The 71,434-nt window shown below is 48.0% G+C and overlaps 1 protein-coding gene across 1 annotated transcript; it reads right to left on the bottom strand.

Annotated features, from left to right (window-relative positions):
* Positions 1-26,033: 26,033 nt before the first annotated feature.
* On the bottom strand, positions 26,034-34,403 carry PAX1 (paired box 1). The gene is made up of 5 exons (XM_087818594.1): positions 34,151-34,403; positions 33,106-33,735; positions 31,383-31,525; positions 30,661-30,883; positions 26,034-26,125 (listed from the first exon to the last, which is right to left on the bottom strand). The coding sequence occupies exons 1-5, from the start codon at positions 34,401-34,403 to the stop codon at positions 26,034-26,036; spliced, it is 1,341 nt and encodes a 446-aa protein (XP_087674720.1).
* Between the last annotated feature and the right edge of the window lie 37,031 nt (positions 34,404-71,434).

Raw genomic sequence — 71,434 nt, 5'->3', positions numbered from 1 at the left:
ATAGATAATAGAGGGCCACTGAAGATTTAGGGGTGGGAGTGACATGAACAGATTCTTCATTTACAAAGACTGTTCTGGTTTCTAAATGAAGGAAGGACAAATGGGGGGTTGGGGGTGGGGAATGAAAGGAGTCATGAGACTACTGAAAAACTGAAATGAGAGACTGTGGATATGAGGCAGGTGAAGGGGAGAAGACTCGCCCAGGAAGACTTCAGAAGACAGGGCCAAGCAGTTTGGGTGAGGAGCCAGGCATAGAAAATATGGGAGAAAGAACAGCACACAGCTTGGGAGCATAGAGCTTGTTTTTAATTGAAGAAAGTAATTCCGAAGATAGAAAAGATCTGGGGCATTTGAGGTAAGGTGAAAGGGAGGATTACAGAGAGAAAAGAAACTTAATTCATGACATGCTGGGTTTGAGGTACCCACAGGCATCTGCGTGCAGTTATTGTCAGTTATTGTGAAGCGTGGCCATAAAAATCCATGTGGAATTTTGTAGAGCTGGGCCTAGCCATTGAGGCCTGTCAACTCTGCTCAAAGATGGCATGGAAAGAGACAGAAGGAGATGAAGTACTTCATCAAGTATATGGAGAAAGAAGAAACGCCCAGCAATCTCCTGGCCAGTGTCCTGGGGGCCCTTTAAACCTCTGCTCCCAGTCATTCAAGTTCTATTCGTCTTTATCCAACCCCTGCTGATTAGCCCCCAATTCCCCACTCCCATCTCTGTCTTGCCTCTGCAAAAGCTGGCCTTGGGACTCAGTTCTCCTAACTGCTCTTAGCTGGCTCCTTCGCAGACGGGCCCACCAGCACTCACCCAATCATCCATCAGCACAGAGACCTTCCTCCTCAGAGTGAGCCTGCCAGGTCAGAGATCAAGGCCTGTCTTGGTCTGAGTTCCCCCAATGCAGATCCTAAGACAAGGATTCACATACATAGATTATTTGGGAGGTGATCAGGGGGGTGGGAAAGAGAGTCAGGAAAGGAAATGCAGCTAGAAAGGATTTTTTAAATGACAAAGTTCATTCTGTGGTCAAATGGTCCTCAATCCCACTGGGAGACCATGGGGGACTATATAGAAAGCACCTCATGGTTGTGTATTTACCCACCAGTTCCTGCCCATCATTGTCCAAGGGCTACTTCCTGATGCATTAATTCTTCAGAATTTACAGTTTGCATGTGTACCCGACTACATGTTCCTAAGTCCAGGCAAAGCTCAGGAAGAATCTCAGAGTTTCCAGTAAGAAGACATCGGGGCTACACCCACACCATCTACTGCAGCAACTAATAAGTGAAGTCGTCTGCTCAACTGAAGATAGAATCTTTGGAAAGGGAGAAGTTTCTCTCCTGGGAAACCAGCCAATACCATCCCAAAGGAGAAACCCGAGTCAAATGTGCTTATTTCATGCAGTTAGCAGTATATTTTAATGATCCTGAAAGTTCAGCAGTCACTACCGACACCAAATTTCTCTTGGCGTTCTCCCTTATTTTCTATGTACAGGTCAAAGAACTCTCAGCCTCCACTGAAAGCATTATTGACCAAAATTGTTTCAAATGTCAAATACACATCCCAGAAATGAAAACCAATCAAACCGAAGCTTAGAGAAAGTATGTGTATGTCGGACTTACCCTATAAATTACTTTCGCTTTGATTAAATTCCTTTCTCTCTAACAAGTTTCCAGACTATCAATTATTATAATGGACAGGACTGCTGGACTTCTAAAGGAGGCTTAGTAATTGCATTCAAATGTATTCTTGCAAAATATACTCGGGACCTGGCATTTGAATGCCAGCCTAGAGTAGCAAAAGACATGAGGAAGACTGAACACAAAGAAATGGTTAGCCAGCTGGTCAACCAGAAAGCCTGATTCATAACAAGGTATGCTTAATATTCAAATATAAAATCTGAGTAAAGTTTATTTCCATAAAAGTGATGTTTACCAAATTGAACACTGCGCTTTTCTGAATTCTAGGAAATGTAGACTCTTGTAATCCATGTATCTTAAACACCTTTGGGCTATCATTCACTTTAGTGGAATAAGTGAGCACACAAAGAATTTGCAGCCAGAGGCCTCAGAAGGCACAAGAAGAAAAGTATCCCCGTTGATTTTGCTTCTAGTCACAAATTTAAGTGAAAATAAGTCAGTGTTGCCTTTTCCCAATCTCAACAGGGTCCTGAAGTTTTTGGCTTGAACTCTGGTATTTACTGCTCTAAGAAAATTTGTCCCCAGAGTAATATTTTTACAATGACAGATTCTCTTGAAAAATAAAGTTTGGATATCAGCTTGCCCTAAAGCCAAAAACAAAATATTTATAGAACTAGTCCTAAGAAAAAATAAGCTGCTTCACCTATAAAATGATAATAATACCTGTTGTAAACATTAAGTGTACTAACAGCACCAAGTCTGAGGCCTGACATAGGACAGGAGTTGAATAAATTCTATTCACTGCTCCCAAGTCTCTTAAGGAGTTGCATGGCCAAGTGTAAGGAACACCTTCTCTCTAAGTCTGCTGACTTCTGCATCAGTCAGAGTTCACCCAGGGAGTGAGTTTTCCCACAAGCTCTCATGAGTGACATGAAATAGGAATTGATTACAAGGACTAGATCTTGTGCAATATGGGAACTTGTGGGATAGTCTAGAAAGGCCATTGCTCCTGCATCTGGTGGTGGGCCAGAGGTTAGAGTGGTGGGGCATCTGGAAGAAAAGCTGGGCGTGAAGGAGGGACCCACAAGACACACTGGAGCCCGCATCCCCACATTCCTTTTCGCCATCTCCAATCTTGATGACACAGGTGACCTTCAGAAGAAACTGGTACCTTCGCCACAGAGCTGCACCCACGGGGCCCAGGATTTGAAGGAAGAGATGGTGGAAGCTGGAGGAGTCTGCACTCACCAGATGAGCTGTCACGCAAGGGGTGCTTCTTCTCTTCTGCCTTCAGGTCTCACACAACCAAAACCTGGACCTGTGCATGGGAGGGAATTCTGGGAAATGTAGTTCCAGCTAAGCCACAGGGACAGAAGGGAAAGCCGTTATCACTCCCCTTCATGGGGGACCAGTGTCCCTGTCTCCCGGAGGGCTGCCGAGGTGATTAAACAAGGTAACGCACATAACACCCCCGCCCCCATTCTCTGGACAACGTGAGTCTGCAGAGAGATTTACAACATACCACTATCCCTTGCTTAACTACTGTCATTTATTCTCCAAAACCTGTCTGTAAGTGAAAAGCTATTCACTCTTACATTTTTTTCTTTAATACCAATTGAGGGTAGGGGAAATATAATGCATTCCACTTCAATCCAAGCTTTAGAAATTCACAAATAGAAAAATATATCACTTGAAAAACAAAAACAATTTTACATAAGTCATAAACAACTGTAAAAATAACAAATTGTTTGTACATAAAATGTAAAGGAATAAAGATGTATTACTCCCTTTCTCTCTTCTTTTTTGCACGTTTTCTTCACCAAGTTTTAATTAAATTTATTGGGGTGACATTGGGTAATAAAATTATATAAGTTTCAAGAGTACAATTCTATGATACATCATCTGTATATTGAAGATGGGTTTACCACCCGAATCCAAATATTCTTTGTCACCATATATGTGACCCCCTTTACTCTTTACTCCCTTCCCCCCTTCTTCTCGCAACCACCACACTGATGTCTGTGTCTATGAGCTTTAGTTTGTTTGTCTTGCTTGTTTGTCGTTTGTTGCTTTCAGTTTGATATCCCACCTATGGTGAAATCAGATGGTTCTTGACATTTTCTGACTGGCTTCTTCTGCTTAGCATAATATTCTCAAGGTCTATCCATGTTGTCACAAATGGCAGTGTTCATCTTTCCTTGTGGTTAAGTAGTTAGTATTCTATTGTATATACGTACCACACATCTTCTTTACCCAATCCTCTATCGAGGGACACTAAGTCCAAATCAGCTCATGAGAGTCATAAATCATCATAAAATCGCCACGTTCAGGTAGATGGATGCTTGAGGGAGAAGGGCAATAAAAGGTTAATGGCAGAATCTAGGTGGAGGCATTACAGAGTTTCCTGTCGAAATTTTTCATCTTTGCTACACACTTGACAAGTTTCACAATGAAATTCCTGATTGTTTACTGTGACAACATTTGAATTTTAGACTCCCCCTTGGAAAAAATAGAATTGGATAAAAGTTGATGTTAAAAATAATCAGCTGGGTTTTAAACATGCAGACTTTATAATAAAATTGCATATGGATACTTTTAAAGGTAAGTTATTGCTATCACTAACAAAAGGCAGTGCTTAGTGTGTATCTTCTCTAGATCGTATGCCAGCCTTTCACTGTACCCTCCACAGAACTTTGCGATGAAGTCATCTACCTCCAGACTCAAAGGCTGACCTAGAAGATCACAGCACAGCTCCATCAGCTGATCCCTTCCATCTGAAATCATCAAAAGAGCATGTGATGCTCAGTTGCACTGACCCCTTCAACCAGTGGTCAGAAGGCCACATTCCAGTGGCCGGGGCGCCTTGATCAAAAGATAATGTCGCCAGTGGTGGCCAGAGCACCAACCCTCCAAGAGCCAACCTGAATATCAGCGGCCCCCATCCTAAGCACTTTCTGTGACAAAGAAAATCCAAACAATCACGTCTAAAGAGAAAGACTCGCAGAATGGGCAGGTGAAACAATTCTGTTTCAGTGTGGTTCTAATCCTGCACTTCTTTAAAATGTCTAGGACAAATAGGCAACCAGGCGAACACACGTGTTTAAGGGCTGTTCATTCAGGCACCTGCTCGGGCTGGGTAACGAAGTTTAGCTGCTCTGTGGGAAGCTAGATCAGAGTACCCCGTAGCATCCCAGCTTACTCCCAGCAGGTGCCTCTCTCTGGGAGGTACCCACTTATTACATCAGATGAAGAAAATAAGTTTAAAGAAACAAGACATTAAAAATAAAGCACAATAAATGTTCAAAGCAGTACTGCTGGCTAAGCATGGCCTAGACACACGCCTGAAACATCACAAGACTCAAATATACTCCAAGACAATTGTGCACAGGGCCAGGAGCCACAATCTGTGTCGTAGGACCCATGCATCTGGATGACCACAGATTAACAACAACAAAAAATTTAGCTAACATTTATTAAGCATATAGTGAGCATTTACTCTGTGCCAGAAAACAGCCTTGGAAACCCAGGTGCTAGATTTACACTTACTGCTAAGTCTTTGCCAGACCCCAGCTTAGTCACTTTACCCCTCAGGACCTCAGATTCTAAATCTAGATGTTTAGGGCATTCAAATGATGCTTTATCTTGAAAATTGCTGATAAGGATTCCTTATAGCCAGTGTTACAAAGTCCTGGTTTTTTTTCTTTCCTTATAACATCCTTCACATTCTTCAAGTCACCACTTTAGTTTAGGCCTTCGTTACTCAACTAGTTTGGGTTTCCCCAAAAGCAGACTCTGACACAGGACTTGAATACAAGCCACTAATTTGGGAAGTGATCTCAGGAAGCACTGAGAGTGGCAGTGGAAATGAGACAGTCAATCAATACAGAGTATATGAATGAAAGAGTTGATGCCATGGCCAACTGGGTTTCAGTCCCGAGGGAACCCTCTGAGTGATGCTGGGGAGCACACCTCAGGGTTGCTGGCAAGCTGTAAGCTGCAGCCACCATCAACTGAAGGCTTGACTAGAGCTGGAGGATCTGCTTCTAGGGTGGCTCCCTCTCATGGCTGCTCAGAAGACCTCAGTGTGTTGCTAGCTGTTAGCAGGATTTTGACACATGGGCCTCTTGATAAGTCTCTTGAGTATCCTCATGACAGGACACCTGACATCCCCCAGAGCAAGTGATTTATGACAGAGCAAGAAAAAAATCATGGTGCCTTTTATGCCCTGGTCTTGAAAGACCCACACCATCAATCTCACCTTACTCTGTTCTTTAGAAGTGACTCACCAAGTCCAGTCCAGTCCACGCTCAGGAAGGAATTCTGCTCCATCTCTTAAAGGGAATGTCAAAGAATTTGGGGATATACCTTAACCCCCCATATTGGCCATGTTTTTCTTCAGTCCACTTTCAGCCTCTCACATGAAACATAATTCTCAGCTGGCATTCAAACCCCTCAGCCCCATCATTCCAAATGTATACCCCATCCACTCTTTCATACTCCCTACAGCAGCCCAGTCGATCTGCTTGGTGGTCCTCACACATGCCCAGTGTTTCCCCATCTCCTAGCTTTTATGCCACCGTTCCTTTGAATAGGATTATTCTACAGACATTTTGGCACAGTCACATCTTACCCATCTGTCAAACTGAGCTCAAACTTAGCCTTCTCTGTGATGCCTTCCCCAACGTCCGCACTGAAATCCTAAAGCATTTTGTACCTTCTATGGTGCTAGTCTTTTTGGTTTTTTACTTCAAATTGTATTAATATCTATGCCTTATCTTTCACAATTAGACAGTAAGTTCCTTGAAGTAAGGCCCGAGCACACGTTCAAAAGTGCTTCTTCGGACAATCTAATCTTTGCTGGGTGAACTAGACCAGGAGTCAAGAAATTTTTTTAGTAAAGGACCAGATAAATATTTTAGGCTTTGCAAGCCATTTTATTTCTTTCACAACTACTCAGCTCTGCTATGCAGTGTCAAAGCAGCCATAGGTAATCTGCAAACATACGGGTGTGGCTGTGTTCCCATCGAGCCTTATTTACAAAACAGGAACCTACTGAATTCAGCCCATAGACTCTAGTCTGCCAACCCTTGAACTAAAATGTTGTCTAGGTATGATGAAAATTCTCATACTCAAAAACTGTGATTGCTGTAACTATTTTTACATAATTGTTTTTGAATTTTTTCTGTTGTAGAATTATATATATATATTTTCTAACTCTATAGTCTCTGGGTGCATTTCCTTTTTAATAAGAAGGATATTTTAATTTTATAAATCTTTTATAGTTTCAGAAATTAATTTAAGGAAATACTTGCTTAATTATTTATTAACCTTTTCCTTACCATTCTTCTAATACAAAAGTCTCTATACTTTCCTATTTCACGTGAAAAGCAACTTGTTTAATTCTTAGTCATGGCAAGACTACAGTTCTTTTATGGCTTAGCAGTAATTTCTATTTAAAGCTAAGTTCTAGATCATTGTTCTTAAAAAAAAGGTCTTAATTTCACCTTTGACTCATATATTAAAAATTTTAGTTTCTTGTATAATAAGTGATATGCATGAATAGTAATAGTTTAAGAATCAGTGACCCACAGTTATATATGTGAATATAATGTGATTAAAGAATGAAATTGAACTTAATAAGCGTATAATACAAAAATAAGTAATTGTCAAGTTTTATTGAGACAGCAAGAGGATGTGGAGGGATATGAGTTTGAAAAGTCAAACTGTGGGTTTTCATGAGGAAATAACATTGCTCAACACAACCACTCTTACGAAACTCAGCTCACCTTTACAGCAGTGGATGTGAAGCTTGAAAATGACTGTGGTGATAAATGAAACTTGCCGTTTTCAGGGAAATGTCAGGATGCAAACTGTATTCTTGTTTGAACAGTGCTAAAGGAGAGGCCACTGTGTGCGTCTGACAGTGACAAATGGCTTCCAAAGAAAATAAGACAATGTCTGCCCATTTCTGCTGTCAGCAAACCTGTTTTGCCGGCTGCCAAACCTTTGGCCTTTGTATCTGTCTCAAGTGATTACAAGAATGATCATGAATTGCTTACTGTCTTAAAATTTACATAGACCCCTTCATTTCAAATATTCTACATCACCTTAAACTTGTTATGCAATAGAAGAATGTTATCTGAAATGTCATTAAGAAATAGATGTTGAAAACAGTCAGACCAGCTTCTGACAGTCTTTCTGCCTGCTGACTACTTTCCCTGGCTGGCTGTGGGGCTTTGAGAAAATATATTTGAGCCTCAGTCTCTCAAGGTCATTAGAATAAAATGAAGAAAAAAAGATGCTTATCTCACAAGTGAGAAGATACATACTTAGGTCAAATTCTGTCACCATTTACTGCAAATGATTGTCCAAATTTGCTGAGTTGTCTAGATCTGGAAAATGATGAAAAAACCTAGGAAACAATTTTTTAATATTGTGCAAAAACCTATAGTCGCTGTTTTTAGGTAATAAACTTTACCAAAGTGTTAGAAGAAGTACAAATGTGTTGTGTCAGAAGCCCATATTGAAACATCCATAGGTCTTCTCCAGTGAAGTCAGAGGTTACCCAAGACGTGCTACAGAGGAGCACCATACCAGGAGGAGGCAACCAGTGGGGGCTCTCTTGAATTTTCAGGAAGGGCAAGGGGCCCCCAAATGCTTCCTGGAGTTTCACAGAGAAACAAAAGACCAAGCAGATCTTTTTAATATTTTCTGTTGCTGAATATTTTCTTCCCAATTTTTGTTTGCTGAATTTTTCTGTCTGTCCTTTTTTGAAAGACCGAAAAACAAATTCTTTCCTTCTTTGAGGATGTAAGGGACCCGGTGGTGCTGATGACCCAAAAAGCACATAGTACACATGTAAGGCCTGGAGACAAGCTGGCAAGCTGGTGGTGCCTCGGATAAGACCAGCTCCTACAGAGAAGGGGGCCTTTGACCCATGGCCCCCTTTCCTCCTTCAGGCCATAGATCCCTCACCTTTCCACATATCACTTTCCCACGCAGCACAAGTTGAATTTGGTAGGTAAATTATTTATGCCTTCATTCAGCAAGTAGAAGTGAGTGACTGTTACCTGCCAGACAACTCTGCCAGGCGCTAGGGACTCAGTGCTGAGCCAGACAGACACACAGACACAAAAGAATAAGGAGCAGGTGACATATAGGAGCAGGGTTGCAAAATCTGTTAGCCTCACCAAAGTGGAATTCATGCAACCATCTACAATTTAAGCTGGAGGAATTCAGCTCATTTTTTTTAACAGTAGGCAATTTCCATCACCATGACTATAGCTGCGTGTCCTGGAATCATGCGTAAAGCTTCAACTCACTGCCCTGAATGAGGCCATTTCTTGACAAGGGCACAGTCTAGCACATGGTCTTCACATTCCTCTTCCACAAACCCAGAGGTTTCATAGCCCAAGGGCTCGGGCATGGGCACTGATGAAAAAACAAGGTGGCCTTAGGAGACACCAGTGGATCAGCCGCCAACTTATCAAGAGGGACTGTTTTGAGGTCTCCCATAATATAATTTTGGTTGAACAGTAACCTGAAGCCCTATACATTTTGTGACCAAGACCAGAAAAAGAATATACGGGATGTAGGGGAAATATTTATTTTATTTATATTTCAGGTAGCACCTTTCTCCAAGGAGCGCAGAGGGCTACTCGAACACTGGTCAGCATTCTACACGGTGCTTCTGCGCACACGTGTTTGCTTGGACTGTTCAGCCTCGCCTCCTCTGTGGTTTCTTTCTTTCCTTCCTTTCTCTTATTGCTACTCACAGTTGTAATGTTCTGGTATATCCATTTACTTAAATGACTTGAGACTTATGTTTTAGGAACCTAGCATACCAAGATGACATGCTTAAAAATAGAATATTTTTTACAATGACAACATGGTGATTCGGCCTTTTAATTATTACGTGTTGAATAAATGCATCAGCACACTGAGAAATATTAACAGTGTGTCCTGCTTTTATCAAAGTGCCAGTAAATGCACATCCAGCCACTGCAAGCAAAAATGCCCGAGAAAGCAGGAACAGCTGTTCTTCCTGTGAGGGATTCAATTGAAGGTGCTTCTCCCCAAAGGATGGAACATGGCCCCATGGGGATCAAAATAATAGCTGCAGTGGGTCCCTTGGCAATATTGGGCAGGAGGGTAGAGACTGAGTTTGAGACTACAGTGGGCTTCCTAAGCCTGCCCTGAAGTGGGGACCCACTCTTTCACGGCCTCCCCATCTAGTTCCCGGTGGGGTGGCTGCAGCTCCCTGCAGAGGGCTTCGGGAGAGTGAAAAGAGGAGGGGGAGACCTGCCCGGGGCTGCTAAGGGCATGGAAACAAGAGATCCTGCCACATTTTACTGGTTCATGAGACAGGCAGCCCAAGAGAGAAGGAAAGAAGGGAGTTGGGTTTCGTCTTCTTATCTGCTTTGATTTTGCTGGGGAGGCCCAGTAACCCCCCCCCCCCCCCGGGGTGGTGCAGACCTAAAGCAGCCGTAAGCTATCACTGCTCCAACTAGCTGCTTCTTTTGGGAAAGAGTAAGCTAGAGAGAGGCTGAACGTTTCCATTCCTGGGTTGTTCCCCCATGAAAAGCGGGCTTAAAAAGTAAGGAGGGAAATAAGTGTTCATTTTACACACATTTGTCAGAAAACAGTGTCCTTGATGAGACTACTTTAATTGTGGGCATAGCTAGTAGTTCTCATTCTCGAGGTTGTACAGGGAAGGAATTTGGGCAAGAACCTCCCCCCAGCCTCCACCTGGACAAGCACCAGTAGTCAAGCACCACGACTTTTGGAGGAGAAATGAGGGAAATAACCATCAGCGTGTTATGTCAGGCTGCTTGGGGGCCACTAAAAAGTTGTCCTATGGTTTGACTTCCTCCACAAAATAGCAGACTGGCTTCTCCCTTCGTTCCACTTGCCGCCTCTCCTTCCGCCCCTGCCCTGAGGCGACATTCTCCATGCAGCCTCCAAATTAGGCCAGACTTCCAGCCACATTTGTGATGTCTGTTGGCTCGTTTCCTACAGAAGGAAAAGTGCTAACTGAGGAGTTCTGTGGCTTGTACTCTCTGGTGTTATGGAATAAAACACATATGCTTAGTTTCTTTTAGACCGAGCCAATTGTCTTTTGGGCCCAAGGTACAATTTGCCTCACTGTACGCGTGTCCCAAAAGCAACAGACATCCTTGCCCAGTATTATAAATCAGCTGACCATTGGAGACCAGCATCGGCCGAGAAGCTTTCCTACTGTACGTACCTCTTCAGATCCAGGTGATCACGTGTGGCCACGAGTCTTAGGTTGTGCCCGTGAATGAGTGAGGAATGTGACTGTCTCCATCAGAAGTGTGGCTCCTGCCAAGCTCAGGGTGAGAACAGCAGCTAATGCAAACAACCAACTAGCTGACCCTTGCTGGCCCTGCGGCCATCGACTCTGCTGGCTGTTCTCTCCCCTCCCGACACGTCCAAACCCTCTCTGTTGCCTTGGCTGAGGCGTCAGACCTGAGATGTGGCTGCTACAGGGAGCTGTGGAGTCTTGACCAGAGAACTGGACAAACAGCTGGTCCACATCCTGGCTCTGCACCTAACTAGACGTGTGGCCTTAGGGAAATCCTTCCTTTCAGTCTCAGATGAGAATAAGTGACATTTTTATCTAAAAATTTTATACATGACTCCAGCTATGGGAGACCAGCTTATAATAAGCCAAACTTCCCATACAGAACCCCGAAGAAAGTTGGGTACACAAATTTAAAATACCTGTTCGGAGGCCTCACAGAGTTAAGGAGGCAGCAAGAACCTGAGGGGTCGTGACCCAAGACGGAAGAAATGCAGATGTGAGTCTACATCTGGTGCAGCCTTGCTCCTTGAGAAATTTCTGGATGCCAAAGCTGCAGCCTATGACCTGGAAACTGAGGCGGGGAGTCGTGGAAAACAGCCGTGAGTGACAGCCAGAGCCTGAGATATGCTAGGTGGCGTCTTAAGCGAACTCCCAAAGCTGGGTGGAGGGAACGGGAGTTAGAACTAGCGCACCAAATTGCAGAAGCCCTGGGCAAGGACACTGGCTTTGGAGTGGGACGTGGGCGGGTGCCCACCCTGGGAGTAAAGGCAAACGGAACACAGGCCAGCAGGGCAAAGCTGGGCGCAGCCCCTGCCAGCACCGGATGATGCCCCTGCATGAAACACAGGTAGAGTCTGCGGGGAGAAAACTAAGACTGTCCAGAGCCGCAAGTTATGTCCAATATTCACCGAAAAGAATGTCTGGCCTTTATTAAAAGTTACTTAGCATAACAAGAGACAAGTCAACGTGGCAACAGAGAAGTTTAAAAAATAAGCCTACAGGAACATCGGGGTGAGGTGCAGCTGCTTGGATATATCAGATCGAAGGAGCTGAAGAAGCCACAGAGAGACTGGGAAGAGGAGGGCAGTCGTGGAAAGGGGGCGCCCCCTGGAGCAGTGCAGCAGGCCTCCGCCCAGCCCTTCCCCCGCCTGTGGAGCCTCCGGGGCTGCTCCCCTCTGCTGGTGGCGGCACAGAGCAGTAGCTTAGGCTGGCTATTCCTGGCCCACACTGAGAGTTTGGAGCCCGAGTGGAGCTGGGAATTTCGGCCCCGCTTAGCTTGAGACCAACCGTGTGGAGAGATCATGGTCCTACTTGGGACTGGAGGCGCAAGGCCACCGGTACCGCACAGCGCTGATTGTTGGGCTGTACCCCGAGGAGGCTTCTATGGGGAGACAGACAGGATGGAGGCCCAGACTCCAGGCCGGGCTCCCTGTCTGGAGCACCAGAGCTGAGAACAGCGGCCACGTAGCATCCAGCTGTGAAAGGCAGGGTGGCTTCTGCCCACCCGAGAGCCTGGGGCGGGTGGGAGATAAAGTCGCAGTTTTGGGGGTTTTTTAAACCCAGAGTGCAGGGTTTTTGTTCGCAGCTTCTCACCTGAGGCTGCAGTGTGGAGTGGAGTCGCCTAAGGAGAGGCTACACTGTATTAGTTTCCTGCGGCTGCTGTAACGAATACCACAAACTGAGTGGCTTAAAGCAACAGAAATTTATTCTCTCATAAGCCTGGATTCTAGGAGTCAGCAGGACCAGGGTCCCTCCGGGAGTCTAGGTAGAATCCATCCTTGCCTCTTCCTAGTTTTTGAGAGTGGCCGCCAACTCCTTGCTCACAGCAGCATCGCTCCAATTTCTGCCTCCACGATCACAGAGCATCTTCCTTGTGTGTCTCTGTCTTCACAAGATGTTTCCCTCTCCTTGTAAGGACGCCAGTCATATTTGATTAGAGTTCACCAGAATGACCATATAATCATCTCAACTTGATTATATCTGCAAAGACTCTATTTCCAAAAAAGATCACTTTCGCAAGTGCTGGGGGTTGAGATTTCAACTTATTGTTTTGGGTAACACAGTTCAACCCACAACATGCACATTTCAGTAAATGAATTTTACTGTCTCCTCTGGGAATTTAAATCTTCCTAATGAGAAGGCAACATTGGTGTGTTTTATGACACAAATGATACCCTCCATGATTTGATGGGCATCTTTCTGGGCCTGTGGAGAAAGTTTAAACGTAATACTCTCTCAGTTACATGGACTGAAGTGGACTGTTTGAAGGGGGTGCCGGGTAGGGGGTCTCAGGGGCTCTCAGGTTTGTTATAAGCACCAATATCTACGCTTTGGGCTGGAAGGGAGGGGCGTCGGGAGGAGAGAAAAGGAGATAAGAAGCTGTAACTGCGAGGGTAGGCACTGCCCAGTCCCCGCCAGCAGCAATACAATCCATCATTACCTCATTACCTGCTACAGTCGCTGGGTTTCTGCAGAAAGATTCCCTTTGGAAAACAAAACAAAACAGAACATTTGCAAACCCATGGCTTAGATTGCTGGGATGTTTTTCAACACAGCTAAATTTCATTCCTGCTGGTAATGTTTCTCTTCCCTCTGTCTCCTTAATAAGATTAAACTAGTCAATTCATTTTCTAGTTTAAATTATATTTTCCATCCCATTGTTTTTCTGCTCCCGTACTAATAAAATGCTATTGTTCTAGGTTCCTGCTGATGGTAAAAATGTTTGAATAGTGGAAGATTAGAACATTTTGCCTCAATTTTTCTAACAAAAATTTTAAATATTTTTCTTTTAGAAATCAATAATTTCCTTTTAAAATTCAAATCCCAGTGTTGATTAAAATGTTATAACTATCGATACACAAAATTTTTAGATTGACTTTTCTCATTCTGAATGTTTTCTCAATAAACTTTAGCCTTCTAAGTTAATTTCCTGTTTCTCAGAAAAAATTCTATTAATAAAGTTATTTTCTACATCCGCCTCGCCACAACTCTCCATTCCTTCTCCTTACTTGCTGCACTTTTTAATACCCTCCCTTCTTTATTCTGTTACCATTCTCTTATACTTACACTTCTTGAGTTTTCAATTTCTTTTTATTCTAAGCCTTCTTTCTTCCTAATGTCATAGTCCCACATTTTTTACTTTCTTATACTTAAGTTATTCTATTTTGGCATTTTTTCTTTATTCCTCTTACACCACTTTCAGTACAAATAAAAAGTATACTTTGTCTTATTAAATGAGCATGATTTTTATTGTAAAATGTTCAAAATACAAATAAACAAAGAATTTTTTAAAAAACCTCCTAGGCTACCACTTTTAGACAACATTTGCAATACTTTAATGTATCTACTTCCAGATCTTTGCTTTGCATATGCAAATAATTATTTTATTTTTAAAATGTAAGCATATTGTTAATTCATAGTGGTGGGTAAATCCAGAGAAGCTGCAAGAAAGCCAAGAGGGAAACCTACAGCTGGGAGCAGGGACCATGGTCTTTGGTCCTACGGCTTGGGGGGGAGGGGGGGTGACACAACTTCTCCCTTGGGCACCGTGAGAAGTGTCCGCACACCAGTTCTGTGTCCCTTGGGCCTGGCCAAAGTGTGTGATCAGCTGCGACCACTGAGCCCCAGACTTGCCCTTGGCAAGCTCAGGAAGGCACCAGGGAGTCCCATCTACCCCCTAACGTCCTCGATCTAGTAGATCCCCTGCTTTCTGCATCTGATGGTATGGGATGTGCTAGAACACAAGACCCACCACGGAGCTGCTGGCAGTGCTGCAAGTGTGCAGTCCATGTGGCCTTTAGCAGGACCATAGCCGAAGAGAGCCACCTGCCACCTTTTCCCAGCATGGCTCAGGTCATTGTCTAGTCCAGACACTCTCACCGGAGGCTGAGACAGCCCTGGAGGGCCACTTGGCCTTCAGAGCTCTTACCCACACACCCAACCCAGCTCTCCCCCGGCCACTCCTGCCTGCTCTGTCCCTTCTGGGACCAATCCCACGGACGCTCCCTGAGAGGCACTGCTCTCCCTCTGGGTCCATTTCCCCAGGACCCCACCCTGTGCCATGGTCAGAGTGGACCCCAGAAACAGCAGCACCAATCTCTCCTCCCTCTCCTGACTAGCAGGCCCCTGCGCCAGGCCCTTCCACCTCATAAAAGAATTTGTGTATATTCAGCAAACACAAAAAAAATGGTAATGGGTTGTATTTTGCCTTTCTTTGGGAAGTGCAAAGGTGCAGTTTGTTTCACTTGCTCACTGCACATTTGCTCTGACCCTCCATGGCTGTTCTAAAATCCCGTTGTCTTCAGTTGCCCATTTTCTAATGCAGTGACCATCTTTCCCCCACTGATTGGCATTTCCCCAAATGTATCCTTTGCCTTCCAATTCTACTTATAATACCTTAAATAAGCTGACATTTTCATTTGTATGCAGTCAGATCTCTGATTTTCCTCTGTGATTTGTGTTTTTCATATCATGTACAGAAAACCCTCCCTCACTCTAGCATTATATAAATATCTGCCAGAGAAAAAAGATATTTAGAACTATCTCAAAGAGTAGGAAGTTGTCTACATAAATCGAGAAAGATCTGTTATGGTCTTATTAGTTCTGTCAGTGTAAAAAAATATTATTTTCTCAAGGAACAAACTAAAAAACAACCACTATGACATTCAGAAAAGTCTGTGCCCTCCTTTCTTGCATTTCACGCGTCCTTGAAATGGGGCCTGTGCTTAATAAAAGCCCGGGAGCTGCTGATAGACGTGAACTTGCAGGCCCACGTTTCAGGGCTGAGGGAGGTAAAGCTGCTCTGTCTCCAACTGAAGACAAGGATTTTCTTCCCTCCTCTGTATAAACATCAGGTTGTTTTCCTAGTTCTTAGCTAAATACCTAACCTTGATAAAAAAAATAATAATAAATTCTTGCAGAGAACATCAAGGATTCAGCAAATGAATCAGAAAACAGAAGAGGTCGGGTTCCATACGCGCCACCAGCATTTCAGGTGTTTACGCAAACCTTCCCTTCACCCAACAGTGTTTAAGAGCTGGCAACCCTGGGCTTTTGAATTTGATCCTATTAGAAATAAAGCTAAAATAACCTGTTGACAGCAGTGTGTGTTGCCTATCTGCCTTCACAGCTACTTCAGTCCCTGGGCAAAGTTGGAAAGCAAGAATTTAACTGTCTCCTTGATTGAAGCCAAATTAGGAGATTTTATATATATATATATATATATGACTTCCTCAGTTTTCCTGTTTACTGTCTACATATATATATATATCAAAATAAAACATCAAGCATCTATACCATTTCATACTTCCCATATTCCTTCCAGGATGCAGACAACTGGACAGTTTTTAAAAATACATTTATTCATTCTTCTCACTCACATCTAATTTGGTAACAATCCAGAAGTGTCTCCCAATTCCATAGCTAATGTTTGTTGAACACAATGATTGTCAATGTCTCAATGACAACCTTGAATAAGACGCTGGAGTGACTTCCAAGTCATTAAAGATAACATTGTAAATATAATATTGTAAAAGTATATTTTGTTATGATTTTTTTAAATTGATCCTTTTAATAGTATATATCATTTTAATTGTGTCTACTATGGTAGATTGCAAAACAACCATAAATCCCACCCATCCAGGTATGCATGTCCCTTTGCAATGTGACTGCAATTCCCCCATAAAGGGGTGGAAACTATTTTAACATCTCTAAAATCCAGGTTGGCCTTTTGACTTGCTTTGACCAATAGAAGGCTATGGAAGTGATATTATCCAACTTTTAAGACTAGACCTTAAAATAACTTACAGCTTCCACTTCCACCCTCTTGGACTGCTGCCCTGGGACTGCTATGAAAGGAAGTTGCTCTAGCTACTGGATGAGAAAAGGCCATGTAGAGCAGACCTGAAGAGTTCCAGTCGACACCAACTGCCACCTTGGACCTTCCAGCCCAGCCAACCTCCAGCTGAATGAAGCCACACAAGTTAATCCAGAGGAAACTAGCTAAGGAACCACTCAGCCAACCTACATATTCATGAGCAATAATAAAGCCACTATGTTTTAGAATGGTTTGTTACACAGAAATAGCTAGCTGATACAGCTATTAGGGAATGTTGCAACTGTCATGTTTAAATAACTCTGCTTTGCCTTGGAGGCAACTCAAATGTAAGAACTTTGCAAATGAAACATCATATAGACATCAGAAATAGGTAAAACATGAATGGCAAAGACTCTCCACTTGGGGGCAGGGAGAAAAGAGAATGAAACTACTGAGGGGCTTATCAGAATCTCTTGGTTTTGTAGGGATTAAGCACAGGCTTGAGGCAAAAGTGTTCCAGACCTGCCCTTATTAGTTAGATAACTTCAAGCAAGTCATGTTACCTCTCTGTTCCTTAATTTCTTCACCCGACAATGGGGTTAGAAATAATACCTTCCCTGAGGCCAGTGAGAATTTAATTAGAAAATATTTATAAAGTATTTTGAAACTTACACAGCACTAGTAAGAGCATAGTAAACATTAGCCTTTATTGTTGGGGGTGAAGGAAACCTATGCACTTTGTAAGAGCAAGTTTAATAATATGATAGCCTGCATTTGTGCAGCCTGTTCTCCTGCACCCTAGCTTTAAAAATTGTAGCCCCTACATTAGCTGTTATCAATGTGTATCTTTTTACCTCTTCTAGAGAAGCTTGGGATAAATAAGGAACTCCACCTTTCTACTCATATCAGAGTTTCCTGCAAAAAGAGAGGAGGATGGAGAGGAAATGGCTTTCAAAATTAAAACTTTTTCTCCTAATATTACTTCCTAATATTAAGCCATTTTTCTTATTTTGAAACAAGAATATTTTATACGTATGAAGGTATGGGAATTTTATATTTATCTAAGAAATCCTGAGTTTAATGGCTCTACGCCGATAAAAACAGGTGGAAGTTAACTAGACATTTATTATTTTCATGTGTTATTAAACTCTCAAAAGAAATCCTTTGCTGGCCCAGTACCTACCACTGATGACATCAGAACTGAAAGTGGGACTTGCAAAAAAAAATTATCTATGCTAATTTGTTTTCACTTAGCTAAATAGGATGAAATTCTTGCAGCCAAACTATTTTCTGATGCTGAGCCTAATACAACCCGAATAATGATCTGAGGCTATATTATCATGACAGTTAAAAATAAAACATTGGTTGTATTCTTGACTGAGCTGTAGATCTTTTATTGATTTCAAGCACGACTCAGATACAAACGTTATTTCACATTATTGACAGTGTCCAATCCACGGGACCACAGGGACCCCGATGTTGCTTTCCCTGCACTTTTTTCCTCTCTCGGGCCTCTTCTACTTCAATGTAAATATGACCGTGAAGCCTCGGCTGTTTGACTTGACTATGGTGTTATCCAAATTTGAAGAGAGTAATATTGCGCTAAGCACAGCAACCTGGAAGTTTGTACAGGAGGAAATGAGTCTGGCCATCACCTGTAGAACGTGCTCAAAAATAGACATTCAAACTCCCAGCGCCACTCTGGAGCTTCTTGCAAAAACGCACTATTTTGGGAGCAGTGCTAATCATTACCCCATGGTTCGAATGACATCACAGGACAGAGCTGGCTCAGTTTTGAACACGGTAGGCACCTTTGGCTATTTTTGAAGTCTAAATGAAAACTAAACACACATTGTAGCCAGCACGTTTTCTTTTCATTTTTAAATTCATGCATATTAATAAGTGAAATGAAATACATATGTTTATAAAAATTCATTTACACTTTGCACTTTTCGATGTGTGGCAGTCTTTTAATAATTTTTGTGGTGTCTTTGTTTACTTTTGAAAGTATCTTGTTCATGAGCATAAACTCTAAATAATTTTGAGTCAGGACCCAACTGCCAGATTCAATAAATGTGCGGCTTTCACACTTGATTGATAAAGCTGCAAACATTTGGAATAAACCCATGACACCCTCTGGAACACAGAAGCATTGTTAAGTAAGATCTATATAGATGCATATGGATGTGAGGAAAATACTAAATTCTACAGCTACCTTCCTGATGTTATTTTTGTCACATACGCTTGATGCATGTTTTCTTAAGGCTTTGAGCACTTGCGGGTTTCCTCTAATTAAACTTCAGCGATATATGAAGATCTCACTTACATTTTGAACTCCGAAATGGACGCGTGATGCGGACAGGTCCGTTTCTCTCCTGACTTCTCTAAATGTCTTGTAGGGTCTTCCCAGGGAGACTCTCAATGTGAGACTCTTCCTGAAGATACGGAGTGAAGACTTTTGTGTCATCTCTTTGGCTCCCCAGTGATGTGTCCACATGGCAGCCAGCCAAAGGGATAGAGTCACAAATGAAGTGGCTTTCCCTTGACAAAATTCACTTCCCCAGCAAAGAGCAAGAAGGCCCAAACCAAAGCTCAATATAGCTGCCCCGAATCAGCAGGCTAAGGTCACAACAGATACAACAGGCTTCTTCGCCCCCTTTATGTGAACAGAGTAGGACAAGGTCTCTCTGCACCAGCGTCAGGTCTGTTTACTGACAGGAAGCCTGATCACAGCATTGATCTAAACGCACTTGCCACACAAAATCTACTTCAGTGCAGGAATGACGGCTGCTGAGCCAATCCCCGCGGGTGTGGCCATCAAACCATTAATACTCTTAACGTCTTGGTAAATGTCCCAGGGCCATCAGATTTTATAAGTAGCTGACAGTGGCATCTCCCTCTGATGCTGTGGAAATTTTCAAGAAATTCAGAGGCTAGCGTTAGCAGTCTCGATGGTCTCTGCAAATACGGTCCGCAGGCCTGTGACATGATTAGTTTCACCATAAAATGTCAACGGGGAACACAGAAAGAAAAGGGAGAAAGCAGCAGGAATAACAACACTCATAACGACTAACCAGGACCCAAAGCAGCTCTACTCTTTACACAGCAGGCTTAATCCTCGCAACTGCCCGGGGTGGGAGATATTAGTCCCACTAGACAGACAAGGAAAGTGAGGCTGGTTTGTTTTGCCCAAAGTTGCCCAAAGTGACACAGTTGCTAAGTGTTAAAACTCATATTTGAACCCAGCCAGCTCTGCCAACTTTTATATTCTACATACCCCATCTCTTCCCAGACCTCTTGCTGCAGGGGGTGTTCCACACCTGTTGGCCTGAGTTTCATACATGTAAAAGCCCAGGTTAAATATAGTAAGAAAGGCTCCCTTTCTTTTTTAAAACTAAGGAAGAAATCTCTCTACTTCACCTATAAGCAGCCTTTCTGGATTTTACTCTAAAATAAATAGAAACGTGAGGAAATAGTTATTTTTCTTGCTGTTTACTGTTTCTCATAATACATGGATCCTTGCTTTAAATGTGAACTGTGACTTTAAATGGTTAAGGACTTCAAAGAGATCATGAAAAATGGACGCATTGCTTAAAGTCGGGGAGATTTAAATGTCAATTAATAAAACTATCAATATTTCACAAATACAGATAAAATTTATTTTATTTCCTAAAAACATTAGTTTCAGTCAGGTTGCTTTTTAAAGCTCATATTTGCCTGTTCTATAGTCAAAGAATTGGCTGTATGTATATGTTGGTGTCAAAGTTAGAAGTGAACCTTATTTTTGAGGTGCCCTTGACGTCTCAGCTAACTAAGTCCATAAGTCCCACTTGCATGAGCCTAGAAAACCCATTTTCACCATATGCCCAGACTGCCCTCTTTGTTCCAGAGTCAAAGCATCTGATTATCAATTATAATAATAAAAACAACAACAAAAGTACTCCTCTTGTAAACAGATGTTGCTCACAACTGGACAGGTTGCCACTTTAACCGAATGAAGAATTCTTTTGTATGTTGTGTGTTATCTTTGTTTTAAATCTTTATCTTCGTGGAACAATGTGTGCTCCCCCTGGTGGTCAGAATGATGTCTTTAGCATCTTAGCTCAAGCTACTCATAATACAACTTGTTTGCCAAAGGAGTCTTTTTTCCTTACTTTTTTTTTTTCTGTTTCGCAATTTTAGGTTCCAATTCAATTCTTTTTAAAAAATTCAATTTCCTTCCATTTATTCAAATATCTTGCTCAATTTTTATCCAAGAGATTTTTTTATTACATCAAAACCACTAGTTAAAAAATTTTTGTTTTGTTGTTTGTTGTTTTGGGTAAAACAAAATCTTATAAAGCTAAAACCACATCCACCAGCAACTGGGAGAGCTCCCAAAAGTGAACATTGTTTGGCCATTTATAAGAGACTAGAGATAATCCATTGAGCCAATATATCTCACCAGAGAAAAAGGAAATAAAATGTTACAGGATGGAAATGTAATTTAATAGCTGAATGAACACTTGATCAGCTTATTTCATCCTTGAGAAGAAAACAGAGACTAGAGGCAACCCAGGTGGTTAAACTGTGATGCAGTTGAAATTCCATCACCCATGAAAACTGTAATTGGGATTCCACTTTTGGATTTGGCCAGCTCAGAAACAGATGTGTGTTCCAAGGAGGACCACAGACTGCTCCTCCTGGAGAAAGCTCTTCAGAGTCGATCAGGGGTTTCAGCTGGTTTCAACTCCAAAGAAGAAACTAGAATTAACTTGAATATAATTGTCCCAAGTGTTTGGAATCCCCACGTTGGATTGTGACTAAATGTGTGGCTCTCATTTTAATGCCTTGGGGGAAAAAAGACAGTGTGATTCCTCCTTGCTTTGCCCTTAAAAAAAAAAAAAAAAATCCAGTAACAGAAGGATTTTATTTAGTTGAGATCCAATAGTGTAGCCAGAAATATCTCAGTCACAAGACATTTCTTCAGTGAGTGAGGCTAGAGGTCAGACAGCAAGGTCAAGGTGAAGACCAAATACCATTTTGTGCATAATTCCCACCCATTAAAAGAAGAGTATTGAATGTTTCTCATTACATAGCCCGTCTGGATGCACAGCCCTTTCATGTGCTCCTTGGGCACACTGGCAAGATTCTAAGTTCACATCATGCAGCGTAACGTGGACCAGGTAGGGCGTCTTTGGAAAGGAAACCCAGGGGATGTAATAATCCTCGCTGAGAAGCTAATGCCAGGAAACCTACAGAGTGCTTTCGCCCAGCCCCCTGTTCCATTGGATAAATCCCGTCCTCTCTACCAGGAGGCAAGAAACAAGCAACCAGGGAAACGCACTTGTCAATGAGCAAGGTTCACCCATCCGGAGGTTAATTCCACACGGATGTCAAGTGAACTTGGGATAGGTAAACAGAATGCTTATGCCCATGTTGGTTTTTACAGTTTATTTCCACCCAGTAATTCTTCAGACAAGGTTCTTTCTCACCCCTTTGCCTCCCTCTCTCTTTTCTAACCTAGAGAGACTGACACCCTTCAAAGGAACGGAAAACGGCACCAGCCAGCCCCTTGCAGCTTTGAATGCCCGTCAGTGATCTGTACAAAAAGCTGGGCCGTCTTCAAGAAGGACAATGCTCTGTGTCTCTTGTCCCTCCGTCTCCTTTTCTTTGGTTTGCTTCCCCTCCCCCCTGCCAAAAAGCAGCCACCTTTCCCTGAGAAGTTTTTGCAACCCTTTCTAAGCACTTCCTCCAATGACGAATGCAATAAAACCCTGTCTTTATTCATTTAAAGCACAAAGGTGGCCCTCTTTACAAATACTGTTTTTAATAAACTCTTTCTGACGTGCATCCGTTCCATAGAATAAAGTGAAGACAGTGGGGCTGAAGCTCCTGGTACACAGAGCTCAGGTCTCCAGACCAGGCCTGTGTGTACCTGACACAACTCCTTGCTGTGCACTTTTCAAAGCACATATCCAGAAACAGATACTCTGTGGTCTGCATTTCTTTTCCTGGGAGGATTCACAAAAGACTGTTACAAAGTTCACCTTTAAGAACAGAGATGAGGGTAGGAAGAAAGTTTCACTTTTCATTTCAGTGTTTCTGTACTGCTAACATTTCCTAATGAGAGAGATATATACATAGCATGTATATACATATATACAGCTTTGATTCTTTCAAAAATCAAAAGGTTATTTGAGTGATTATATGTCTTCCATATTTTTTAGTACTTCCCTATATTAAAAAGATTTATCCTTTAATTCAAAAGAATAAACGGCAGGTGCTAGGGCAAAGACAAGTTGCCTTGGGGAGCGATTCTTCCTCCAAGTTATTCTACCTGACATGGTTCTGTGCAATCTTATCACGCATCCCCAGTTCCTGCACAGGCCCCAGGCACGGAGAAAAAAGTACAATATTCCAATGAGATCTTTTGAAAAATATTTAAATTTAGGATCCCCCATCAACCATAGAAACGACTCTCCTACTTTATGGTAACAGCAAAATCATCTCCAGGGAGGTGAAGGAACTCCAGGGCACGCCTTTCTCCAGGCCAGGTCCCGTGGATGTCACCACATTGAAGCACGCAGTTCACAGGTAGAAACACGAAGGCTCAGAGAGGTCACAGGCCCTCATCATAGCTCAGTGGAGCCGGGATTTAACCCAAGCTCACTGGGACTTCCCATGGCCCTCAAGAGGAAAGGGATATCCCAACATACCCCACCCTGTGATGGGGTGATGCCCTCCTCTGTGAATGCCCACCCCGAGCCAAGGATCTCGAAAAGACTCACCTCCAGCCACCGGTTACAGGGCACTACAGGGGACAGATTTAAGAAGCTCCTCACTTTGAAGGCGGCATTTACAACATAGGCACCTTCCACCATCCTGGGTTGGTTTTCCCAGCTCTTCTCACCCTTCACTGGGGCAGCCCAAACACAGAAGTGGGAAGTGGCAGGGAAGTGGGGACGGGGGAAACTCGGGGAGAGAGGCTGGTTATATAGCTTCTTCTCATCTCTTCAGAAAGGGCTGAAATGCCTTCTTCCCGGCCCAGGCAAAATGCTGTGGATGACTGAGCATGTAAAGTTCCTCTAAGCAAGTGAGAACAGGCTGAGAGGACAGGAGGGGGCACTTGAAAGCATGTTTCTTTTCCTATTATCATTGCGACCAGCTTTTCTACAGGAAATGCTGGCACCCCAGGCTCCAAGTTCAAGCCCCAACCCTGGCTCTCTGATGAGATGGGATCACCCAGTTTTTGTGCTAATGCCCTGTAATTCAGAGCTTCTTGGGCAGTCCGGAGAAAATAAACCACATGGCTAGCCCTCGATATTCCTATCTATAGAATGGAGCTTTTTTAAAGGCAAGAGACTTTGAAACCTGAGCTGAGTTTCTATATGAAAAAGGCAGATATTCTTTGAGGATTAATACTTTCAGCAGGTACGATTGCAAGATGCAACAAAAATAATTTCCTCACTGGTTCCCTCTACACATCCAAACAGGCAGCTCCACTTACAGGCAAAACCTTCAGTTCAAAAATCCCTTCTGTTAGTTTTAGAAAACCAAACACAAAACAACTAGCCAGAGACCCCTTTGTAGTTAGAACTCCCTGGGTTATTTGGCAGCCTGGGATAACTTCCTTTAGCTCTCAGAATGTTAGAAATGTTCGGGAAAAATCCTCTGTTTTTGCTCACTGCCTTTCTCTGTGGCCACTCTCCTCCTTCCTCTAAGAATTAACTTCATTTTGGGGTGATTTCTGCATATTGCCTCTCTACCTCAGTTCCCCAGGGCTGGCCCGGCGTTTCCTGGGACAGATCCCTGAAAACGCTCCTCCCATTCCCCTTCTCCTGAACCTCCTGCCCAGCCTGGGCTGGAAGTGCTAATGAACAGGCCAACTAATGAACTTGGTCCTCACAGCGTCGGGCTGGAAGCGGGCTGAGCGGGTGAGGCAGGTCTGAGCACCCTAGACCCGACGCAGACTTGGATATTCTCACAAAGCCTTCAGGTGCTTTCCTTTATTCAAAGGCCGCGACGTTTAACAGGTGATGTCAGGCTCTCACCAGTGACATTTGTGTGACTACAAAAATTGCAGTTTATGTCCAGGGTCCCCTCACCTGTGCACCTGAACGTGGAAGAAGTTAACAGCTCTTGTGCCCCGCTCTAGAAGGCTCTAGAAGACACTTTCAGGGCGTTTTCTGACCCCCCCCACCCCTTGCCAACCAGAAGCCAGATTGCACCTTTGTACCCAGAAGCAGTCTGTAGTTTAAATTAACAAATGTGCTGACCCGCCCGCCTCCCCCCCACACACACACCAGAAACAGTGCTTGTGCCTTCAGCCAGCGCCAGGTTCCCTCGGGTTAGGTGTGCAGGGATGGGAAGGGACACCTGCAGGGCACGCAAGTTTCTAACTAGAGAAAACGCCAATGGCCCCATGTCCCCTACCCCCACTTTCTTTGGGGTGACAGCATCTCCGAGGAAGCAGAGCTGTTCAGGCACTGAGAAAACAGATTTCCAGACAATATCCTGGGGGGAGGGAAGGGAGAGGACAATTCATGGGGTTTTGTTCCTGTTCATGATGATAAAAATATAAAAGGCTCTGGGCTCTCTGTTCTCTTTCTAGGTTCGAGACCCCTCCGTTAAAGGCTGGGGGACACAGGGGTGGAGGCGGGAGGGCCCCAGCTGCTAGGCTGCCTGAGGCTCTCCTGGGGGTCGGGGAAGCCGTAGGATGGAGGAGGAACATGACCATTGACGGTCCCCCGGCTGCAAAGCGAGGTGGAGGTGGAGGGGGCTGGACGGCAGGAAAGGGAGCCCCGCGCACTGGGAAGGAAGGGGAGCGCAGAGGAAAGCGGGGCTGGAGAGGAGAAAAACTTGAAGGCCAGAGAGAAGGGAGGGGAAGCGAGGAAGGAGAGGAAGGCGAGGCTGGAAGGTGGGGCAGGAAGGGAGGAAAGGGGCGCCTCCGGGCGAGGGAAGAGGGAGGGAGAGGGCCCAGCAGTCCCGGGAGAAGTGGGCGAGGGTCGCCACGAGGGTACAACAGTCGAAAGCCCCAAAGTTCAGAAAAGCCTGAAAACCCGGGCCCACAGCTGACGTGTGGCCGGGGGCCAGGGGGCAGCGTGAGGCCTGGCGCCGACGGGGCGCGTCCCCGCGGGCCGGGCGGGCACCTCCTCCGGGCGCCCGCCGGGCGTCCTCGGTCCTGGGAGCGGCCCGAGCTGCGCGCCCCGTCCTCGGTCGCTCCGCCGCCTCCTCCGGCTCGGGCTCGGCTCGGCTGGGGCAGCGCCACCCCTAGGAGGTGGAGGCGGGGATGGGCAGTCCGTGTAAGCTACTGAGGCCGTCGGGGGCCTTGCCGCCGGGGCTGGGCGGCTTGCGGTCGGCCACTGCGGGAGGAAGCACAGGGTCGTGGGGTCACTGCCGGGCGGGGCGCAGAGACGGAGGCCCCGGGCCCAGGACGCGCGCAAACCAGGGCGACAGCGCGGGGGCCCGGAGTGAACGCGCACGTCCAAGGTTCGGGGACGCGAGAGGAGACCTGCGCTCCGCCGGCGCCCCACCGTCCCTGGGCGCCCACCCTTCCCTCCTCCCCGAGGGAGTCACTAGGAGCAGCCTCAGCAAGCGCAGGGCCATTGAGCAGATGCTCCCCGACCGCTGACCCCGTCTGACTCCCTCTGCACCGCGCCCGCTTAACTACGAAGGCGACGGGTGCAGGGAGGTCCTGCCACCGGGGCACCGCGCGGCCGGGCCGGGCCGGGCCGGGGAGGTTCTCGGACCCGAGACCTCTGGGGAAGCGACCAGGGCACTGAGACCGCACAGCCCTGCTCCCGCCCCCCCGCACCCACCCAGACCCCAGCCGCGCGTGCACCAGCGGGGCAGCTGCCAGCGCGTCTGGTCCGCTGTCCCTCGAAGCGGCTTGGGGCGCTGTCGGTAGGCCCGGGGAAATCGAGGGGGGAGCGAGTCACCAAAGACACCCCTTGTGGCGGGAGGGCTCCGGCGGCCCGGTTCCTTCCGACGAAGGAAGTGGACGCGCTTTAAGTGGGCGGCCGACTGGGCTTTACCCCGCGCCCCGACGGCCCAGCTTCCCTCCCTACTGCGGGCACAGCACGTCCTGGGGCCTCGGGGGCGCCGGGTTAAGTGACGGCGGGCTTTCCAAGTCAAGCGCATCCTGTGCGCTGCTCTATTATTTGGGGTTTGGGATAGGGGCCCTAACTTGCTACTGGAAGCCAGAAAAGCGACGCCACGACTGTGCAGCCTCTGGCTTTTCCTCCCGGCCCTGGACGCTGGGCGCCGGCACGAGGAGGCACCGGCTTGTTCCCATCCCTAAAGGCGCCGGCGCGGGGACGCGGGGACACACAGGCACATCTGGTTGCTCAGAGGTTGGAAGGGGTCTAGAGACCTTTCCAGGGCAGAGCGCCCCCTCCACCCCCACCCCCACCCGCGCCTCCTCTCAGCTCTCCCCACGCGGCGTGGCCGCCCAGCCAACCAAGTTTCCCGACCTTTTCTGTCCACCCCGTACCACACTTCAAGGTGAGGACCTGTTTAGAAAACATCTGAGGGCCGGCTGCCTTAGAGACAAGCGAGGAAAGGCGTGGAAAATAAACACCGGGAGCCCAGAGACAGATTCCAGCCCCTCTGCACCTCGAATCCTACTGCTTCGTTTTTAGCTCCCTCCAGGCCAGGCTTTCCCCAGGGGGCACCTCCTCTCCTCTCCTCCTTTCCCACCGCAGGATCCCCGGAGGAAACTGGGTCTGTCGGGGTTCATAAGAAGCTGGGGCCCCAGAGCATTGGGCGTTTTGCAGGAGTTTTAACTTAATCTTAGGGGGACACGCATTTTTAAAATACTGGGACAGCGATTTCAGGGCCACTGGGACCTTGGGGCTGAAGCCGACGAAGTGGGGGTCTGGGAAGGAGTCCCCCAGGGCTGGGTCGAAGGACCCAGGACCCAGGTTGCAGGCAGCCTGGCTCTCAGGCTAACACCTGCACCCTAGTGCTCTCTGGCAGTTTGCTTTTAGGATCGATTTTTCAAGAACTAATCCCAAGCTGAGATAACTGGAAGGAAGCTGTGAGTTATCTGTAACAAACAGAAACAAAATTGTCTTTGAACGTATGCAATGTCTCAAAGATTTGATTTCCAAATCTCAGTCCTTCCAAGGCCCAGCTGGGAAGGACTTCAGAACCATGAGGCTCTGAAAACACACTGTAAAAACCAGTCGTCTTGAGGGGACACATGGTGGGGTCTGTCACCCGTGGGTGTGGGGAGGAGATGGTCCTGCCCTGGCTATGAAAAGACATTTGGACAAGTGTCCAGATTCCCAGAATATCAGAGCCCCTCTAGGGGTAGATAAACTGAAACTTTCTATTCTCTAGGTTCCCAAGAAATAAAGTTTCCTTTCATGGATGGGAAATGTAAATTATACTTTCTTGCCTACATAACAGGGAACCCAAAGGCGTTACTCTTTACCAAGATAAAATTCATAAATTGTGGTACTTGATTTGACATTTGATTAGACTTTCATTACAGTAACTGCTAATGTTCACTTGCATCTGATTTGGAGGGTTTATTGACTAGAAGATCAAAAACATTTGTTTTTACTGAGTACTCATGATATTAAATGCTTTCAGGAAAGAAAAAAATTTTCCTACTGAAAAAATAATTCAGTAAATGCTATTCCTACCACTTTTATTAACTGAACAACAATTAATTGTAGTAATTGCCTAGTGGGATGTTTGTTTGAACATAATTTTAAAGCACCGAGTAGGAAACAAGGCAGTGATTTGGATGATTTTTCTCTGTAGTTTTTCAAAGACCAATTGGGTGTGGAAGGTCTTAGAAGTCAGCTTTTCTGCCAGTAAGAATAAAAATTCTTAACCCAAATAGGTATGTAATTCTCATTATTTTTGTGCTCCTAGTTCCAACACAAACATTTGTGTGCTGGTTTGAGGAAGAATTTTTTAATGATGGGCTGCACTTATTCCATGATCCTTTACCTGTATCTTTAAAGAACTGTTAGGATCAGGAAATTAAGTTATTAATTTAATAACTAATGTAGCTAATTATTTCTACAGACTTTGAAAATTAGTGAGATGTTTCATAATAGGAAGCGACTATAATGGTAAAAGGTACATTCAGTGGCTCAGTATCCCGAAAGTGTCTGCTAAAGAAAATCAACCACCAAATGAATCCCCACCCCCCCAATTAGCTGGAACTAGTTTAGAATCCAGAACTGTGTGTTTTACCTTTGGATTGTGACCTACAGGTCCTAGTTTATTTCTGATGTTGAGCTTGAAAAGCCCCAGAACAAAGCGGCTGTGTTAGCAAAGGGCTGCTTCACTCTGAAGACTACAAGCCCTTTTCTAAGTCTCCTTTCCTTTTGGGATCAGCCCAGGGGAAATCTTTTAAATTTGTAGATACACTTTTCTAATGCAAAGGAGACTGATTTTTATGAGGTAAATTCCATTTCAATTTCTAAATCAACAGATTACTTCAGTTGTCAGGAAAACAGGTAGATTTGAGGCCAAGGACAGGACGCTGAGCAGAGCATTCGTCCTGAGGCCCCTTATTGGTCCTTAAATGTAAAGCTCTAGAGGGATTCTAATTCTCCATTTTTAAAAATTTCATTTACTTGAATTTTCCTATAAATGAGCAACTGGAGTTATTCTATTTTAAATTAAGTGCAAACCTTAAGGGAGTTCTAATTCTCAATTTTTGTGATTTATGTCCCATAATGTTTGTGCTTTAGGAAAAGTGAAAATTAAAAGTATTTTTGTATTTTATTGGTTTACTTGATGGCAGTTTAATATTCATTCTCTCTCTTCCTCCCTCCCTCGCTCTCTCAGAGCAGGCTACTGTGTCTCCTAGGAAATAAAGCTTTTTGCCTGCCCCCCCCCTTCGTCCTTGGCAGGTAAGAGTTGGGTCAGGCTTGTAAAGACCCTTCTGGAACAGCCCTCTGCCCTATGCTGACCCCAAGGTTTGTGCTCTGTCTCCAACGACAACTCTGGCTGGGGCCCCCTGAGGTGACTCCTTCCTTTCTCAGGGTAGTTGAAGTTGAAAATTTCTGGTGAACCAAACCTACTTGCAGGCAGGTTCTTCTAAATCAGCAAATTCAGCCACTCCTTTCACCTGTGAGGAAAACCACTCGAGGGCAGAGCTTTCCCAATTTACAGGAAAAAACAGAGCCTGAAGGTCAGGGTAAGACGACAACCCTCACACTGTTGACCAGCAGATAAATACCTCCAGTCTGTTAGTTTGGCTTATCATGGGGTAGATTTATGAAGGGGGGGGAGAGAACTCCCAGCCACATTTCCTACAGAAAGAAGTACCGTAAACCACACAGACTTCAAAGAGAGTCTAAACTTAGGGACAAGTGATTGAAATGCTCTTTCCTTACCCAATAATTTACTTACGTAAATGAACCCAAGGGGAGGCCACAGTCTAGTTTTGTTTTGTTTTGTTTTTAGGAACTCGGGAAGAAACAGATGGACAGTGCAGGTCCAGTACCAGGGCAGGTCCACCACAGGAGGCAAAGCTCCTCAGGCCACAGAAAAGTGAGCCTGCATGATGCTTCTAGAACCTTCCACGGATGGAGAAATGAGGTGCAGAGAGAAGCAATACCTTGGCCAAGGGCACAAGAACCAGATCCAAACCTGACCCTCTTTTCTCCTCTCTCTGCACAAAGCGGGTGGGGGCAGAACCCCAGGGCCCCTCTCCGTGGCCGCGCGTGGGCCTACACACCTGTTAGAAACCAACCTGCGCCGAGAAGCTACAGGTTTAGCGCGGAAGAAGGGGTTGGGCTGAGTACCACGTCTCCCACTACCTCTTCCCACGGCTACACCGCCTCCCTTGCATCCATCCATCCATCCATCCATCCATCCATCCATCCATCCATCCATCCATCCGAGCCGCCCCACCGGCGCCCCTCACCTTCTCGGCTGGGATGCTTGAAGGTCACGGCGGCGGCCAGCTCCCCGCCGGGCACCGCGAGGCCGGCCGCGGGGGACGCCAGCGGGGGAGCCTGCGCCGGGGGCCACGGCGGGCCCGGGGCCAGGTAGCCGCCGGCGGGCGCGCTGTACACGCCGTGCTGCGTGGAGGCCGGGTAGGCGCAGGCGGGCAGGAAGCCGCCCACCGCAGAGAGGCCGGAGGCGGGCTGCGCGGACAGAGGGACGGACAGACAGTCAGCAGCAGGCAACCCGCCGCTTCCAGCACACACAGTTACAGGATGGGGGTGGGGGGGCTCTTTCCCTCTGCTGTCCCCTCAGTTATCCCCACGCAAGGCTTGGCCTCTGGTTTTCCTAGAAAGGACTCTGGCAAAATGATTTCCATTCAAATTGGTATAAATAATGAGACGGGGGGGCATCGAGGTGTTCACCCGCGGGGATTTAAAGACAGGGAGCCCTCGACCATCTGCGTTCCCGGTTCAAGCTTTTGTAGCACAAGTATCTTGGCAAAAGGCAACTCCCTCAAAAGCCGGCCTCCCCCAAAGTAGCGCGCTTGAGAAAGGAAGGGACAGGGCGAGGGCGCTGGGTGGCCCGGCGGCCGGACACCTGGGGAGTTTCTCTTCTCTCTTTCTCTCTCTCCCTCCCTCCCCACCCCCAGCGCTTCAACCCCTCTAGGAAAGGACAACTCCTTCCCTGACCCTCGGTTACCTGAGTGTATTTGATGTCCGCCTCCAAGGCCGGTTTCTCCAGCCCGTTCACTGCCGAGGTGGCCGGGAAGGCCGTGCGGTTCACGCCGGCCCAATCTTCCATCTTTGGGGAGTAGGTGGCGCCTTCGTTCCCAGCCAGGGCCCCTGCGGGGACACCGGACAGATTAGCAGGGACGTCCGAGTGCGCGCTGGGCACAAGCGCGGCCCCGCAGCCGGCCCATTGCGCGCGCGCGCCTACGAGCTTCAGCTCATCTCCGAGGGCGCGGCCGAGCATCCTCGGAACACCCGAGGCGCCAAGAGCTCGGAGGGCGACCGGAGGCGGCGGGGCCCAGGGTTTCACATTGGCCGCCGCGGGGCAGAGGCTGTTCTTCGTTCCTCCAGGCCTGCGACCCGCTTCCCGCAAAACAAGAGGTGTCCGCCGGGGAGGCGGCCTGCGAGACAGGGGCTGCTTCCTCGGCCAAGGCGCCTTTCCCCCGTCCAGAGGCCGCGCCCGGAGAGGTTCAAGTTCAAATCCAAAGCCTGCTCCTGAGAATCATCTAGGTTTCTCAAAGTCTCCACAGGCGTCTGGACGGCTGGAAGATGGTCCTCCTCAGCGCTGCCTCCAGAGACATCCTGTCGCCCCAAAGAGGCGGCCACCCGCTGGCCGGCGGGCACGCGTCTGCTCCGTCCACGAGTGTGCGCGCGGGGAACCCAGAGAAAGCTCCAGACCGAAGAGCGAACCTGGTGGGGCCACCGCCCGGCCAGCTGCCCACAGGTCGCTCCAGGGGAAGTTTTGACCCCAGCCGGTGGCCCAGGCTGGGGTTTGAGCCACCAGAAAAAACAAACCTGGTTCGCGGCCTGGGCAGCGCGCCCCACTGCCCCCAGGTCTAAACTTTCCGTTTCTTTCTGCCGCCCCGACCCCCTCCTCTCTTGGGCTCCGGTGAACTGTGCTTCCTACCGGCCTCTCTCTTACTCACCTAAGAGCGTGCCATCCCCAGCCCGGCTGCTGGGGACAGGAGACAGTGCCAAGAAACTGGCCACTCAGTGCGGCCCACGCGCGATCTTCCCGAGCCCCGCACCAAGGCCTCTCCATCTCCTCTCCCTACTCCACCCCCTTCCTCCCCTGAGAGAGATGACCAAGGAGCTTGCTGAGTCCTAACCACAGGCCAAGGGCAGATCCTTGTGCTTGCAATTCCAGGATGGCTGCGCTCCTGGGGCGCCGTCGCTGGAGATCCCGGCTCCAGAGCCTGCAAGGCCGCCAGGCCTGCCCGAGCTGTAGGTCACTAAATAACACGGCCAGGCGGCCCCTCTGCCTTTTACTCCTAAGAGGCTCTGGGCTTGGGGGGGAGGGAGGGGATCAGAACCTTTTGGGAAACGGTGAGGGATCCTGAAAGACTCTTAAGGAAGGGCCGCAGGATTGACTGATTTGTTTGACTTAGATCTGGCCATAGGGGTTTGCATACTTTTTGCAAGTATGGAAGAAAAAAAAAACACACAATTTCAGGCCTCCAAATTTGTGGTCGGCGATTGCTCTTCCGGGAAATATTTTCCATATTTGTCATAAAAAGTTCAAGATGTCCCCCACATAAGGCCCGGGACCCTCAGGCTCCCTGGCCAGCCCTAGCCCTCCCCTGAGCCAAAACGGGCCCAAGCAGGGCGAGGAGTTACCCCTCACCCCCTGCCTACCCCCTCATCTCCAGTTCTGTCCCTTCCCGCGCAAGGCCGCAGAGGCCTCCACGACTGACCTGTTTGCTCCATGAACGTCCGGATGCCCAGGATGTTGCTGACCGAGTGCGCCGAGGGCCAAGAGCGAGGTATGCTGACGTGGCCTGCGGCGCCCGGGACCCCGTGGTGGCTGCCCATCTTGGCTCCGGAGGGCGACACGGGGCTGGGGTAAGGGTACTGATAGATGTGGTTGTAGGGCAGCGCCGGCTGCGGCGGCGGCTGCTTGCTCGCCTCGTAGGGCCCGGGCTGCGCCAAGCTGCCAATCTTATTGCGCAGGATGCGGCTGATGGAGCTCACCGAGGGCACGTTGTACTTGTCGCAGACGCCGTCGGCCAGCAGCCGGTCGCGGATCTCCCAGGCAAAGATCCCGGGGTCGCCCTGCTTGTAGTCCCGGATGTGCTTGACCACGTTGGGGGTGGTGACTCGGGGTTTGCTGCCCCCGATGGCCCCGGGCAGGATGGAGCCCGTCTCGTTGTAGCGCGCCAGGATCTTGCTCACGCAGCCGTGGGAGACGCGAAGCTGCCGGCTGATGTCACAGGGTCGGATGCCCAGCTGCGCCAGCTCCACGATGCGCAAGCGGATGGCGTTGGGCAGGGGGCGGCCGTTGACGAACACGCCGCCCAGCTGGTTGACCTCGCCGTACGTCTGCTCTGCGGACGCGCCCGAGGACAGTGAGCGGGAACGGGAGAAAACACCGGTGGGTTAGCCAAGGGGGCTCCTACCGGGCTAGGGGCCGCCCCTCGGAAAGTGCCCGGCGGGTACCCCGAATCTGCGGGCAAACAGCCTGGGTCTACCTCCGGGAGTGGGCACTGGCCACGGACCCCAGAAGAGGGCGCGGCGCCCTCCATGCCCCTTGTAGGCATCTCACTTGGGACACCCCATCCCCCCTGGACACGCCGAACTGCCCCCCCACCCCTCCCAGAAGGCTGGGGACGTGCGAAGAACGCGGTTCGGCCGGACCCAGGACCGGGTCTCAGAGGGAAAGCAGGCGAGAGCAAAGGGAAGCGCCAGCGCACAACACACCTCGTCAGCCCGCCCGCGCCCGGCCTGCTGCCCGCCCCTTACCCATGGCGCGCGGGCCAGCCGGCTGCCTGGCGCCGGGGCGGCCGGGGCTGGGCCCGGCGCAGGACGCGAGAGCGCGGGAGCCGCGGCCGCGGGAGAGGCATAGAGGGAGGGCGCGCGCGAGCCGAGCGCCGGGCCGGCCGGGCCTCGGGCTGGGACCGCGCCGCGCGCCGCCGCCGGGCGCCTTGCCGCCCGCCGCCGCCCGCTCCCAGGACACTCTCCGCGCCCGCGACCCCAGGCCTAGGGTGAACTTCATCCGATTCAGAGAAATTCGTCTGACCGGGAGGCTGCAGCGCGCAAAGATCAATTTTACGTGTCCTCCACGTCAATCTCGGCAGTCGCGCCGGAGACGCGCGAGTTGGCAGCCCATTGGTTCCCGTCGCTGCGCCCCGGCGCCCCCCTCCCCTCGGTGAAACTCTACCCCCTCCGCGGTCCTCCCCTCTCGGCCCTCCTCCGGAACCCATCCCATTCCCCCCGCACACGCGCGGGCGCGCGCGCGCGCACACACACACACAGTCCTAACCCAGCGGGGCCTGGGACCTTCCACTCGCCCCTTTCCCCCTCCGGTGCTGATAAGGATGGGCAGTCATTCAAGCTGATGAATATTTCATAGCGCTCGCACTGCTTTGGATTCCAGCTTTACTCCCACCCCCAGCGCCATCACTGCTCAGGTATCGGAGGATGATAGTCGGTCACGGCCAGATAGTGCCCGGCTGCCGCTACCCCGCCCCCCTGGGCATGAGCGCGGGGACAGCGGCGCCGGTGCCCCACTTCTGAGCGCGCGGGCCATGCGGTGAGCGGTCGGCGTGACTGGCCCAAGGCATTGGTCCTGTCCCGTTTCTGACCGACACCCCAACCCTGCTTTCAGGAAATCTTCACCGTGCTTAACGGCCACCCCTCCCTCGGGGTGATGGTGCCATTTCAGTGATGGAAGGGGCGCGCGCTCCTGATTCAGTCTCCCTGAGAACAGGCCCACCCACCCCAACTCATTCCTCTCTGAAGTGACACAGGAAAGGGATTCCGACCTGCTGCCCCAAGGACAGTTCTTTTCATCCAGGCCCGAAGCGAATCCTTGCACACCTGAGCCGCCCGGCCTCACCTTTCACACAGCACCCGAGGCCTCCAGGGGGCCTTTGTTAAACCACTGAATGGTCCTTTCCCCTCCTTTTGGGGGGGGGGTACGCAGCCCTGAACTCTGGGGCCTGCGCAGGCACTGTCAGCTCTTTATTTCCGTCTTGCATCAGTCAACGCACAGTTCTAGACTTTCCCAGCCTGGGTCGCCAACCGTGGCGGTCTCGGAGGGAGCTGCGCGGTGGAATCCAGGAGAGAGCAGGTGACGAGAGAAAGCTCCTGGCCTTGCCCTGAGCTGACACAAGGAGGCCGCGACCTAGGAGTTCCCAGCGTGGGGCCAGTAAGCTCCAAGGGCCTCGGGCTGAACGTGCAGGAACAGGGAGGGGGCCTAGGAGGGGGCCTAGGAGGACCCACGGTTCTCAGGACTACCTTGTGCTCCCAGCTCTCCTCCGGAGGCGGGAAAAATTCCCCGCTCCCCTCCCCCGGAGAATGAGAGAGATGCCGGGCGATGATGCTGCGGGAGGGGAGGCGCAGTTGCACCCGGTCAGCGCAGCCTTGGGACCAGCGGCGACCCCTTTCCCTCCGCTGTGGGACCAGAAAGCGTTGCCGGCTCCCAATTAACCTGTTCGAATGTGCCAATTAGGAGGTCCCGAGCCATAAATCCCGTGCTCTCTGGAGGGAGGGCGCGGGGGGGGGCCCTCCTGGGAAGAGATGAGGGCTTCCCCCTCCCGCACCGCCGAAAACACACCGCAGCCTCAGGGAGGCCACGGGGACACGGAAGCCGACAGCCTGTGCTCTGGTGAACGGTGTGGCAGGGACAGGGTGAGGGGGTGGTGTGAACTGCCGTGAGCAAACCGGAGCCAAGGTTTCCAGAAAGATGCAGAGCAGAGGACTGAGGACGCACCAGCTGTGGGGCGCCCCGAGGCTGCGCGCAGGGCGAGGCGCTCCCCTCGGTTCTGTCCAGGTTACTTGGACCCTGTTTGCTCCTGATCTAAACTTTCCGTTGCCCGAATTTCAAGTCGGGCTCCGAAGACCAAAAAAGGTTGATTCCTAGATCTGGGACCCGCAGTGTCTATAACCCAGTGCATCCCCAAGATGCGTTCAAGCAGCTAAAGTCATTTCTTTCCCCTGTAGGCGAGGAGTAGCCGGGCACGCTCAAAGAAGAGAGGATAAAGCCGGTGGTACTGCGGCAAGAGCTGGTTGTCCCCAAGGGCTCTTAGCGGAGCACCGCCCCACCGCTGCCAGCAGAGCGGGGGGCGCGGGCCTGGAGGTGCAGTCTAGAAGGGCATCGCCTCCCCACGCCCCTTGGCGAAGGCCGTCGGGGCCTGGGGTAGACGGTTGGAAAACTGCGCCTGCGGGCTCTCCGGGGCGTCGGAGCCTCCGGCCCTTCCTCCGCTTCCACCTTCCTCCCGCTCCCCACCCTCCGGCAGCCAGCCCCCGGTGCCCGCGCCCCCCGCACTCGCCGCGGCGCGCTCACGGCCAGCCTCTCGAAAAGCTTACAGTTTGTCGCCCCCTGTCGGCCCGCGGGCCGGCTCGGCGGGTTCCCGAGGCCCGCTGGGTTAGGGGAGAAGCGGCCCAAAGACGGGGTCGCAGAAGGAGAGGAAACGTCTCTTCCACCTCCGCGGGACGCAGCGCGGCCCTCCCCGTGAGCAGGACGCGCGACGCGCCGGCGCTGAGCGCACAGAGGTACCGAGCGCGCGGGGTCCGCGGCGGGGTTGGCGGGGGTTGGCTCCCTTGTTCTGAGCGCTCTGGGCGCCCCGTGGAACAAGCTGAAGAGCGGCTCCCGGAGGCGCCCGAGCCGCCGAGCTAAGGGCGCGCCGGCACCCGGGACGTGAGGGATCCGGCCGGGGCTGGACGCCCAGGGAGGCAGGCGGCGGACTCGAGGGCCCCCGAGGGGCCTCGGGAACTGACCCAGGTTTCCCAAGGCAGAGGAGGGAGAGGCAAGGTCGGTGCCAACCGCGCGAGGCAAAGAGGAGGCAGGAGGAAGGCGCCTGCGCTTCTAGGGACGGGGGCGAGCGGCGGCTGGAGGGGTGCGGGTGCGCACCGACTGGCTGCTTGCAGCCTGAGCCCGGCAACCTGAATGTCAAGGCTGCGAGAGTTTCTGCGACAAGGTCGTCCTCGGAGCGACGGTCGCCCCCACTTCACCTCTCCTGCGTCTTTGTGATTTTTGGTGGAACCGTTTCGGGGACTTATTTGGGTGCAAACAAAAGGTGCCCGTCGCAATAGGCCAGGGTGTCCCGGGTACCGTGCATGTCAAGGTCTTCAGGAGAAACCTAAACAAGCACATGGAAGTTCGTCCCAAAGGCCGGTCCCTCCGTGGGGCACAAAGAGCCACCGCGGTCTGGGGCTGGGCGTTTTGGTTCAGCGGCTGGGAGGGAGGAAACACAGGGGCCTAGCCTGGGCCCCACTAACGACCAAGGCCGGTACCCACCGGCCTCCCGCCTGCTGAGCAAGGTCAGGATCCTGGCTCCTCCCCGACGGCCGCTCCAGGGGCCTGGAGAGCCCGCCAGGTGCCAGCCTGTGTCGTGGCTCAGCTCAGGCTGCGCGGTTTTTTTACGATTTTAAGAGCACTGTGCAGTGAGTCTTGTGGTTGGAAAGCAAAGATAAACCGCATCTCTTAGTTTTATTTTTACCTTTACCGTTTTGAAACAGTAACGCGGGCTACAAACGCACTTTATGCACCAGGTTCCATTGCACCCCTCCCCACACACACAGTTTTGCAAAAGGAGACCCTTCTCGCCACACTTAAAAAGAGCAGTAAGGAGTGGCTGCCTGCAAGGAGACAAGGGTTGGGAGAGCTGGCCCAGATCAGGGAACTGCAAGCCCTCAGGGTAGCACAGAGAACTAGCTCTCCTGAAACCCCAAAGTGATACGAGGTAACGACACCCCCCAACCCGGAGTGCCCGCAGGGGTGAGGGGTGTGGGGAGGAAGAAATTGGAGTACTCAAAGCTAAACTGGCCCCTCCGAGGGCGGCTGGTGAGCTCCGGGACCATATGTCGCCCCCACCAAGTGGCCTCGCAGAGAAGGGAGGTGGGGGCGTTGGCCCCTGCACCTGCCGCTCCAGATTGGGACACACATACACCCCAGACCCTCAAGAGCGTGAAACAGCGTCCTAGGCTTCTCGGACTGCTTGGGACCATGGTGGGCCTGAAGTTCTTCACCCAGCCTTGCGTTTTACCTGCTAACCTGGAAATGTTTATTATCCAAAGCGGATCAGGTCTCAGGGGCGCGGTGGAGCGTCCATCCCCGGCCGCATTGGCTGCTGACCCCAGAGAACGTCCTCGGAAATGCAGGGAAAGGGAAGCAAAGAAAATGTTTTCTTTTTCCTAACGTAAAATGGATAAGCAAGAATAGATGGATATTTTCTGCGTGGATAACAAAACAGTTCCCGGAGTTCGTTTAGAGGCAAAAGGGGTAGGAGGGGAAAGAAAGCAGATTTGCGGAGAAACCCCCACTAGTAATAAACGGGGAAACTGAGCATCGCGGACAGAGATCTAAGTACTTTCTACCCTGCAATGCAGGGACCTGACTACAGGAATGTTTACAACATTCCTTTTGGAGTAGAACATTTAAAATGTGGCATTTGTGTGGTAAAAATAACTACAGGAAGCCAGTGCCTTTGGGGGGGGGGCTTTTTGTAGGAATGGTTTCTTGGAGCCTCCTGAAGGAGTGGTGTCCTTGTCATTCTCGAAAGTATATTCTCACTGAGGGCAAAATCCAGAGTTTCCTTTATTGCTCTTACGTAGCCCTCCTGTCCCTGGCAATGGGCGTGACAAATTTTGTAGAAAATGACCTATACTGTTTAATTAGATCTATTTCATCTCAACACATCAACATAGAAGGCTGCAAAGGGCTTGGGGCACTGGTCAAAATTCCACCTTTACAATGAGCTCTCAAAAATGTTTATGCAACAGAGCTAAGAGTTTAAACAGCAATATTAAAATGGAAATATTGGGGAAACTTAAAAATGTTCATGGGGCCGTATCTCCCATACGGGGCCTGGCTACTTGGAAGAGGAGCCATCTAAGGGTAGCCACAGGGGTTCAAAGGATAGAAGTGGTATTTTCTAAAGGAACCAAGGGGGTGATGGCGTGGCTACCTTATAAGACAATTCCCAAGGACAACAGTGGACACAGGTCTTGCTGCCTACGGGATGCCCCCGTGGATCAGACTTGCTCTGCTGCAAATAGTGACATGTGTCAGGTATCCACACTGTCAAGTCTAATTGGAACCAGCTTGCTGCCCTCGAACGCTTTCGAAATTTTGACCCTCCATGGACATGGAGCCTGGTGAGTGGATCGAGGACATGGAAAGTGAAGGACACCTGGATAGCCCTTTTTCTGGAATTAAAGACAGTGCCCAGCCAGTCTTGGGTTACCTGGATTTGTTTGATTTCTTATTAAAGATCAGTTCTCTCCAACCTTCAGCACACACACAACAAAAACATCATTCAAGCGCTAGAAACAGGGTAATTGTGAGGTTTGCAGAATGATTGTTATAATAATACATTGGGCACAAAAGAACACTCAAAGCTGCTGGTGGGCTGTTTCAAACTCCCCCTCCCACCAGCAGACAGTGGAGCCAGGGTACTGGCCCCTCTTCGGTTACCCAGCAGGCTTAACATTATCATTCCTAATTAGAAGCTAATGACTCTCTATTTTTTTTATCCAGCATACAACTTGTAAACATTGCTATTTTGGAATAGAGGCTTTATCCCAGGGCTGGGGGGTGGGGGGGCGGTGGTGTTTATTTAGTGTCACCTCAGAAGTCTTGAAACCCACTAGAACTGAATATCCTCCTCAAAGCAGGATCTCCTTTATGTTCGTTTAATTTCTCATAGTATAGCTCTCTGTTATTTCTCCCTGCAGTGCCACTTAAATTGGTTTCCTTGTCAGAAATCAAGTGTTTTTTATGAGCTTTCCTTCAGGAGCAAGTAGATTTTTACTCGTGAGTAACGTTTTACTGCCAGTCGAGTCAGTCACTTTTAACTAATTATTGCTTGATGTCTTCTCTTTAATAGCTGCAGTGTCCCAAAGCCTGCCACTTAGACGTGTATGTATAGCATGTCCGCAGCTTGGTGATGGTTTTAATTTTCTCCCCCCCCTCCCCCTTGTGAATGAGCTATGGAGTTTTATTGAAGACCCGTAGTGCCTCCGGTTTTGATTTAGTGTTTTGGAGTTTGTGATCTCATTGCCCAGTATGGAAAATATTAGGCAGGGTCTGCAAAGTGTATGCAGGGAAAGACCCGCATCACCGCTGTGGACCGAGGGAGCGTCCCCATCGCTGCAGTAAACCAACTCCACAGCCAGCTAGGACCCACGTTCAGTTTTTATGCCTTTGGATACGGACCATCCAGCGAGTCCTGCTGATGCAAAAGGTTCTTGAAGACACCGGTTCTCCAGGTGGCTGCACTTTGGACTCAGGCGGGAGGGGTGTGGAAGCCCCAGAGCTTCTGACTGAATTTGTCTGGATGCAGCCCGGGCACCTGGATTTTAAGAGCTGCCCGTGTGACTCGAATGTGCATTAAAGTTCGAGACTGATTTAGTGCAGGGATGACGTAATGCAATGCTCCCTGCTTTGCAACTATTTTCAGGGATGCAAGCAGGACTGATTGGCCTCACTCACTTCCGTGGACACCTTAACATCACACACACGCACATTTAAGTCCGCTTCTTCAGTGCCTTTCCTGTGCATTTTTACACTATGTCACTTTCACCCTGTTGGAAACAGCCGAAAAGGGCGAACACTGCCTTCTCAGCCTCCAGTTGCTGCCCTTGGTTTGCTGTCTTTTCAAACAAGACCCCTCTGTCCCCCGGCCCGGGCACAGGTGATCACCGCCTTCTGGTTAAGTGGAACCATCTGCACAGTGACCTGGGGGCGGGGCCAGAGGGGAGATGGCGATTGGCTCAGCCACTCGGCGCTGGAAAGGTGACAATGGATCGTGAAGGCTGCTCAGCGGGGGAATCAGAGTCACTGAAGAGTCTGAGGGGGTGGGAGTTGAACTGGACTTTCCACCTCGTTAGATAACACTGTTCTCTAACTTGTAAAATAGCAGAAGACATCCCCCAATCAATAGGCATTGACTGCTATTTTTATGATTAATGCCGCTGTAACACTATTTGATTGCCATGCACCTTGGAGGAGGCAATTTCTTCACATTGGCTGTGCTAGTGATGCATTTTAGCTCTCGGAGCTGCTAGCCCCTCCGACCGCTGGCTTGTGATAAAGATAGAAATTCAAGAATCCTGGCGGGGAAGGGTACGTAGGAGAGGGGGAGAGGGAAGTAAGAGAAAAAGAAAATGCTTCGCCTTCCTCTTTAAAGTCTCAGAAACCAATGAAGACAAAACTCCTCCTTTTCATTCTTATTAGCCTTGCCTTGGTAAGAAACGTTAAGCTTCAGATTGCTTTATTTGATTCGATTTTTATTGTCTTATAAGTGTATGCATATTCCAAAATACGAACTGCATTTCATTCTGCAACAAGTTCCAGGAAAATCAGGGCTAGTCTCTTGCTGCAGGACCTTTATGCCCTTGACTTTTAAAGTACAGCTTTTTAAGACCTTTTTTAGCTATAAAATTCTGTCTCTAAGTGACGACCAAGACTAAGAAAACAAATATATTAATTCTTTGTTATTATTATTACCCATTAACGCTGTATTTGACATTACACTGTTTGACACAATAACACATTATTATATGGTGTGTGTGTGTGTGTGTGTGAGAATGAAGCAGGGCAAAAACAAACTATGTTTGTGTTGTGGGAAAAATATTGATGTTTATTCTTGTCTTGATCTTAACTTCTTTGCCCAATGTTGTCTTTTTCACCTTATACTTTGACCCTGGTTTTTCCATGTTTTTGTTTGTTTGTTTGTTTTTAAGTTTCTTTATCTTTATTGTTGAGAATATTACAGATGTCCCCTTTTCATCCCCACTGATCCCCTCCACCCCGCATCCATCCCACCCCCAGGCCTTCCCCGCACCAATGTCTGTGTCCATGGGTTATGCTTATAAACATATAAGTTCTTTGATTAATCTCTCCCCACCCACTCCCCCCTCCCAGGCTTCCCTCTGAGATCCCTCAGTCTGTTCCATGCAAATATATTAATTCATGTGGGGTTTTTAGGGCTTGTTTATGTTTTTAAATCTTCCATGGGCACCTCTTGAGGAGATCTTAAAATGTATATTTTAGAAATTGCATCAATCTTGTAAAAAAAATTTTATGATCATCTACTTTACTAAGATTATACTGTTTATACAATGTTCACAATCAATGTTAAACTACTTTAAAGTTATATGAAAATCAATAATAATAACAGCAACAACACTAAAACCTAAAATGCCCTGAAAGTGACGCAGTGTTTCTCAGCAACAGCCAGAAGCTTAAAGGTTATAGGGTCGTAACAAGGCAAAAGCAGATGCTGAGCATGGCTACGGGCCTGCAGGCTTTGCAAACGGACGTGCTGAGAAAAATGAGTTTTGACAGGGTTTCCAAGTATCGAGACGTCGGCAAAGTGGATAACCGAGCTAATGTTTGCCCGCCTGGGAAATACTCGCCTTGGGAATATCGCTTCTTGACAGGACGACAGCGAGAGACGTGTTCCCCGACCGGGAAGCGTGAGCGGGGCTGTCCGCTTCAGTTTTTGTAATAACACCTCCGGCTGAGGGGGCCTCTGCTTAGTTTAATCTCTGTTCCGTAAATTACTCTTCACAAAACAGCCCCCAGTGGGGCTGCGCAGACTGGCCTTTGCATGTGCGGGACATGTGTTTGCAATGTCAGCCCCCTGGTTCGGGCAGAACGAATCTGGCACTTTCATCTTAGTTTCTCTTTAAGCTGGGGCATAGGTAACTCTGGAAGGCGGGCCGTGAACTTGGCTTGGGCTTGGCCTTGGCTTGGCTTACGGCAGAGCTTTCATCGGACAAGTAGCCTTCGGTGGGGTTTGACGGCGGTTTGTCCAGGCTTGAGGCCCGTTGTCGTTTTGGGCCGTGTTCACGCTGCCTTTTATCACAGAGGGAACGGGACTTACTTCAGCCACTCTCTAGTCTCACTGAGTCTTTAGAGCTTTCCTCTGTCTCTAATATTTAAGCTGAGGGGAAGGAGAGAGGAATTTATGATCACACCTGGTTGGAGCCACTACCCATGGCGAGGACGTGTGCTCATGGTGGAGTTGGCACACGGAGGTCCGCACATTCTCTTTAAGGCTCAGTGTCTACAGGTCCAAGAAAGCGCTCATGCACCTCCAACTCAGAAAATGACCTGGCTACAGGAAAGTATAATACTGACAAGTGTAGGCTTTTTATTAGCTCTAAATTCTTGGGTTGGAAGCCAGGCTCTACCACTTCTTTGAGACCTAATCTTATTGAGCCTCAGTGGGCTCACCTACCAGATGGGGTTCTAGTAAGGATTAGGGGGCCTAACCATTCTTAAAACAACGCTTAAAAACGGGAGGTGGTTAATCAGTAGCCATCATTCTTGTTGTACTATTTCTCCATATTTTAAGATACTAATACATTTTAATTTCTGTCTCTTTCCTAGAACATCTGTTAGACATGCCGTGGGTGATTTACTCATCGAAATACTTATAAATCAAGCTTTATAAAGTTATGTCCTGAGAAGAAGAATTTTCCTGAGTTTCTGTTTGCTTACCATTTTCTGTAGTGTTTCTGAGGCACTGCCCTGGGCTGGGATCAAGACGCTGAAGTGACAATCATGGGGAGACAGGATCGACTGCCAACAAAAGGTGAGTGACAGGGGTGTCTAGTGGCAGCTGTAAACTCTCCTGGTGGAGAAAGCTGAGAAGAAAGGCATCAATAGTCAGCCCCAAGTTTTCTTATTGGAGCCGACTCTTCTTGAAACGCTGGCCCAGCACTAACAGGATCCACGGGCCTGCCCCGGCGCTCCCTGCTGTAGCAGCAAGCACTCCTTTTGTCAGATAAGATCTTTCACTTGTGTACTTTCTTCCTTGCTTTTTTGTCCTGAATAGAGCCTTTTCCTTCCTTGTCTTTTGAACACGTTCTCGCTTCTCCAGGAAGCACCAGGGGCTCCCTTAGGGAATGGGCCTCACACTTTGGGAACCAAGGCTCAGGCTTGGTGTTCAGGGACTGTCTCCCCTCCCTGCACAGGCCCCTGCTGTGACGGGTGCCCCTGGTGGAGTGAGGCTGTGACTCTCCTACCCTACCTTCAGTTACCATTTTCCCACAAATTCGTATCTTTCTTGGGTTGCCCCACATTTTTAACTTTCCCCCATTCCCTAAAGTGCCTCAAGATTTTGGTGAAGGGGCATATTCTATTCTTTAAAAGGCTATATGTCATTCGTACTTTATTAATCTAGGCAGAGAGCGTTAGTCGTCTTCTGGCCTCTTTATTGTGTGGCCAGGCACTTACTATAGTGGGTGCTGCTCGGGGCCCCATTCCACACCTCCGTCCAGGTCTGAGACTCTCATCCCCCTGCTGGGAGTGTTGACGCCAACAGCTCACAGTTGAGCTCTCTTTCCATTGTCCAGAGTTGACAGCCCCAGAAGATACCCCCACCCCAGGGCATCCCACAGTTAATGACTGCTGATGTGGGGGCACAAAAGCTTCAGTGGCCTCCAATATATCTACCCCTAAAGAGCAACAGAGCCTCATTTTTAAAAACTCTTCTGAGTTAACTGTGCTTTCATGATGTTCCCCTCCCTGCCCTCTCCCCCTTTCCCACACCAGCACGTGCAGTATTGGCAGCAGCCATTGGAAAGCCAAGGGGCACTTTGAGGATATGAATGAGAGGAGGGGCCAGAGGATGAGAGGGAAACAGAGGCAGGAGGACACCCTGTCGAGGACCTCCCTGGGTCCTGACGGGTGAGGTCTATGGGCAGAATCGCTTCTGCCTCCTTTAGCTGTGACTGTCATGAGCACTGCCTACTCTCTCTTTTCCTGCCTTCTAGGGCTTTACCCAGCTGCTAATGAGTGAGGGTTCCCCAAAGCCAAGGACGTGCTCACTGAGGTCCCAATATCAGGTCCCCAGCTGATACCTCCTTCTAGAGCCTTTATTCTGCATTTACAACAGCCTGCTGCTCCCACTCACCATCGCCACCACCACCACCACCGTTGCCACCACTATCACTTCTACCACCACCACCTCCACAGGGCCACATCTGCCCTGCGCCCAGGAGGAAGACTTACTGGTTCTCCTGGCTCTGCTCATGTCATGACCATCCTTTCCTTCTCTCTCCATATCCCCTAACCCTCTCCTCCCCTCACCACCAGCATCCCCAATCCTGTCTATTCTGTTGTCACTGATACTTTTCTTTTCTGCTGGAATCGCCATCACTCCAGCTCATAGCAGCCTGTTCTCAATGCTTTAGTCACCTGCTACCTGAACTTCTTCCTCCAGGTCTCTGCCCTCCCATGCACCCCAGACACTAACCATTCACATTTCTGCCTTTTATTTAAGCATCTTGACTTCTCTGGGGACTCTCCCGTGCCTCTGTCTCCCCATAAAAATGGATGAACTGAACCTGTTTCCTGTTACCTGACTCCGAATTCTAGGGCTGCCCTCAGCACATTGCCCCTAATTGTTTGTGTACGAGCCTCTTTCCCCAGGGGAATGCCAGAGCCTGGGTTGTGGGTGTTGAGCAGTGTTCATGTCAGCACCCGCAGCACCTGGCTCGGAGTCTATATGTCTGAGGCACACAGGAAATATTTGAATGGGAAAATGAAAATGCAGCTCTGATAGGTTCAGTTATTTACTCAAAACCCTTTAATTGCATCAGAGAGCCTTTGGAATAAGCCCAGGCTCCTTCCAGGCAGCTGAGGTCTTCCCATGCTGACACCAAACAGCCATCTTTGTCCCCCAGTGCCCTCCAATACAGACCAGCAGTGCTGTCAGCTGCCCCCCAAATTCATCACATACCAACACATGAGCCTTCTTTTCTGAGTTGACCATGGACCTTTGAGACCATGGGCCACTCATTGTTTTAAATTTAATTTCATTTTTGTCAACAGGAAATGCATTCACATGGCTTAGCACTCAAAAGATATCAAATGGTCCCCTGGGGCTTTGAGAAGTCTTGTTCTCACCCACGTCTTGCCCTGTTTGCACCTACTTTTATCCGCTGCTTTGGTATGTCTTTATGCCAATGCTTGTAGATAAGAAGGCAGTATAGTCCTAGCCAAGGGCCATCCCCCAAGAGGAGTGGCATTGAAATTCTGGGAGATCTCAGCAGCCGCAGACAGAGCAAATAAACCACTAGTGGGGGCTAAGAAGGGGATAGTGCAGTGCTTGCAAAGAAGACAGGCCCTTTGTTGATGAAATGTTCTTTACCTGACCCAATCTGGGGGGACGTATGCCAACTAAAGTGGGAGGAAATGCAAACTTGGATGTTTCACCCCCAGAAGGACCACAAACACAGCTGATGAGTGAAGCTCAAGGTCAGGCCTCGCCTGGTTGCTGAAGGAATAGTGGCAGCTGCCTCGCTGTGTCCTTCGTCGCACTCTGGTACCATACTACCCACTGCACAGGTGAGGAAACTGAACCCCAAAAGGGACAACTTGTTCCTGGCCACACAAACCAGGAAGTTGTTGAATTAGGATTTGAACTTGGCACCTGGCTTAGAGGCACTTATTCCCTATGCTCCGCAGGAGATGGAAACGTCGGGACGTAAACACTCCGTTCTCAATTCAGTAGCCTTCAACCCTCCTCTGAGATTTAATGTGCTGCCCACTCAGAATTTCCCAGAAGTGATTTCTGGCCAATGGGCATCCAGGCCCTGAATGTCTCCTGCACACCCTCTCCCTTTCCACCTGGGATGTGTTGACTGCTCACCAACACTCGTGCACACACACACACACACACACACACACACACACACACACGGTGGTAGGGGAGGTGATGAAAGGCAACTGAGAAATTGGCCAACCCTGGTTTCAAAAATATTTGGCAGAAGAGACTCTACAAGGTGACTTGTAAAGTGAAGACCTGGTTAATTTGAAGAGTTCAGTTATCCATCCATTACTTTTTAACTGGAGGTCCCAGGTGCACAAACTTCTAAAATTGATTGTGAGGCTATCTCTGTATATTTTCTCAAGAGAGTATCCTTTGTTTTCTTCATATATTCAAAGGGTTTAACTAAAAAAGGTCTAAAAGCATTATTGTCTTTGTTATTCAAATGTGTAGATAAATAAAAGTTTATTGTGGCCCTGGCCAGGGTGGCTCAGTTGGTTGGAGCATTGTCCCATACACAGAAAGGTTCGATTTCAGTCAGGACATATCCAGGTTGTGGGTTCAGTCCTAGTCAGGGTGCATACGGGAAGCAACTGATCGATATTTCCCTCTCACATCAATGTTTCTCTCTCTCCTTTCCTTTCCCTCTAATAACCATGAAATCATATCCTCGGGTGAGGATTTAAAAAAATAGTTACCAATAGCTGCAGCAATCTTGAGAAAGAAGAACAAAGTTGGAGGGATCACAATACTGGATATGAAACTATGCTACAAAGCCACTGTAATCAAAACAGCCTGGTCCAGGCACAAGAACAGGCATATAGATCAGTGGGCCAGAACAGAGAACCCAGGAACCCACCCACACCATTATGGTCAGTTAATATTTGACAAGGGAGGCAAGAACATACAAGGGAGTAAAGACAGTCTCTTCAATAAACAGTGTTGGGATAATTGGACAAGTACACGCAAAAAAGGAAACTAGACCACCAACTTACACCATACACAAGAATATACTCAAAATGGATAAAAGACTTAAATTAAAGCCCGGCCGGGCGTGGCTCAGCGGTTGAGCGTCGACCTAGGATCCAGGCGATCGGGGTTCGATTCCCGGTCAGGGCACGTGCCCAGGTTGCGGGCTGCAGCCGATCAATGACTCTCATCATTGATGTTTCTCTCTCTCTCTCCCTCTCCTTTCCTCTCTCTGAAATCAATAAAGATATATTTATTAAAAAAAAAAAAGAAAAAAGACTTAAATTAAAAAGGTAACCATGAAAATCCTAAAAGAAAACATAGGCAGCAAAATATCAAACATCTCACATAGTAGAATTTTCACAGATGTATCGCCTAGGGCAAGAAAAACAAAGGAAGAAATAAATAAATGGGACTACATCAAACTGAAAAGCTTCTGCACAGCAAAAGAAAGCAGCCTCAAATTGAAAAGGGAGCCCACTGCATGGGAGAACATATTTGCCAATGATACATCTGAAAAGGGTTAATTTCCAACATATATAAAGTACTCATACAGCTCAACAAAAGGAAGACTAACAACTCAATTAAAAATGCGAAGAGGACCTATATAGACGCTTATCCAAAGAAGACATACAGATGGCTAAGAGACATATAAAAAAATGCTCAGCGTCACTTATCAGAAAGATGCAAATTAAAATACAATGAGGTACCACCTCACACTTGCCAGAAAGGCTGCATTCAGTAAGTCAACAAACAGCAAGTGCTGGCGAGGCTGTGGGGAAAGGGGACCCTAGTGCACTGCTGGGGGGATGCAGACTGGGGCAGCCGCTATGGGAAACAGTGTGGAGTTTCCTCAAAAAATTAGAAATGGAGCTGCCTTTTGACCCAGTGATTCCACTTCCAGGAATATATCCTAAGAATCCTGAAACACTAATCAGAAAGAATATATGCCCTCCTATGTCCATAGCAGCACTATTTACAATAGCTGAGATCTGGAAACAGCCCAAGTGCCCATAAGCAGATGAGTGGATCAAAGACTGTGGTGCATCAGGCTGACGAACCTCAGAGGGAAGGAGGAGGGCGGGTGGGTGGAGGGGAGAGAGTAACCGAAGAACTTATACGCATATATGCACAACCCAAGGACACGGACAATGGTGGGGAGAGGGATGGGGGAGGGGGCTGGGGCAGAGTGGAATGGGTCAATGGGGAGAAAAGGGACATCTGTCATATTTGGAACAAAAAAATTAAAAATAATATCAAAAATTTTAAAAAAAATTTAAAAAGACTGTGGTACATTTACAGCATGAAATACTATGCAGCTATAAAAAAGAAGGATCTCGCACCCTTTGAGACAGCATGGAGGGACCTGGAGAGTATTATGCTGGGTGAAATAAGCCAGGCAGAGAAAGACAAGCATCACATGATCTCCTTCATATGTGGACTCTAATGAACAAAATAAACTGATGAACAAAACAGATCCAGAGACTTTGAAACATGCAACAGACCAATATATTTCAGAGGGGGAGGGGGGCAGGGAGAGATTAACCAAGGAACTTATACGCATAACCCACGGACAAACAATACTGTGTGGAGGGCCTGGCAGTGGGGTGGGAGTGGGGCGGGAGAGGCCAATGGAGAAGAAAGGGGGGAGACATCTGTAATACTCTCAACAATAAGAAATAGTTTAAAAAATAGTTTAAAAATAATAAAAGTTTATTGTGAAATAGGCTACTCGGTGGCAAATAAAAATCATTTATGGTAGCACAATAACTTTCATTCTGTTTGCTACCAGAAGTCAATGTAGTACTTAGAAAACACCTCGAACTTGGAATCAGAAGACATCAGTTCTCCTGCCAGCTCAGCCGTTGACCAGCTGTGTCCCAAGGACAGTCTTGTATTTCTCAGCCTCCTCTGGCTGATCTGTAGGAGCATAACAAGATGCTCCTTGCCTGCCAAAGGCAATGGTTTAGCTGTCGGCCCGAAAATATAAGGTTGTGTTGTGAAAGTGCTTTAACCCTAGAAGGTGTCCATTTATATGCAATATTTTTCTAAGATTTGGAGAGTGAGCTGAAGGACAAGGGGTCATCTTGCCTGGCCAAATACACAACAGATCTTTTACTTCCATGAAAGATGGGCCTTGAAATGAAAGCAAAGGCATGCACTTGCCCCTTCTTGTTTGGAAGTTGGGAAATATTGCTGCTTTTATAGGTTGCAAGGACTCTGGACTCCTGAGAGGCTCCAAAAGCCATGATTTGTCACTGCAGAGGGAAGACCCTCTGCGCCACATGAGCGCAAGGCAGGGAGTGTGAAAGGCTTGAGTCTCCTTCAGCTTCTCATGGAGTCCATCGGGATGGCCATTTCCATCCCAGGTGATGATTCACACCGACCTTGTAGGAATAGTATGGAGTCACAGTATCAGGGCTGAGCCTAACCTTGTCCAGAAATTTTTCTATATGTTTTTATCGATTTTAGAGAGAGGAAGAGAGGGAGAGAGATATATAGAAACATCAGTGATGAGAGAGAATCATCGATCGGCTGCCTCCCACATGCCCCCTCCCAGGGATTGAGCCTGCAATCCCTGCACGGGCCCTGACCGGGAATCAAACTGTGACCACCTGGTTCTTAGGTCAATGTTCAACCACTGAGCCACACCAGTCAGGCCTGTCCAGAAATTTTTAACAAACTCAGGCTCCCCAAGTGACAGCCTCAACCTCCGGATTAACCATCTACATTCATTCATTTCAATGGCCCTAAACTCCAGTGACCACTCAAGCCCCTGTTGAGAAACCCCCTCACAGACCCCCATTATGCTCTTCAGGAGCCTCTATTTAGAATAATTTATATTCTTTGGTCTGGTGGCTTTGTATCACTGAGCCTAATGACTGTTTCTATTTATTTTTCAGATGCTTAATTACAGTGGAACACTTCAACACCATTAAATTAAAACAAGTTACCAGCTCGTTTTTGATTGTGGCCTGGCTCACTTCCAAATGACGTTTAGGGCACTATTAGATATTTAATTAACACCACACATTTTGCTAACTTCAGAGCAAAATGGGAAAATGCCTTCCATGAATCTGTTTGTAAACTGGGAAGTCTTCCTCTAGGGAGAGTTTGGGCAGTATTCTCATCCGCTAATGAGTTTTTAGTGTCTTGAAGAGACTAGAGTCCCTTTTCTTGGGGTATATAGTGATTTTCCAATGTGGTTTTCAGAAGAACTGCTTATATTACATTTTGTGAAAACTAATGAAATTATATTTTTCTTGTAATCATGGCCTTATTTACACGGCCATGTGAGAGAGTCTGTTATTTAGACCCAGCAAATGAGCGGGCACGCCATTAATCCCCAGCCTTTTGTTGTGGAAAGCAAGGTTTTTAGGTGCCGTGGAACCCTGCAACACAGGTACGCGGTTTGAAGGGAGCTAAAGGCAACATAAGGCCATGTAAGATAATATTCCTTGGCAATGGATGTTAAGAGTTAGTTTGTGTCTTTACAACATCAGTCATATGGCTATTGTTTGCATCTGACAGTTTTTCTTTTAAGATTAATGTGCTTATGAAAACCTTGTGCGTTACTCTGCGCGGCAAGCTTGAAATCCATCAGCATTACCATCGGAATGACACAACGCTGGGAGAGCGAACCAAATGACAAACAGAATCTGGTTTTCAGAGGCCAGTGTGTGTTGAAGAGAAATGATCTGAAGCCAAATCTGGCCCCTTTCCAGAAATTCCTGCTGCTGCGCTGCTGGCACAGCCACGGTCGGGAGGTGCGGGCGGAGGGCGGAGGGCGGGCAGGGGAGCGTGGAGGGGGGACAGTGCCGGGGGAGACGGGAGGCAGGAAGGAAGCGGATTGCCTGAGAAATGTGGTCTTTATAGGAAACAATAGTCATGTGTAAAACCAAGTCATGGAGAAAAACTTTGTGAAAAATGGGACTTTTCCTGCATCATTAGGGAGAGTCGTTTCTAACATCACCATTTAACATGCAGTTGGTGATGGGCAGTTGAAATACGTGATGGGGAAGTTCACCATCTGGTTGGATTTGAGCGGTAAGAGCAGAAGGGGGGCGGTGGCTCAGCGGCAGGAGCAGGGTGAAGGACTCCGAGTGTGTGAGGAGCCTCGGCTCTGCCGAGACACACGGCCCCGCGGCTCGGGAGCACGGCGGTGTCCAGGCAGAGAGGGAATCAAGGCCGCGGCCAGCTTGAGAAGTCAGGGCGACGTCTGTGGCCACAGGGGCCCCGTCGGGCACTCGAGGGGCCTGGGAGGAGCAACCACCCAGAGACAGAAGATGGATCCAGGCCGGCAGGCGGAGGGGCAGGAGGGGCGGGGGGGGCAGGAGGGGCAGGAGGGGCTGGAGGGGCTGGAGGGGCAGGAGGGGCAGGAGGGGCTGGAGGGGCTGGAGGGGCTGGAGGGGCAGGAGGGGCTGGAGGGGCTGGAGGGGCAGGAGGGGCAGGAGGGGCAGGAGGGGCTGGAGGGGCAGGAGGGGCAGGAGGGGCAGGAGGGGCTGGAGGGGCTGGAGGGGCTGGAGGGGCTGGAGGGGCAGGAGGGGCTTCAGGGGCTGGCCAGCCCCGCCCGGCGGCCCAGCTGACAGCCCGCTGAGCGGAGTAGGATGCAGAGATTTCTCACCCAGCCACCCGTGTCCTGCTGGCTTCCATCTTTCTTGACCTGAGTTTCACTTCGCCTCAGCTTGTCCAGATCCACTTTCTCGGCTCAGAAAGTGGGTGGCCAGAAGCGACGAGAACAATGCTTCGGAGTTGTCTGGATTCGCAGCCTTTTTGAGCAGCAAATCACTTCCAAATGCAGCGGCCCAGCAGAGCGCCAAGAGATTGCGCTGCCTGCAGCAACTGCACACTCCAGATGTGATGACCGGGCGGGGCCGCTGCTGGCAGGGCAGGCCGGGAGGCTGTCGCAGCTGGGGGAGGCAGCACGCTGTGCCTGAGCCTGAGCCTGTGCCTGTGCCTGAGCCTGTGCCTGATCCTGTGCCTGATCCTGTGCCTGAGCCTGTGCCTGAGCCTGAGCCTGAGCCTGTGCCTGAGCCTGAGCCTGAGCCTGAGCCTGAGCCTGAGCCTGAGCCTGTGCCTGTGCCTGAGCCTGTGCCTGAGCCTGTGCCTGATCCTGTGCCTGAGCCTGAGCCTGTGCCTGAGCCTGAGCCTGAGCCTGTGCCTGAGCCTGTGCCTGAGCCTGGAGCCTGGAGCCCGTGCCCGTGCCCGTGCCCGAGCCTGTGCCCGTGCCTTAGCCTGAGCCTGTGCCTGATCCTGTGCCCGAGCCTGAGCCTGAGCCTGTGCCTGTGCCTGTGCCTGTGCCTGAGCCTGAGCCTGTGCCTGAGCCTGTGCCTGAGCCTGTGCCTGTGCCTGTGCCTGTGCCTGAGCCTGAGCCTGAGCCTGTGCCTGTGCCTGTGCCTGAGCCTGAGCCTGAGCCTGAGCCTGAGCCTGAGCCTGTGCCTGAGCCTGATCCTGAGCCTGTGCCTGAGCCTGAGCCTGTGCCTGAGCCTGAGCCTGAGCCTGGAGCCTGGAGCCCGTGCCCGTGCCCGAGCCCATGCCCGAGCCCGAGCCCGAGCCCGAGCCCGTGCCTGAGCCTGAGCCTGATCCTGAGCCTGTGCCTGAGCCCGAGCCTGTGCCTGAGCCTGTGCCTGAGCCTGAGCCTGAGCCTGTGCCTGAGCCTGTGCCTGAGCCTGTGCCTGTGCCTGAGCCTGATCCTGAGCCTGTGCCTGAGCCTGAGCCTGAGCCTGAGCCTGTGCCTGAGCCTGAGCCTGAGCCTGAGCCTGTGCCTGAGCCTGAGCCTGAGCCTGTGCCTGAGCCTGATCCTGAGCCTGAGCCTGAGCCTGTGCCTGAGCCCGAGCCTGTGCCTGAGCCTGTGCCTGTGCCTGTGCCTGAGCCTGAGCCTGAGCCTGTGCCTGAGCCTGTGCCTGTGCCTGTGCCTGTGCCTGTGCCTGAGCCTGAGCCTGAGCCTGAGCCTGAGCCTGTGCCTGAGCCTGATCCTGAGCCTGTGCCTGAGCCTGATCCTGAGCCTGAGCCTGAGCCTGTGCCTGAGCCCGAGCCTGTGCCTGAGCCTGTGCCTGTGCCTGTGCCTGAGCCTGAGCCTGAGCCTGTGCCTGAGCCTGTGCCTGTGCCTGTGCCTGTGCCTGTGCCTGTGCCTGAGCCTGAGCCTGAGCCTGTGCCTGAGCCTGAGCCTGTGCCTGAGCCTGTGCCTGTGCCTGTGCCTGTGCCTGTGCCTGTGCCTGAGCCTGAGCCTGAGCCTGAGCGGAGAGGCCAGGCCGGGGTTTCCCACCCTTGCAGCCCAGGCCAGCACACTCCTGCACCTACGGCTTCATGTGGCTGTTGCCTGGCGCCTGCTTGGGAGAAGTTGTGGGAGACCAAGACGGTAGATGCAAGCGTGAGGAAGACGGAAGCGACTTGAGCACCAGGCAGACAGAGAATCCCATCAACTGCCCTGCCCAGGATCCGGGTCCGTCCCTAGGATCACTCCTGGGAAGCCCTCCTCTGCGCCAGGCCTCAGGAGAGTGCGTATGAGTGCAGTTCCCACTGGCTGCAATCTCTCCACGCGCTGCACTCCCATCTCTGTGGCTTTCAAGGACAGGAGCATGGCTTTTGCTCCAGGGCAGGCAGGAAGCCAGAGGTTCCCTTTGTAAAGGATGACCAGCCACACATGCCCACTCACCTGGCACAGAGGCAGAGTTGACAAAGCAGGGGCTCAAGAATGTCTCAAAACACCTGTTCCCACCCAAGGAACCCTTTTCTCCCACTCCAGCAGCTGAAATCAGGAGACTTGGTGTTTCAGGCTTACTATATAGTCCCAGAAGTGGGATCACTGGGTCAAATGGCAGCTCCATTTTCAATCTTTTAAGGAACCTCCACACTGTTTTCCACAGTGGCTGCCCCAGTCTGCATCCCCTCCAACAGCGCACCGGGTTCCCTTTTCTCCACACCCTCCCCAGCACTTGTTTGTTGATTTGTTGATGGAGCCATTCTGACAGGTGTGACATGATACCTCATTGTGGTTTTAATTTGTGTCTCTCTGATGATTAGTGACATTGAGCATCTTTTCATATGTCTCTTGGCCATCTGAATGTCCTCTTTGGAGAAGTGTCTATTCAGGTCCTTTGCTCATTTTTTAATTGGGTTGTCTTCCTTTTGTTGGGTTGTATGAGTTCTTTATATATTTTGGAAATTAACCCCTTATCAAACTGTCACATGACCCATGACTCCACTTCTAGGAATAATCTCTCAGAATTCCAAAACACCAATCAGAAAGAATATAGTCACCCCTATGTTAATTTTCCTCATTTTCAAAATGAAAATGAAATGAGATAATACAGGTAAGACTCTTCATACGGTGCATTGCACATGGAAAGTTCTGTAGCAGGAACATCAGGTGAGTACAGGAAAAGCATAAACAATATATATTAATTTCATATACTTTACCTTATAGGAAATAATGCATTAAGGAATCAAGCATTCAAGAAATGAAAGTGAAAGATAACCACTCTTGGGTATATTTTTTTTTCTAGATATTTTTTCCAAGACAACACTAGCAGAATTTTTACATAAATGGGGTAATATTATGCATGCTATTTTGCAACTTTGTTATTGCAGTAAATATCTATTGGACATTTCCCTACGATTAATACAAATATCTCTCTGTCTCATTGGATTACATTTAATATAAGCTGGAGATTCACAGTTGCTGGGGATCCTGATGGCCTCCCCAGAGCGCACCTTCTCTTAGGTGCAACACACCTCGGCGGCCGTGAGTGTCCACACTGGCACGATGGCCCTCCCTGGTACACTGGACCAGAAACAGTCCCTTATTGCTGCATCAGAACTTTTTACTCTAAGACGCCGCTGTTGAGAATGTTCATAATTACACAATCTTCCTTCATGCAGACCCATGGGAGAAATAAGAAGAAAATTTACATCTCCTATGATCACACACTGTAAATATTTTTAAGAATTCCCTTCCAGCCTTTTTCCTATGTAAATATAATTTATTTTACATCTATTTAGGACCATCCTGGGAATACAGTTTTATATCCTTGGCTTTCACTTAACATTAAATTATAAATGTTTTTCCAAGTTTTATGCAAACAAGATCATGAACCCTCTGAGCTGGGAGAAACTTTAGAATCATGCATATTTTACAAGATGAGGCACCTGAGGGCTGAGTTGTTTGAGTTTCTCCAAAATATTTCAATACATACCCTAGTTATCTGCAATCCGATTAAGCTGACACAAAGCTGGAAAGGCTGGGCCTCTTGGTTGCCTTGTGTACACATCAACCGAAGCCTGTGTCCCTTCATCCCGCAGAAACTAGGCTGCCAGCAGACCTCGCCTGCCCCAGGGGTGTTCGCTGACAAGCATGTAATCCCTATCCCTCCACACCTTTCTCCTCCGGAGAGGTTCAAGACCTAGATAGGATCTGGACACCAAAGCAAACCTGTCAGGCCAGCGTGCTTCAGAGAAGAGCTACCTGTTGTGTCTTGGGCATCTAGGTGTTTTGTGGAGCTGGCATATTTGTACTGCGGAGGCGGGAGGGGCATTGCCAGAAACATACTTGCCCGGGGTGAATGCACGGCCAAGTCTGGGACATAATCCACAGCAAGATCAGTCATGGAGTGCCATCTCTAGGGACTTGTTTGGAAACAAGACTACACGGCACTATCTGAAAGACTGGATGGGTCAAGATCAAGAACATGGCTCTGTAGCTACAGGACCTGGGCCAAGTCCCTCTCCGGCCTTTAGTTACCTGCTCTGTAAAGAGGGGCTCCATGGGGCCCACTTGGTAGAGTTGTAACACCTCAGCATGCATGTTAGCACTCAATAAACAGGAGCTGCTTATTAATAAACTTCTTGTCTGATCAGCGCGGCTGGGACTCCCAGTACTATGTCAAATAAGGGTGGTGAAAGCGAACAACCCTTCTCGTTCCGGATCTTAAGGGAAAGGCTTTTAGTTTTTTCCCTTTGAGTATGATGTTGACTGTGGGTTTCTCGTGCATGGCCTTTACTGTGTTGAGGTCTACTCCCTCTATTCCCACTTTGCTGAGAGTTTTTATCATAGATGGGTGCTGAAAATTTTGTCAAATGCTTTTTCTGCATCTATTGATGTGATCATGTGATATTTAACCTTCATTTTGTTGATGTGGTGAATAGCATTAACTGATCTGCAGGTATTGTACCAAACTTGCATCCCGGGAATAAATGCCACTTGATCATGGGGTATGATCTCTTTAATCTATTGTTGGATTCAGTTTGCTAATGTTTTCTTGAGAATTTTTGTGCATATGTTCATCAGGGATGTTGGCCTATAATATTCTTCCTTTGTAATGTCCTTGTCTGGTTTTGGAATTAGGATAATGCTGGCCTCGTAAAATGAGCTTAGGAGTCTTCCCTCCTCTTGAATTTTCTGGAAGAGTGTGAGAAAAGGCTAGGTGTCGCTCCTTCTTTGAATGTTTGTTATAATCCACCTGTGAAGCAGTCTGGTCTAGAACTTCTATTTGTTGGAAGGTGGGTGTGTTTTTTTATTATTTCTGCGTGAATTTCATTAGTTGTAATCAGGCTGTTCAGATTTTCTGTATCTTCATCATTAAGTTTTGGAAGATTGTGCCTCGCCAGGCGTGGCTCAGCGGTTGAGCATCGACCCAGGATCCAGGATATTGGGGTTCGATTCCCAGTCAGGGCACATGCCCGGGTTGTGGGCTCGATCCCCAGTCGGGGGCGTGCAGGAGGCAGCCGATCAATGACTCTCTCATCATTGATGTTTCTGTCTCTCTCTCTCCCTCTCCCTTCCTCTCTCTGAAATCAATAAAGATATACTTTTTTTAAAAAGTTTTGGAAGATTGAGTATTTCTAGGAATGTATCCATTTCACCCGGATTGATTTGTTGGCATAGAATTGTTCATAATAAATTCTTATAATCTCTTCTATTTATGTGGTGTCGATTGTTACTGCCCCTCTTTCATTTCTGATTTTGTTTATTTCGGTTCTCTTTTTTTCTGGTTAAAGTTTCATTAATCTGTTTATCATTTCAAGGAAGCAGCTCTTGGTTGTATCGATCTTTTGTGTTTTTTATTAGACTCTATTTTTTAAATTTTCCACTCTGATCTTTATTATTTCTTTTCTTCTACTCACGTCGGTCTTTGTTTGTTGTTCTTTTTCTAATTACTTCGGGCTTAAGTTTAGGTTGTTTGAGATTTTTCTTGTTTCTGCAGGTAGGCCTGTAAAATACTCTGAAATTTCCGTCTTAGGATTGCTTTCACTGTGTCCCATGGATTTGGGGCTGTGTTTGCATTTTTATTTGTCTCAAGGTATTTTTCATTTATTCCTTGATCTGATTGTTAACCCAGTCATTGTTTAGTAACAGCGTATTTAGTTTCCATGTGTTTGTGTGAGTTTCAGTTTTTTTCTTGTAATTTATTTCTAGTTTCATACCATTGTGGTTGAAGAAGGTGCTTGATATAATTTCAATCTTCTTAAATTTATTGAGACTTGTTTTGTGTCCTAACATGTGGTGTAGCCTAGAAAATGTCCCATGTGCACTTGAAAAGAATGTATATTCTGCTGCTTTGGGGTGGAATGCTCTGAAAATATCAATTAAGTCCATCTGGTCTAGTGTGTCACTCAAGGCCGCTGTTTCCTTGTTGATTTTCTGTCTGAAAGATGTATCCATTGATGTCAATGGGTGTTAAAATCCCTACTATGACTGTATTACTGTCGACCTCTCCCTTTATGTCCACCAAGATTTGCTTTATATACTTAGGTGCTCCTATGTTGGGTGCATAAATGTTTACAAGGGTTCTATCCTCTTGTTGGATTGTTCCCTTTATCATTATGTGTGTCCATATGTGTCTTTTAATAGAGCCTTGTTTTAAAGTCTCTTTTGTCAGATATAAGTATTGCTACCCCAGCCTTTTTTTTTTTTTTTTTTACTTCCTTTTGCATTAAATATCTTCTTCCATCCCTTTACTTTCAGATTGTGTGTGTCTTTCATTCTGAGATGGGTCTCTTATAGCATATGTATGGGTCTTGTTTTCTTATCCATTCAGCTACCCTCTATTTTTTTAAATGGAGTGCTTAATTTACATTTAAAGTGAGTGATTAGCCTGGCCAGGTGGGGCTCTTCAGTTGAGCGTCGACCTGGGATCCAGGCAATTGGGGTTCGATTCCCGGTCAGGGCACATGCCCGGGTTGCGGGCTCGATCAATGACTCTCTCATCATTGATGTTTCTCTCTCTCTCTCTCCCTCTCCCTCACCTTTCCTCTCTCTGAAATCAATAAAGATATATTTAAAAAATAAATAAATAAAGTGAGTGATTATTTCTAGGTATGTATTTATTGCCATGTTTTTCTTTATAACTATGTTCCTTTTTTTATTCTCTTCCTTCTCCTTAAAGAAGATCCTTTAACATTTCTTGTAACATTGGTTTGGTGGCAATGCACTCCTTTAGCTTTGTGTTGTTTGGGAAGCTCTTTATTTCTCCTTCCATTTTAAACGATAGCCTTGCTGTATAGAGTGGTCTTCATTGTAGGTCCTTGTTTTTTATCACTTTGCATATTTTGTGCCATTTTTTTTTCTGGCCTGAAATGTTTCTGTAGAGAAATCAGCTGACAGTCTTATGAGAGCTCCCTTGTAGGTAACTAACTGTCTTTCTCTTGCTGCCTTTAAGATTCTTTGTCTTTAACCTTTGCCATTTTGATTATGATGTCTCTTGGTGTGGGCCTCTTTGGGTTCCTCTTGCTTGCACTCCCTGCACTTCCTGGACTTGTGTGTCTTTTTTCTGTATTAGGATGTTTTCAGTCATTATTTCTTCAAATTGTTTCTCAATCCTTTGTTCTCTCCTTTCTCCATCTGGTACCCCAATGATGTGAATGTTGTTACACTTTACGTTGTCCCAGAGGTTTCTTACACTACCTTCCTTGTTTCTTTTTGCTGCTCTGATTGGGTGTTTTCTGCCACTATTTCTTCTAAATCGCTGATTTGATTCTCAGCTTCATCTAATCTGCTGTTGATTTCTTCTAGTGTATTCTTCATTTCAGGGATTGTATACTTCATTTCTGACAGGTTCTTTTTTATGCTTGCTATCTCTTTTTTGAAGTTCTAAGTTTCTTGAGCATCCTTATAGCCATTGTTTTGAACTTTATATCTGGTGGATTGCTTGCCTCCATTTCGTTTTGTTCTTTTCCTTAGGATTTTTTTTGTTCATTTGTTTGGGACATATTTGTCTCCCCATTTTGTCTTCCTCTCTGTATTTTTTTTCCCCTGTGTATTAGGTATATTTGCTGTGCCTCCCAGTCTTGGTATGATAGCCTAATGTAGTAGTTGTCTTGCAGGATTCAGTGGCATGGTCTTCCTGATTCCCTTAGCTAGGTGCTTCAGGAAGGTCCCTTGTGTGGGTTTTGGGAGCCCTCCTGTTGTAGTTGAATCATGATTACTGTTATGACCCTCAGGCTGGCTGACTAAGAAAATCAACTCTGACCACAGTGTATATGCTGCTCTGTAGGGGCTGACCCCATGAATCAGAATTTTCCCTAGCAGAGACCAGTGTCTGCTAAGACATCCTATTGCATGTGCTCCTTCTAGAGCTAATTGGGTTGAGCTCTGATGTGGTCTGAGGCTTACCACCAGAGGTGGTGGTTCTGAGGCCTCTTGGTAGGGACTCCATTACTGGTCAATGTCAGAGAGAGTGGAAGGAAGGAAGGAAGGAAGGAAGGAAGGAAGGAAGGAAGGAAGGAAGGAAGGAAGGAAGGAAGGAAGGAAGGAAGGAAGGAAGGAAGGGAGAGGGAGAGCGAGAGAGAGAAAAAAACATCAATGTGAGAAACATCGATTGGTTGCCTCCCGCACAGGTCCAACCAGGACCTGGGATTGAACCTGCAACCCAGGTAAGTGCCCTTGACCAGGAATCGAACTTGTGACTCTTCGCTGCATGGGCTGATGCTCTAACTACTGAGCTACACCAGCCAGGATGGCAGTCTTCTTTATGGCTTTCTTTCTCATTTTCTCTCTTAACCCTCAGCTCCCATTGTGTTTTTAGGAGACTAGGACCATTCCCTTCCCCCACCTTCTTCAGCTGTTCCAGCTGTCCTGGGCTGACTGACAGGGAGCCTCAGACAGTCATGCACACAAAGCTGAAACTTAAGTCTCTGCACAGCGCTGCCCAAGCTCCTCCAAAAGGCTTGTCTGCATGTTCCAAGTAGACCAGAGGCTGTTCATTTTGGTTAACACACACACAAAAATGCTGATAGAATAAAACATGGCAACACCATGTGACAGGTCTAATGCCGGAAATGTTAAGGACAGTATAAAGCTGGAAGATGAGAAGGGAAAAGTGGGTGTTCTGACGATCTTAGGGATAGGGCAGTATAGGGGCATTTTACATGCCTGACCTTCACATGGTTACAATGAGGCAGCATTCAAGAGAGAAAATGCTGCCCAGCTGGCCTGGCTCAGTGGTTGAGCATTTACCTAGGATCCCAGGAGATCGAGGTTCAATTCCCAGTCAGGGCACATGCCTGGGTTTCAGGTTGGACCCCCAGCAGGGGGCGTGCAGGAGGCAGCCCATCAATGACTGTCATCATTGATGTTTCCATCTCTCTGTCCCTGTCCCTTCCTCTCTCTGAAATCAATAAAAATATATATATATATTTTTTTAATTTTTAAAAAGAGAGAAAATGCCACAAGCAGAGAAATAAAAGGCATCCATATGTTTGATAAGGTTGCTTAACATAAACATCTCAAAATAAAATTTTCCATGTGACATCATCTGGGTAACAACTGCATTGGTGTTTTGTTTTTTCTTATATGTACTGTTTTTTTGGTCTAGTCCACTCCTGTGTAGTTTAATGATGACTATTAGATAATAATTTGGAATCTTACAGACACTAACCTAACCAATATATTTGGAAGGGTTCCATCATGACATATTAACTAAAATTTCCTAATCTGCATATATAACACTTCTCTATCCATTTAACTGACTTGGGATTGACTGTCCAAGTTGAGTTATCAACAAGCAGATTTTTTTAAAATAGTATGTTATAAGATCCAGAAAGTCAGTCTACTGGTGGAAAAGCTTGTCCGAATTTATTAAAAGATTAGATTTATAGGTTCTTTTTAAAAAGAGAAATATGTTTTTATTAACACCTCCAGGAATAGGCTAATAAAAAGATACTGTCAAACAGGAAGCCTCAGGAAACTGTAAGCTACCGGCAGGTGACACTTACAGGGCCTGGGCACTGTGCTAAATGTGTTACATTGTCTCACCCGATCTTCTCAATAACCCTGTGGGGTAGGTATTGTCACTATTACCCCACTCACATGTGAGGAAACTGAGGCACAGAAAATTTCGTTTCTACAAGATCACACAGCTAAGAAGTGGGGAGCTGGGATCCAACTTCCACATTAGAAAGCTGGAGTCCCAGCTTTGGAACCGTGTTGCCGGACAGTGCCCGAGGCAACGGAGGACCTGTAGGCTGCACATCCCTGAGGACATGTCATGGGATCTGCACCATAAGCTTGCTTTATACCATACCCCTTACCCCTTGACCTTACAGTTTCTAAAATGCTGGTGAGGGAAGAGAGCAAGGCCTGTCCAAAGGAAACAAGCAAGACAATTAATGTTGAACAAATAATCACGCTGACTCCATGAATAAATCAGATTAGTGCTTCTAAGATCTCTGTCACTGGTTTTGTCTTAAGTCCTGCTTTTTTTTCCCAATCTGCTTAGCACTGCTCTTTCATAGAGAGGCTACAAAGATAAACTTGTCCCAGTCCCTAGTTAAATGATCACAAGGAGCAAACGGATTGGAGTCCCTGAGGCAGCAAGAGCTTCTGGTTTTAGAAGGCAGGTGACCCAGAGGCGTCTGGGCTGGAGAGAAAGGACACACACTGTAAGGAGAAAAACTCAGCTCCAGTCCCATCACTGCTTTTCAAAGTGTTGGAGTCATCAGATCCGTTTAGTGTGCCACCGCTAGCAATCTTAACAAAAGGTAATATCATACAATGAAATGTTTTTTGAGTCTTTCACTTTCATTGTAAATATAATATGTATAGTGGGTCACATTGTGAAATGTATTTCTTGCATGAGCTGTACTCAAAAATATTAGACATTGTTCTTTTTAACAATTATTCCCCCCAAATTAGGATATCTCTGGTCCTTCCAGTTCAGTGAGATTCTGTGTAAATCACACCAGATAAGGCACTTAAAGAACACTTACACCTAAGGGGGCAAGCTAGAGGAGGACACCTCGAGGGGCCATGATACAGTTCTTTGCCATGCCGCCTTTACTAATAAGGACTGTGACCTAGAAACTTTTGGCTGGCGGGCCAAAAAGTATTCACTCAGGATGAGGAATGCGGGGCGGAACATGTTGGGCAGGTCAAGCCTTGTTAGCACTTCTGAGCCTGGTTTCCTGGTGTGCTCAGATTGTCAGCACTGAAATGGCCACCTCTCTACAGGCCGCCACGCCATGCACAGGAAACGCCATAGTAGCCGTTTCTTGTATTCAACTCCGGCCACTATCCCCTGCTAACTAGCTCCTCTCGCCTGAAATCTCCCATTCTCTGCTGAATCAAATCAAAGTCCCGCACGCTAGACCTCCCACTTTCCTCCCACTTCACAGTATATCTTTTCACCAAATCAGGTTCCTTCTTCCAAATTCTCCCCAGACTCCAAACCTGGCCTGGGGAGCCCAACCTCACACCAATCCCCGCCTTGTCCTGTTTTTCTCAAATGCCTTTGCAGTCACTGCTTGTGGGATCGCTCTTGTCTGTGACTGTACCATTTGGCTTTTTGAGTATTGGTGCCCCCCACCCCTACCCCCCGAGCTCAGACCACATGCTCAGGGGGAGTCAGTCCCTGCCAGGGCAAGGACCACCAAACCTGAAGCTTACCCACCGTGCAGTGGGCGCTCGGGTGCAGCCTGACTACCACACACATGTGGATCTGGCAGACAGATAGATATTCTAGGTAAGGGGATGGAACATCCTTGGGAAAATGGAATCTGTGATAAGCAGGCTGTTTGCAGAAGCTAGTGTCTGCCTCTCAGGCGTGCAGACTTAAAGTGCTCCTGTAAATGTCCTCTTTGGCTTAGCCCACAGAGCTACCTCTACTGCGTGGATAACCCCGCCACACCACCTGCCTTAGCACGTGCTGCTTTGCCTGCCCGTTACCGCCACCTATCGGCTTCTAAAGAAAATGAGGAGCAGCGTGTATTTCTGAGAGTATGCGCTTCCCTCTGAGTTTCCAAGAGGCTTTCAGAGGCTGGGAAATGATCATAGGAAAAGCCAACATGTAGAGAATTTGATGCCTGAGAAATGCTTTTGCCAACGACTCCTGGCTCTGTTCTCCTGCCCCTCAGAAAAATTGGTTTAGGGAACTCAAACATGGTGCATAAAATATAAAGACAGAGGTGAGGCTCCAACGAGGAAATGACCGCGGAGAGGTAAGCTACCCACATTCTGAGAAAACCAGACCCACTTTTCCAAGTACTTTGCTCCTGCAGAATTTTTATCCATGAGGCATCTCTAAGATTACCTGCCTTTTCCAGGGCCTAAAATATAACCCTTTAGCAAAGCAAAAACCACATCTAGAACTTTCCATGGTGGTTCCAGCCAAACCTTTCTCTTCATGTTGCATCAGCATAAGGACAGCCACCAAAGCAGAATCTCACATGATAAACCAAGCTAGTCTCAGGAAACACAAGTGTTTCCCAAAATAGAATGTAGGTTGTATCCCAACCCACTGAAAGTGGAAGAATGAGCATTGAAAATTCCTGGCTATGAGCTCAGGCCACCACCACTAAACCCAACAAAATCTGGTTGGAATGGGCAGTGGGGAGTTAAGCTCATGATGATTTTCTCAGAAGGCAAGGGTCTAAAATTGGTCCTTCCCTGTTTTCAATTCTGATGTCTGTTATTGCTTCAAGACCCAGTTTTTCCTAATTTGGAGAAATTAGGGTAACCATTTCCCACAAGAAGTTAGTTTTCAATGAAAAAAAAACTAAAAACAAAAAAATAGGCAAACTCTGCAGGTATGTTACAGTATTTTGTTCTAAGCAGTCACAAGAAGGGAGACATCAAAGGTGAGACGACAAAGCAAGTTCAAGGAACTTGAATGGATACTCCATTCTCACCTGGAATTAATGCTCCCTCAACTTGACCTTCAGCTTGAAATTCATATTAAATTTTTCTGGTATAATATTAAATGATGAACTCTGAGTACCAAGCACATCTGGCCTATTCCATGTGTGGCTGTCCCTGGTACGTCTGTTTGTTACCGGACAATCTGAAGACACTGGGAATATTTCGGGTCCCCTTCATGCTCTTGCCTTCTCACAGTCACCACTTCAAGAGAAGGGCAGGCAGGAGGAAACAGTGAGCAAGAAAGCCCACCTCATGTCTTCAGCCAGGACCACCATCAAAGCCAGTTTGGGCAGGAAAATTGCTGTTCAGAGCCCAAGTGCCTAGAGCAGCATTTCTGAAATGTTTTACTTTTGTGCAAAGGGCACCTTTGGTAAATCCCTCAAATCCTTCTCAGAATGCCTTTCATTATATTAAGTAAAATACACAGGAGTACAAAGGAAACTAATTATATCAAACTAGAGTTATCAAAATCTTTTAAACCAAATTTATAATGTATTCATATCTGTAATTATTAATTGGCCATTAAATAGCTGCATCTCTGATAATTAACATGACTCTAAAATAAACAATATTTTGATATCCCTGCAGAAACCAGAACATAATATGAAAATATCGAAGATTCCTATTGATGACAAAATCACAGGCACTGCTAATGCCACAGTGAGTCGTTGCCTCCATCACAGAAGGAAATGCTAATTTGTGTGCAGCTTTCCATAAAAATAAAGGTGAGACTGTATTGGCTGCTCAAGTTTACAGATCTCAGGGGACACCGGGCTAAGAACTACTGATATCCCGGAGCCTGTTAACAACATCCATGTGTGGTTGTCTAAAGCCATGACCTTGGCAGCCATCTAAGCATGATCATCTCCACTTTTCAGCTGAGAAGGTCTAGGCTGGTAAATGTTAAGTTCACGGCAGTGAAAAGACCCGCTCTGGAGCCATGCTCTTCTGGTAGGACGCTCTTCTGAGCAGCCCCGCGGTGAAGCCAAGTATTGGTGCCTTGTCTCCAGGAAGAGAGGAGGGGGAGTGGAGTGTGAACCCTGCAGCTCTTCCTCCCCTTCTCACCTCCCTAAGAGTGTTCTCAGAGACAGGGGAAGTTTGGATACATTCAAGGTCTTTATTGGGGAGACAAAGGTGGGGGAAATTCCATTCAGCAAGGCCTGCATTTAAATTGTGCCACTGAGTGTGGGAACCCAAGGCCCCTGAGAGTCGGTGAGTTTGGGCCTGGTTAATATCGTCAGCATCCAAGGAGCTCTAAGGGGGCCCTGAAGACTTAGGAGGTGGAAATATTGCCTCTCGCCTGGGCAGGGCATGAAGGCTGGGCCTTTGGAAAGGCCTCCCCCAGCCCCTGAATTCAGGGAGGTGTAAAATTGCAGTCACCTGGCCAAGCCCCAACTCAGGAAATTGCTTTTTGCCTATTGGGACTCCACATGCCTTTTCACTTTGCTGGATTCTGTCCCAGCTGCCGATGAGATGAGCATCTGCCAGGCACTGGGCCCACTCACTCCCTGGCACCTGGGCCTCGCCTCAGTGATTCCCCACCGGCCATCCCCTCCGTCAGCTCGGAGCAGAACAGAGCTCTGGGCTGGGAAGGCACACAGCGGAGATGAGCCAGAAGCAAAGACTGAGAGATACCTGGAGCCCCTAAAGGCTGTCAAAGTATAAACTCAGCTACCAGTCTTACCCAGCTTAAATCTCCTCCAGGGGCTGGATTTGCCAGCCAGGCTCATTCCCCTGTGCCATGAAGTCCCCGATGGAGAAGCAGACTGAGAGCAAATTTTATTCAGCCTGAAGATTTTAAAGGGGCATTAGTTGTTTTATTATTATTATTATTATTATTATTATTAATTTGAGCCTATTCATGAAATAATCAGACATCCAAATTGAGAGATGTTCTGAAAACAGCTGGCCTGAACTTTTCAAAAGTGTCGCGATGTCCTGGGGGAAAGGCTGAGGAGCTGTCCTAGAGTAGGGGAGCTGGGACAGCTAACCGCAGTGCGTGACTTCCTCTCGCCGTCTGCACCCTTCATTCGGCGGGAACGGAGGCCCCTGCCCACAGCAGCAGCTAAACCAAGCGTGCAGTTTCCCCAGCACTGGCAGATTCAACTCCATTGCGCCCCCTGCTCAGATTCCAGAACCTCCTCTGAGCTTCTAAGTGTTAACCGACTCGGGCCTTGTTGCAGTTCTCTCATCCTCAGGGGAAGGAACTGCTTCTTGTAGTCGCCATCCCCGCGACGCCTTAGAGTTCTCTTTCTGCCTTTCAGTAACCCAGGTAACGATTCTTTCCATACAATTCTCTTCATTAAAATAGCTGTGTGGGTTGGTCTCTGGGCTGGTTCGAGCACTCTCTGTGAGCCAGCACAGAAGTCTGTGTTAGGTATTAAACCGGAAGGAAAACTCCCCCAGACTGACATCTTTCTGAAGGACCAGCAGACGGCTCTCCAAGATGAATCAGCCTTTGTATTTATGCTGAATTGGACAAACATTTGGATCAGTGCAGTTTGTGGTTCCCATGGACAGTGTCCCTCAATTCCAAGGAAATGACTTCAGATATCAAGTTTCCCGTGGCTGCCTCTGACATGCCAGGGGACAGCAGGGGACTTGGACAATGGAGCTGTCCATTCCTCCAGGTCAGCCAGGAGGGAGGCCGCTCAGTGAACAGATGTGCCAAGTAGCGCTTGCGCAAGTAGGTTGTACCCCCAGGCACGGTGGGTGTTGGTTTTTGTGCGGGGCAGGTTATTTTGTAGCTACAGAGCCAACGGGACATTTCAGATCTTGGCAGAGCTCTCTTGGCAGCTGCAAAATGCCCACTTTAACTGTCCTCCAGACCCGTGTGTGAGGCTGAAACAGTTTTTTGTTTTGTTTTTTTCTTGATGGGAAGTGTGTGTGATGCCAGAGAGGAAGAGGCAGGTCCTGGCAGCCACAGCCACTCAGCTCAGCCTCCGAAAGCCGTCTTCCTCCCTTTCCAGGTCATCTGGCTGAGGCACGTGGCCTCATACACCCCACGGCTGATCTCGTCTGCACCCCCCCACACACACACACACAGGCCCCAGACACTAGGCTGGAGCCTCTTTGAGAACCAGAATCGGGTCTTATTTACATCAGTGTCTCTGGTGAGCAGCGTAGTACCCGACCCCTGCCAAGGCTACTGGTGTTTTCTGAGCTGAAACAAATTGAACTGAGTGTGATCCTTTCTAGTGGAAGCTTTAAGGACTATGTGGAAACATAGCTCCAACGCTGACCTCCTCCAGCCTGTATTGGTTTTGCCCTTTCATTCACCTCTGCTCACCTTCCTTTAATCAGGAGAGAGAGAGAATAGACTGGGCCTCCGTGAAAATGCTCGGAGTGGGGAAAGGGCCCCGTGGGCCCCAAGGGATCCCAGATACAGGGGAGGCAGCTACAGGATGTACACCTGCAGGCAGGGACGCACAGGGCGGCTACCTAGGTTAACAGCGGGGGACACGGGTAGGGGGCTTCCGGTCTTTTAGTTTCTTCTTTGTACATTTCTATGTTCTTTGATTTCTTAATTTCTTTCTTAGAACACATCTATAACGTTCTTTCAATCAGATTTTTTTGAATTTTGAAAAGATAAACAAATCGCAGGTGTATGGACCTTGCTTGCTCAGGCCTGGCCTCATCTGAGGATCTGGCCAGATGCCATGGTAGGTGAGGGTACAACAGGCCATTTCTCACCCCCCCACACACCCCTACCCCTCCCACCCCCACCGCATCGTACTCACTACACACTGACATTCGATGAGCTTTGAGACACTTACTTTTCTTGTTCTGGCTTAGCCCGGGCATCCTTCACCAGCTCTCTGCCGGGCACACAGGAGGCGTTCGGTGGTGTGTGTGTGTGTGTGTGTGTGTGTGTGTGTGTTTCTCTATTTTCACCACAGGATTGTTTTCCCCATGTTTCTACCTCATTTCACACAGCTGATATTGTGTGCCTGCCCTGTGCGGCCAAGGGAATGACAATGTACCTGCAGAAGGCTCGCTGAACCCCACATTGGAGGGTACCCAGCTATTTCCTGGGTGTTTTGAAAGGCATCAAATCCTTCCTGCAGAAACCCAGCCTGCGGCCCAATGTCCCCAGGCGGGCTCTCCGGAGCCTGGCCCCGCGCCGGCCGCCAGATGGCAGTCCCTCCCCGCACCAGGCCCGCCGGCCTCCGAGGCGGCTGCTGAATCCAGCTTTTGTTGCCGGAAGCAAACCCAGGCGAGAGATTCTTTGCCAAAGGGACCTTCACTGAAGAAGAGCCGGGAGGATGCAATGTGCAGAAACAGAGGAGCTCGAAGGAGAAAATACAATTTCCCAGCGCCACGTGCTCCCCCAGCCCTTCCTTCAGCAAAAGTCGCAGGAGTGGTGCGTCCCCTTGCAGCCTGGGGTTGAATTAGAATTGCCAGCCTCCCCGGGGCTGGGAACCCACAGCCCTTTATTCCTTTGTGCCACTCGGAGCCAGATATTGAGGTCTGACACCACGATACATAAGCTTCATTATTTAAGTGCCTATTCCTTAAACAAGAACGCTTTAATACTTAAGGTGGGGAAACGACATAATTTAAAATCTATGCGAACAGAAATAAGAAATTATTTGTAGCGATCTTCACTTTGACACCCACCAACAAAGGCAGACATTCACAATTTTCTGCCTTCCCAGGGCCCCAAAGTACAACACAGGCCTGTTCTCCTGCTCCCGGCAGAAGCTGCAGCTGAAGCTGTGCTTTATCAGCTCTTCCTTCTCAATATTTACCAACCAATAAATCTTTTCTCCCCAAAGACAACTGACATTCGGACCCCGTTCATGCGGAGGCTTGCTATCCAAATAATATTAAATAAACCGCTTCATTATCCACTGAAAAAGTATTAAGATGGATTTTTTTTTCCTTGTGGGTCAATATTGAAAAAGAGGTATTTCCCTCCGAGGAGGGGGCAGCTGCCTGCCTTTAATGAGCACATCTCAATCCAGGAGGCTCCTGCGCTGGGCCCACAGGCACGTCCTCTCTGCCACAGGGCAAGTGTCAGGAGGCAGAAACCTGTCTTTTTGGCTCAAAGGGTTCCCCATAGTGGCATCTCCAAAGCTAACACCAACAGGGGCCAACCTGTCTGCAGGGTTTTCTCTGCTCTCACTGAGGACTCCATAGAGCAGAAAGCGCTGCTGGAGCCACGGGAGTATTTTGCCCATTTCCCAAGAGAAATAAGTCAGTCTTTGGATAAGAATTTTAATGCTATTGTTGCATAAGCCAATACCATCTTCTCTTCCTTCTGTGAGAGGGGTGTGGTGTCAATGGAGAGACCACTGGCCAGAGGTGGTCAGGAGGTGGGAGGCCTGGGGCTGACCCTGCTGTCCCTTACTGCCTGGTGGGACCAGCCCCATGACTCTCTTCTTTGCACCTCAGTTTCTCTCTCTTAGACTGGACAGTCCCACACTCTGCTCCTGCGAACCTTCCCATAATTCTACTCACCAGTGATCTGAAATGAAGGAGGGCCTTTAGGGCATGGAGAACTCTCTGCCAACAGAGGCCACAAACACTGACTTGATCTCCAGGGAGGCTAAGTAACTTAGTCCGTGGAGAATATTTTTAAAAAACTTTTGAATAGTAATTGATGATCTTTACATGGATATTTTTCTGTAACAGGCCCCATCCTAAAGGTTTTGTCATTAATTAATTTAACCCTCACTACACTAAATTAGGATGCTCATTTTACACTTGAGGAAGCTAAAGCCCTGAAAGGTTGAATAATTTTCCCAGGGTCACTTAGCTGGTGACAAGGATCAGAAGCCAGGGGGAGCTTGGCACTGCAGTTTATTCTCTAAACCTCCTGCTCCCTGGCTCCTAGCAGGTCCAGGTAACCTCTGAGGGCTGTCACATCCTGGACAGGTTGTACAACAGGGCACACACCCAATGCCCTGTCTTGTTCGGCAAGTCCTGACTCTAGCCTTGGACACTACCCTGTAAGTGGTCTCCTTCCGATCTTTATTCTGCCCTTATTCTGACAGGCATAGCAATGAATGAGATCCCCACTCATGCCCAGATTTCTGACATTATTTTATAACTACATAAATAAGACATGAGTAATGTTTTCTCCTTTAAAAACATTTGCAAGGATATAACATCAACATTCAGAGAACAGTTACATGCCAATATACTAACAATAAAACATCTGAAAAAGAAATAAAAACAATCCCATCAAAATAGCACCAAAAACAATGACATTTAGGGATAAATCTAACAAAAGAGGTTAAAGATCTGTAAACTGTAAACAACAAGACTTCTGAAAGAAATTTCATCAAACAGATGGAAAGATATCCTGTGTTCATGGATTGCAAGAAGTAATATTGTTAAATTGTCCATATTACCCAAAACCATCTATGAATTCAATGCAATCCTTATCAAAATTCCAATAGCATTCTTGAC

Source organism: Miniopterus natalensis, chromosome 7, assembly GCF_054644295.1.
Source record: "Miniopterus natalensis isolate mMinNat1 chromosome 7, mMinNat1.hap1, whole genome shotgun sequence".
NCBI classification, from domain to species: domain Eukaryota; kingdom Metazoa; phylum Chordata; class Mammalia; order Chiroptera; family Miniopteridae; genus Miniopterus; species Miniopterus natalensis.
This window is presented reverse-complemented; position numbering and strand designations above follow the sequence as displayed.

Excerpts from the sequence above, each read along its gene's own strand:
- PAX1 (XM_087818594.1), bottom strand. The coding sequence starts at position 34,403 with ATGAAGTTCACCCTAGGCCTGGGGTCGCGGGCGCGGAGAGTGTCCTGG. Across the intron at positions 33,736-34,150 it reads GGCTGGCCCGCGCGCCATGG|AGCAGACGTACGGCGAGGTC; the intron begins GTAAGGGGCGGG and ends GCGCGTCCGCAG. Across the intron at positions 30,884-31,382 it reads CGGACATCAAATACACTCAG|CCCGCCTCCGGCCTCTCTGC; the intron begins GTAACCGAGGGT and ends CTGTCCGCGCAG.